Source organism: Spinacia oleracea, chromosome 4 (assembly GCF_020520425.1).
Source record: "Spinacia oleracea cultivar Varoflay chromosome 4, BTI_SOV_V1, whole genome shotgun sequence".
Taxonomy (NCBI): Eukaryota; Viridiplantae; Streptophyta; class Magnoliopsida; order Caryophyllales; family Amaranthaceae; genus Spinacia; species Spinacia oleracea.
Window position 1 is genome coordinate 144,457,275 of NC_079490.1, and position 72,089 is coordinate 144,529,363.

Here is a 72,089-nt window from a genome sequence, read left to right on the forward strand (position 1 = left end):
CATTGGTTCTTCTTCTACAACCACCTCAACCTCCTGCACCCGTCGCGGTGTGTTTCCTGCATTTGCGATTCGATTGGCTTCTTCTATGTGCCGTTGGCTCCTTTCGAGGGGTCGTCTCTCTTCTCCTTCACCAGTGTACTCTCTGTCAGAGTGTAGTTCGGCCATGACACTGTACCTCCCCACAGACGGCGCCAAATGTTTTGGGATCTTTTACGGTGCTGACGTGGCACGTGTTCCTCGGAGGTAACGTATGACCTGGCACGAACTTCTGGCAACCTGCAAAACAAGAATATTCCCGTATGAATATTCCCTCCGATGCTTAAGTAAGTATAAGCTAGAGAGATAAGTAACTTGTAGAGAGAAGGCAGAGCAAAGATAGTTTTAGGTTGGTGGGAATGAATTGATTGCCCCTTTTACCTAGGGATCTGCACTATTTATAGTGCTAGGGTTTCTTGGGAACTGGTCCTGCATGATTGGATGCTATGCAAGATCAGGACACGTGTCCTGCTAAGTTTTGGGGGCTTGGTTTAGACCTGGTGGGCCTCTTAAGCGTTTGGGCCTTTCTTTTTGGGAAATAGCGGAATGGGCTCCTCCTGAGCAAGTGGGCCCCATGACCCACTGATGGGTCTTGGCCCTGCGTGTGCATGCGGGTTTGAGATTTGCCTGCTGATGGGCCTTTGAAGTTAAAGCTTCAAGATGAAGTCGGGCCATACTAGATTACATTTATCTTATGCATGTTTTAAGTTATTTATTGCTTTTAAATATGTCTTAAAATGCATGAGATCAAAAGCTTGATTATGTTGTATGATTAAGGATTTTAGTTCACTTAAAATCTAACCAACATAGTAAGAGCCTTAAGTTCCAAACTTAAAAATTGAGTTAAAAGGTGCCATGCCAAAATATACACTTGCTTGGATATCCTTTACATCAATCTAGTAATAGTTTTCGCTCAGCGAGGTGTTACTTATTGGTCCTAGAGGGGCAAGGTACACAAATAATTGTGAGTACATGTTAGTTTTGGTGAAACTCAACGATATAAGTAAGGAGTCCTTTTATGTCGTGGCAAAATCGATAGGTTTACCTAATAAGTTCTTAGACGTACCTATCAACCAAGAATAGTTTCTAGACTATTAGCAAAAGGCTTTTGCTTACCTAAGATGTTTTAGGATTAAGTCGACAAACTGTGCTTAGTTCTTCAATGATTTTAGGATCTTGGAATCATTTTATTCACACCTGCCGGAACAATAAATTCGAATAAAATGCTAATAACTTGTTGAAATTGCATGATTGCTTTAATTTTCAAGTTATTACTCATGATAAATGTTTAGACTTTGCATGCTTCAATGTATGTTTTAATTATTGTTTATAATTAAATATCTTGCACTGCCGTAAATCCTTTTAGAAAGGTAACAGTAAATTTCTTCGATTGGTAGTGAATCCAAGAACGATTCACGGAAATGAGAGAAAGTGAGCAATTTAAAATGTACGTTTCTTTATAGCGACTTTTATGGTTGTTTTCGAACATCAAAGTCGAATGGCAAACCAATTGGTGCTTGTGAATTCAAAATACACTGTAGTTTTGAGATCATAAAGCATTGAGTTTAATACGCTCAGCTTTACCAATGGTTAACAACCTAATATCTTTGTCCATTTAATTCTCGAATGAGTCTAGTCCCTAGACATTCGAATAGATCGATGCTTAGAGAACTTTAGAAGCTTCTGGTAAGATCATCTAGTTGAAACTTAATATTCAACATAAATGGTAAGAACCTTGTTGGCGTGACATTGGACATGTCTAACAAAGTATAAAAGTCAACACTAAAGAATTCAATTCTTAAGACTATAAGAAAGGGTACAAGAAATAGGAAAACGAGGAACAAATGAAAGGAATTTACGATTCCGTTTCTACCTATAAGTTTGTGTTTAAAGAGAAGTGACCTAGCAATCAAACTTCCTTGGAATCATATACCGCTTGAGGTTCTTACTTCGGTAATAACTCAAACAATGGAAGCTAGGATACACTAATGACCTACAAGTGGGAAATGAAGCATGGAAATGCTACATTAGTTGTAGGGTCATCTAGTTTGTTTTAAGTCCTTTCAAAGGCTGGAACTTAATGGCTATTTTGTTCCATAATCAACATACCTAAATTTCTGTTTTCAAACACAGAAAGACTCACATTCAAGAAAAACAAAAACAATGTTTGTTTGTTTATTTGAAAGAAATGGTCAATTACAGGTTGAGTCAATATGCTTGATTAAAACAAACAACTCTTTAAAGAACTTTACTAGGTTCAAATCAACCCCTTGATTTGAGTTCCACTAATCTTTGGCATTGTTGCTTAGACCATATCAACAAGTTAACATTCAAAAGCTCTATTTTGATGGACTTTTGAAAGTTGATTGATTTCTAGATCATTTTAAGACAACTAGTCTTACTTGTTGAAAGTAACAAAAGATATGAACTATTGTTAGAACGCCTAGACAATAGAGTTCAAAGCTAAAGAAAGATTTTATGACTTTATTATTTCACATGGATTTGAGTGAATATAGATTTATTTACTCAAATGTGATATAAGTTGAATCTGTTTGGCTAGTTCAAAGATTCAGAACTATAAAATCCACTTGGCAAGAAATCATAAAGATCTAAGTTAGATCATGTTGATGATTACTTGAGACCAAATATGATCATCAATGATTGTGTGTTGTAATTTCACAATCTAGGTCCATAAGATATGGCATATCTTAGTTGGAATAATCGAAGTCAATTAGTACTTGATTCGATTAATGATGAATCATAAAGACTTTTCCTATAATTTCTAAAACAAAATGCTCAACTACCACCAAACTAAACCAAATTCGTCAAAGCTATTGAAAAGTAATTTCAGAATAACTTTTCATAAAATATATCTAGAGAGTTGCAAAACTCAGTGGGAGCTTAGTGTTTGTTATTCAACAAACTAAGGCCCAAGTATAGATATATGTTTCATTGTGATTTATTCAAATGAGACACAAGGGTATTGTTTCTACCACGAATTTTTGAGAACATAATGTTTGTTTGCTCGAAATAATGTCCTTTTGGAGATTCGTTTCCAAAATGACAAGTGGGAGAAAATAGACCTCGAAAGTCTTCGAGGCGAACAACAAACATAAACAGACATTCCGGAGGCTTTTCGAAGTGCTTCAGAAAATCCGAACTTATTCTGTAAGGACTTTACAAGTGGCTTTAAAGAATAGACATCTCTTAGAAGACTTTACAAGTGCTTCAAGGAGAACAGAGTATTCAAAGGACTTTCAAGTGGATATTGATATTCTATTGTTTGATGTTCTATACCCAAGTAGGCATAGAATTCAAGTCACTGAAACTATGAGATTCTTCTATTAGATAGTGAAGAAACATAGAGATCAGGTCAATGAAACTATGAGATTCTTCTATTAAATAGTGAAGAAACCTACAACTTGCAGTCAAACTATTATCATATAAATTAATGAGTTTGTGACTTGTAAGAAAGCTATGACGAAATATAGATTCCCTAAAATGGTTAGAGGCCATATATAGACTCAAATGTTTTAGATGGTTAAAGGCCATAAAACATAACCAATGTTTTGATGACAAAATTGAAAATTTGTTGATTTGCAAGAATAGTTTCACACCTATTGGTTGCAAGTTTGTTTTAAGGATAAAAACCATCAAACATGGAATTGTGTTCACACACAAAGCTAGATTAGTTGCTAAAGGTTACAAGAAAATTCATGGCATGGATTGTGTTGAAACCTCATAATCGTAATGCTCAAGTCTATAACTCAAGCAATGATTGCATATTGGTACATATGACAATTGGATGACAGAACGTATTCCTCAATCAAATGTTGGAAGAAAACTATGTACATGGCATGTCATAGGATTTGTGGATCCAAATAAATGCTTGAAAAGGAATGCTAACTTATGAAATCTAAGTACAGATTTAAGCAAGCAATTGGGAATTGGAATTATATTTTAATGAAGCTAATAAGTATTTTAGTTTCATAAAATATACATGATTCTTATAGATATATAAGAAGTTTAGTGGGAGTACTTAAAACTTAATTGGTCCTATGTGTATTACACACATATCTCTCTATTGTGAAATAACATTCAAATGCTAATGACTTAGATTTGAAATTATTCATCAATGATGGACCATGGCGAAACTTAGTACATACTGGGTATTAAGATCTATTTACAAAGATCTTATGATATTGTTTTGGATTAAGTAATGGCATTTACTAAATCAAACACGAAAGTCTCCATTGGAGATATTTGACCCATGTGAATAAATCTAAGTAAAGGATGTTTGAACTATGTATAAGCATTTACTAAGTTAAACATCAAAGAGTCTAAATGAGATTCTTAACCTATATTATATGTCAAAGAATTTAGCTGAATTTAGTATCTACTGAAACTAGATAAGCTAAAGTTACATGAATAGAATTCAATTGGGAATTATTCTGCAAAAGAATTTATCATGTATGATATAATATGAGGATCGCCAAAAACGTATCGTTTGACTTTAGGCATGACGAACATATACCAATCTCTATTGATCTAAGTAAAGATCAACTAGATTGAGATCAAGAAAAACTTATGGTACTTGAAAAGGTACATAGGAATAGTTCTTGATTCAAGGAAATAAAGATATGCTAAATATTGATGCTACACGCATAAACACTGGCAAAGGATCAAGCAAGACCCTTTGGAGTTAACCATTGATAAGGACGAGCTATAGAGCATCGTGTTTTGAAAATGGAAACATGGGTTGGAGACCATGAGTTGTTGCGTGGGAAATTAAAATATTAATTTCTATGTTCTAAGATACAGCTGGAAAGTCTTCCACATGTCTGTGAACTGCTTGGATAAGTAAATCCAAACAAAGCATCACTAGCAACCTAAACAGTTGAAGTAAAAGTACTTATTGCCTAAGAAGCAATAAAATAGAGTTGTTTATATGAGTTCTTCATTGAACTTTGGTGGATCACATGTCTGCTAACTTGATGGCTCTTCATTGCAAAATGCGTAGAACCACTATCGAAGTAAGAAAGACTAGATCACATAATAAACAAACTCAAAAGATCTTATCATCCTATCTCGAATATCATTCGATGAAAAAGATATTAAGATTGGCAAAGCATGATAACTAAACCTATGCAACAAGTGAGAAAGCAACACTCACATTGTAGCACTGGAAATCAAGCATAGCTTTGAATTCCATGAAATGTTTTAAAGATGGGTTCGAGGCCCATGGTTGTAAAACATTGGGGTTGAACATTTATCATATATGAAATGAATTTTCATATTCCATTTAATCTTGGTTTAGTATTAAATGATGAGTCCCTTCAATTTGACGATATATTCAAGATAGACTGTCAGGACCAGTCCTGTGACTAAGAAATGTCTATCAAGTGAACTTGAATGTCAAAGGTTGAAAATGGTCCCTAGTCGGAGTTTTCTATGAAATTGGACGCATAAAAAAAACGTTAGACGACTAGAATGCAAGATAACTAGTAGTTCTGTTTCTTGAACTATGTGGACATGGCAATGTCATAATCATTTGCATAGATACTTACTTTGGGAAGACTAGTATCGGACAAGACCTATGAAACTTTACTGTAAGAGATGAAAATCTGTCATAAGTAAATTTCATTAAAATTATTAGACACTAAATCCTCAATACCTGAGTGATTTGAGATTACTTGTTTGAGAACTGGTTGCTTTGACGTTGACCAACCGTCGCACCGTAAAAGGAGGCTATAAAGGCAACGCTCAGGTAATCACCTATCAAACGAAGTCTAATCTCAAGATCGCAAGATTGGGATTGTCCTCCCATAAATCGGGATGAGATGCTTAAAAGTTGTACAAGGCCACTCGGAGAGCTAGAAACTGTGAAATGCATGGCCGTGCTCGGATGAATCATAGGCTATGATTATCTGTTTATTTGATCAGTTGAACTCTGAAACCGAGAAACACCTCTGGACATAATAAGGATGACAAACTCTTACCTTATGTTCAAGAGCAAGCATCGAGCGACAAAGGAATTAGGAAATGCACGCTTGTCCCTAAGGACAAGTGGGAGACTGAAGGAAATAATGCCCTTGGTCCAAGTATGCATTCAATGTTAAGTCTAATAAATGCGGTTCAGTATTAATTAACAAGTTAATAATTCAGTGAGATCAAGTGAGCTGAATGCCTAGCTAGAGGCCGCTTCAGTTCAAGTGGAATTAATGATATTAATCCACAGCTTACTCTTGACTGAACCCGTAGAGTCACACAAATAGTACGTAAACGGATCAAGTATTTAATGGCATTAAATACTCCATCTATGGATATTCGGAATCGACGGATCTTGGTTTCAGTGGGAGCTGAGATCGTCACAGGCAAGAAATGAATACTCCGGAAACGATGATATTGCCGGAAACGGAAATATGGATCGTATCGGAAATATAAATACTATCCAAGTCGTAGATGTTGCCGGAAACGGAAACATGGTACGTATCGGAAAATATTATCGGAAATGGAAATATTGCCGGAATCGGAAATATTGCCGGAAACGGAAATATTGTCAGAATCGGAAATATTATCGGAATCGGAAAATAGTTCCGGAAACGGAAATATTAAATATTTGTTCGAAACGGAAATTAATTCCGGAATCGGAAATATTAAATATTGTTTGTATCGGAAATGAATTCCGGAATCGAGAATTTAATCGGAAGCGCATCGTACGAATTAGCATCGGACGAGGCATGCCAGACGAAGGCCCAGCACAAAGCCGGGCCATCGCCCAGCAAGCCAAGCGCAACAACCACACGCCAAGCATACGACCAGGCCCAACGCAAAAGCCAGGCCCAGCCGAAGCTTGGGCGCGCGCGCAGGGCTGCGACGAGTGGGCTGGCGTTGTGCGTGGGCCGCAAGGCCTGCGTGCGGTGCTAGCATATTACTCGAAGTGTGTTACTCGAATCCTAAGGCTACCGGGATTCGTCATATGATTAAATCTAATCCTAAAAGATTTAGTTTATTTAATTAGAGTCCTAGTAGGATTATAATTAAATAAATTAGTATCCTAATAGGATTCCAAATCCTTTTCCATAACTCTATAAATAGGTGCCTAGGGTCACATATTTACAACGAGTTTTCAAGTATTCAAAGTGAGTTTTTGAGAGAAAAATTCAGTCACACAATTGCCTAAAAGTGCCGAAAATAATAGTACCTTAAGGGCGATTCTAGTTGGTCAATCTTAAGGCGGATCCGGACGTGCTGTGGACTATCTACGGAGGGACGACACTTGGAGTCCTAAAGACTTGTTCTTGTTCGGTTCGGGCGCAGCTAGGGAAGGCACGCAACAAAGAGTATGCATCTAAACTATGCTAAATGATTATGTGTAAATAATATGTATTCCTGGCTTTATGGTTTTTCCGCATGATTTATGAATTGTCATATGTATCATAACCTAACAGCTGGGACTTAGATGGTCGCCTGGCGGAGACGCCTCGGTCATTGGTTCTTCTTCTACAACCACCTCAACCTCCTGCACCCGTCGCGGTGTGTTTCCTGCATTTGCGATTCGATTGGCTTCTTCTATGTGCCGTTGGCTCCTTTCGAGGGGTCGTCTCTCTTCTCCTTCACCAGTGTACTCTCTGTCAGAGTGTAGTTCGGCCATGACACTGTACCTCCCCACAGACGGCGCCAAATGTTGTGGGATCTTTTACGGTGCTGACGTGGCACGTGTTCCTCGGAGGTATCACGTATGACCTGGCACGAACTTCTGGCAACCTGCAAAACAAGAATATTCCCGTATGAATATTCCCTCCGATGCTTAAGTAAGTATAAGCTAGAGAGATAAGTAACTTGTAGAGAGAAGGCAGAGCAAAGATAGTTTTAGGTTGGTGGGAATGAATTGATTGCCCCTTTTACCTAGGGATCTGCACTATTTATAGTGCTAGGGTTTCTTGGGAACTGGTCCTGCATGATTGGATGCTATGCAAGATCAGGACACGTGTCCTGCTAAGTTTTGGGGGCTTGGTTTAGACCTGGTGGGCCTCTTAAGCGTTTGGGCCTTTCTTTTTGGGAAATAGCGGAATGGGCTCCTCCTGAGCAAGTGGGCCCCATGACCCACTGATGGGTCTTGGCCCTGCGTGTGCATGCGGGTTTGAGATTTGCCTGCTGATGGGCCTTTGGGCCTTCTTTCTGGGCTTTAATGGTTTAGCCAGGTGGCGTTCTTTTAGGCCACATCAAGTAGCCAATAAAATTATTCAAAAAACCCTAAAAATCTAATTCATAAGTAGCAAATCAGGTACCTAGTTAAGTAGCCAATTGTTGTGAATATATTTGCTAAAATCTAATTCATAAGTAGCAAATCAGGTACCTACTTAAGTAGCTAAAGTTTAAATATAAGGAAACTTTTAATGGGTGATTAATAGTTGTGAATATATGTGCATGGTTAAGTAAATAATAATAACACAATTGGTTTAATTTATTTATATGAATGATTGAATATAGACATGGAGGTACTTACAAAGTGCTCAAGAATTTGCTTAAGCACAAGCTGGTGCATCATGACTCTTCTAAATGTTAGCCACTTTGTTTATGACTCTTCTAATAGTAAAAATTGATGCTGTTTGCTTTGGTGTATGCAAGGGGTTTGGACAACTCTCTGATTACTATTGTAGCTGCTGCTTTCTCTACAGGCTGCTGCTATGGCTCCTGTTACTTATGCAGGTTGGTTATATTGCTCTTGCAGTGTGGTTTGCAGGCACCTTTTTCGTGTTTATGGTGTGTAGGCTCGCTCTGTGTGCTTCCTGTTTGCTGTGCTTTTTGCTTTAAGTTTTTGTTGTTGTTTCTTCGTTTGTAGGCTGGTTTGGTTATGGCCGCAGACTCTGTGCAGGCTGGATGCTAATCTGCTGCTTTGTTTTTTGTTTTGTTGAAGGTGCGATTGTTCCGTTAACTGGTGTTTGTTGCTTTTGTGGTTGGATTTTGATTATTATCTACCTTTTGGTAATAAAGTTCGCTATTTTACCAAAAATATAATAGGGATGATGTATACTTTATCTTTAGATGAACTTTGTAAACAAATTTTGTGGCATATTATTTTTAGTGATTAGCTGTAATAAAATAACTTAAAGTTCTGATATTATCTCGCACGCATATCTAATGATTATTTTAACCAATCAAATTCATTAGGTCATTTAATCTCTCACACTTTTCCATTGGGACATTTATTTTTTCTCGTTTTTTCAATGTTAAATTTTGATAAAATTGAAAATATTATAAATATACGTAATTTTCCTTGTTTAAGTTAGGAAAAAATAGAGGAATCTCAATACACATTAATTAGTCGTTAAAACGCATGTAAGATACCAAATGTTAAGAACAAAAAAAAAGACAGGGGGAGTAGTCATCAATGTACTATATTTCAATTTTCCACACAATATATTCAACTTTTCTTAAAATTCGTAATTTGGGACGAAGAGAATATATTTTACAAATCTAACACCTCTTCCAATCTATATTCCTCATTCAACATCAATTCACCATTTGATTTATATATTCATTCAATCTTTGCCGTTCCATCTCCATTTTTAACGCAAATTATTAATTTATTTTTCTAGTGTTCAACTTTGTTTAAATCATACTTTGTATATTTCCACTAAAATCACAAAAAAAAAAACAAAAAATTTAAACTTTAAAAGACAACTAAATAATTGCATGTGATAATTGTAATGGTTCTTTTTTAAAATGCCCTCAATCAATTTTTTTTAAACCTTTTCTTTTTCTATTTTGTTCCTTTCTTTATTTTTGTTAAAATAATAAATTTAGGAAAAGAGATAAGGATAAGCCGGCTAACTTGGAAAATCTAACCCCACCAATATTTTAATGATGGCTAATAATTGGGAAGAAAGATTTTTTTAATGGTGACCGCAACGGCAGTATACTGGGCCCACCCACCTCTCAACTTGCTATCCCCCGTGAGCCCGGTCCCATCCACCGTTTGTTTTGACGGCTAACTAACGGCGACCTAACTAATTACGGAGTACTAGGTAAACATCCATTAATATCAGCTACCCTACTAACCGAGCAACCCCTTTACAACCGTTGATTTATCCGGACTCTGAAATTGACAAATCCAAAGGTATTTAACACCGTTAGATTAAGACTTCATTGTATCTGTCGTATGGTGGCATGTACTATAGTATATTACTAGTTGTAGGAAACGTGAGAATCTCCGTCATTTGTTGAACCGCCTCAAAAGAAAAGGAAAAGTAAGCTGTAGCCGTGAGGGCTAGGTAAAGCCACGTCATAATCCTTACGTGGCAGAATATTATTGGAAAACGGGAGGCGAGTTTCCTTTGATAAAGTCGTCTACTACTTCTTTAAATAGGATCGTTTCTTTTCCTTGTTTTCTCATCCTTTTTTTCTTCAACATTCATCAATCGATTTTCTCAATCTAATCCCAATCTCTGTCAAGGTAAATTCCTATTTTCCCGTTTCTGTCTCCTCTTTTATTATTGATTGTGTACAATCTCTTGTTGGTTGATTAATTAAGGATCAATTTGAGTTGAATTTGCTTACAAATTCACGATCTTGATACCGAATAATTGATTTTATTGGATATCTGCGGATTAATTACCGAATTAGGTTACTCATTTGGTTAATTGAATCCGGTTGAACATGATGCCGTCTATAAAATTGAGTGAATTAGGGTTTAAGGATTCTCGGAATCGATAAAACTGGTCAAATTGAAATTTGTTGATTCGAATTTATGCTTTAAGTTTGCGAATTAAGGGTTCTTTTTGTTTGCGTCGACTTGTTTTCTTAGATCCGACGAAATTTCTTCGAATTAGGATATTAAGATCTGGTTGTTATCAGTTAATAGCTTTGCGATTATTTGTGAGTTAGGGTTGGGTGATTACTGATTCTTAGTTTTTTGGATCATATAGATGCAAATCTTTGTGAAAACCCTCACCGGAAAGACAATCACCCTTGAAGTCGAAAGCTCTGACACCATTGACAATGTCAAGGCTAAGATTCAAGATAAGGAGGGGATCCCCCCAGACCAGCAAAGACTGATCTTCGCCGGGAAACAGCTTGAGGACGGCCGTACCCTAGCTGATTACAACATCCAGAAGGAGTCAACCCTCCACCTTGTGCTCCGTCTTAGGGGAGGAATGCAGATCTTCGTGAAAACCCTCACTGGAAAAACCATCACCCTCGAAGTCGAAAGTTCCGACACCATTGACAACGTCAAGGCTAAAATCCAAGATAAGGAGGGTATTCCCCCAGACCAGCAAAGGCTGATCTTCGCCGGAAAACAGCTCGAGGATGGCCGAACTCTTGCCGATTACAACATCCAGAAGGAGTCAACTCTCCACCTTGTCCTCCGTCTCAGGGGAGGTATGCAGATCTTTGTGAAGACTCTTACGGGAAAGACCATTACCCTGGAGGTTGAAAGCTCCGACACAATTGACAACGTGAAGGCTAAGATCCAAGATAAGGAGGGTATTCCCCCAGACCAGCAGAGGTTGATCTTTGCCGGAAAGCAGCTTGAGGATGGCCGAACCCTCGCTGACTATAACATCCAGAAGGAGTCCACCCTTCACTTGGTCCTTCGTCTGCGTGGTGGTATGCAGATTTTTGTCAAGACCCTCACCGGAAAGACCATCACCTTAGAGGTGGAGAGCTCCGACACTATTGACAATGTCAAGGCAAAAATTCAGGATAAGGAGGGTATTCCCCCAGACCAGCAGAGGTTGATTTTCGCGGGTAAGCAACTTGAGGATGGCCGTACTTTGGCTGACTACAACATCCAGAAGGAGTCTACCCTTCACCTGGTGCTCCGTTTGAGGGGAGGGATGCAGATTTTCGTCAAGACCTTGACGGGAAAGACCATCACGTTGGAGGTTGAGAGCTCAGACACCATCGACAATGTTAAGGCGAAGATTCAAGACAAGGAGGGCATTCCCCCAGACCAGCAGAGGTTGATTTTCGCCGGCAAGCAGCTGGAGGATGGGAGGACTCTTGCGGATTACAATATCCAGAAAGAGTCTACCCTTCACTTGGTTCTTCGTTTGAGGGGAGGAATGCAGATTTTTGTGAAGACCTTGACCGGAAAGACCATCACCCTAGAGGTGGAGAGCTCTGATACGATTGATAATGTTAAGGCTAAGATCCAGGACAAGGAGGGGATCCCCCCAGACCAGCAGAGATTGATCTTTGCTGGGAAGCAACTTGAGGATGGGCGTACCTTGGCTGATTACAACATTCAGAAGGAGTCCACCCTCCACCTTGTCCTCCGTCTCCGTGGTGGTTTCTAAGCTGATGGGTGGTATTTGTCTTTTGAGGGATTTATGTCTTTGTGGTCTCTCTTATCAACTGTGAATCTAGTAGTTCTTGAACAATTTCTTTTAGTTGGTATCCATTATCGGGTTCTGTTTAGTGATATTGAACTTCAATAGTTCTGTGAATAAGATGTCCCGTTTGTGACTTCTTTGCTGTTCTGATGGTAATTACTTTGTTGTTCTTTATTATTTTTATGGTAATGTTCTACCTTCCGCAAAACATGCTTAAAACTGGTGCTATACTATAGTTTGCATTATGCTCATTGTTGCTGTTAGTGAAGCCTTCTCTTATTTGAAAAGATAATCAAGACTTGGAAGAGTGTGGTTTCAGGGGTGATGCTTTAGTGTGCACGTGTGAGAGGGGATCCGATGTTTGTGCTTTTGAAGCAAGCACCATTCGAAATCTCTTGGGCTTTTTTTTGAGCATGTCGTGACACTAGGCAGTTAACTTTCACAAGCGAGTGTTGTATCTCTGTGAGGCTACTAACATGATTAAGATATTGAGGCATAGGTATATGAAAGTTGTGTCGTTACTTCTATTAACCTGAGAATGATGGTATAAAGTGTTTTGAGCTTATTTCATGAGAAGAGTATAATTCTTAGTATTTGAAATTTAGAATTCGAACTTAGATGAGTTTGTTAGGTATCACCCAAGTTGATGATCTATATTTTATCGATGTTAAAGCAGTTTTGGATTTTGAATTGCTGCTTCCTTTGCATCTGTCTGGTGAGATTTTACTGTAATTCAATTCTTAAAGTGAAAGTGTGTGGGTTCCCCATCCTGCTGTAAACTATAAGAAGTACACTATTGAAGGATGGAAGTTGAGAAATTCTAGTTAAGGGTTTAGCCGTCTCCTAGATGTTTTGAGATAGTTGCAGTTTCAGAAATGGGAAAGGGATGTGGTCAACTCTTGTGTCCCGTCACTCGTGATGTTTTCATGCTGTTATCATTTTCCGTGGTTCAGAGAGTTAGACGTAATATTGTTTTTGGGTAAAGGATTGGATGAAGAAAGGACAGTATTTGTGGTTTCTCTGTGATTGTGAGTATAATGTCTCTGTTATCCTCCAGAATTCTGTGCAGGTTATGTTTCTGTCTTTGATTACGTGCTTCTTTGTAGATTAAAATTTTTCTAGTATAATATTTTTTTATCTTGTTAATAACTTGCAGTAATCCTGGTCAGTGTTTGTTGGTGTGGTTTGGTTTTCTTGCATGATGTTTGAACTTTGTGAATTAAGTGCTGTGAAACAAGTTTGTGGACCGTTAACCTGTGTTGCATTTTCTGCCGTCTTGTGTGACTGTGTCTTCCAAGGTTGTGAATCTGTGATTTATATTTTTTTTAGCTTGCTGTAGGCAATCATTTGAAAATTGGCAGCATACTGTGTGGCATTGGCTTTGTAATTTCTTTTTACTTGTGCGTGTTTGGTATTTGTGAGCTTTGTCTCTTGTCTTGGATGGATTAAAAATATGCTGTTGTTTATTTGTTCTTTCTTATTCTCATGGTTTTCATCTGAAGTTGGAACATAATTTGGCATTTAAGGGTTGCTGGAAATTAATGTTTATTAATATTGGTGCTCTCTGAAGTGATTTTTTTTGTCTTACGATATTACTGAAAACTATAGATGGATTGTTGGATGTATGAGTAGTTCAGTACTGGTAGTTCTTTCGTTTCGTATGTGTAATTTTAATGGACCATTGGATGTATGAGGCTGGGTTCCTTGATCATGAACTGAAAACTAATTTCTGTCAATTTTTTTTGAGAGTCCAGGGGGATTTTGGTTTTTAATATTCTGTAGAAACGCTTAGATGGTATGACAAAACAATTTCGTTGTTTTGGCATCTTAAGTCGAACTGATATGTTTTAGAGGCTTATTGTTCTTTGCTGCTCAATGTGATATGTGGGTTCACTGTAGTCCTTCCCTCTTTGGTATCCTTCAAACGCTTTGGAATTGTAATGTACAAGTAAGTTGAAGATACCACTTTGATGAATCATCTGTGGCAATGTAGACAGGAGTGATTTTATTGTCGGACCTGAAGTCCTGAATATTTAGAAGATGGAAATCTTTGTGATGCTCCCATTCAAGCTTTGAAGATTAGGTGTGCTCTGCTATTTGAATTATAGATCATTTGAAATTGAGGTTGATTTGAACTTTGATAGTTAAGGTGATGTTATGTATGTCATGTTGTTCTTGGTCGATGATATAGAGAATTGAGAAGGTTTTTGATATTTCCTGATAATTTGTTTTTGAATTGGCGATTATGATTTCTGAGATCTCTGTTAGAATGGTTAGTCTGATATAATTAGTAGTAGGCGATCTGCAGAAAGTTTCTTCTTTGGCTGTTCATTTTGTCCCTTTATTATCAGATTAGCATTTCATGGATGTCCCATTTCACCGTAATTTGCTCCTAGTTACTGAACTTCTCCAGGTCCTGTTGATTAAGCTTTTAGGTTTGGTTTCTTGAAAAGCTGCAAATCAGTTGTAATGGTGGTTTTGTTCTGTGAGCGATATGCACTTTGGGATAGTCAATGCCACACTGGCATTGGTTTTTTTTGCTGATTTGGAGAGCGTATGCATTTTTGGGGTGAAGAGGAAGCTGTAATATTCATTTTTTTGCTGATTATATGGTTTTATGTAGACTTTAGAATTTCAACCCTATGTATAAAGGAACTTATTCTCCGATTGTTATTTGCCTTCTAAATAATCAATTAGATAGATCATTATTTCTCTTGAATGAATATTATCTGTTTGACCGATCACTTTCTGGTTTAGGGATGTACTAAATACCAGGAATATGAGATTTCTTGACCCATCCTGTCGATCATTTCTTGGTGTTATGAAAGCAATTAATTTGACATGTTATGGCCAGAAAGAGATTTATTTTTACATGCTGTTGGTATTTCCTGGGGTTCAGTGGATTTGATGAAGAAGTTCAGTATTTATGGTTTTTCTTCGTGTGATAAAAGGGTGTGGGTGTACTGTTTTACCTCCCCTCTTTTTTTTACTTCTTCGGGCATCTATTTTTCTCTTCTTTGATTTCTACTCTATTTATGTTTATTGCTCTATGGTTGTCTAAGTGTTCACAGCCGCTTGTCAGTATGTATCGGTGCGGGTGAATGGGTGATATGCTGATATTTTGGTGACTCTTTTCTTAGCGGATTCATCATCCTGCATACTTGTATTTTGGCTTGTCAGCAATTTCAGTATGATGTCTCTTCGTACTGGCTTACTCTGTTCTATGTAGTCCAATATTTATTACAGCGGTTTACAATGAAGGTATGCAGAGGTAGGACAAGTTATCTTAGTTTAGATGAACAACACAAGAGGGGGGGTGAATTAGTGTTTGTAGATGTTGGATCTACTTTTTCGCGGAATTAAAAACATTAAGAGATTGCAAGAGAGATTTTAGCGTGGAAACCTCTCTAAGGGTAGAGAGAGGAAAAACCACGGCCCCGTATGGACTTAAACCTTTTACTAATTAGGAAAATCACAGTTCCCTAAACTCAACTTCCTTAGGAACAGTCCCTCAACCGTTCCTTCTCAATGATCTCTCTAGAGATCTTCTCTCTCAACTCTTCAGCTTGACTCTAAGCTGATTCTCTCAATTACAAGGTTCACTCAAACCCCTTCCCAACTTTCAAGTATAAAAGATAGAATAACAAATAGAATCTGGAATTCTGCTGGAGCAGGAACTGACGGTATTGACGTGGGTTATAATGTAGATTTAACTTAAGCACGTAACACTACTAAGTCAGACAATTTTCTTAGACTTATGAATGCAGTATATATAGTGATGCATGTTATCTATTAACCCTAGAAGATATATTTTATATTTATCTTTTATTTATGAATCCTAGACCTAATAGAACTCTATCATGATAGACTTTTATCCTAAGACTCTAACAAACATATGATCGAATAATAACTCTTTATGCAGTAGATATATTAATGAAAACTCTATCTAAACGACACCCCTTTCCTATCATGACTCTTAAATAAGATAAACATTATTTAACCATTAACTAATGCAATCCTAATTACTATCAAACACATAATCCTAACTATACTAAAACTCCTTAGTACATGACTTAGTATTATTGTGTTTAGACTTCTATTAGGACACAAACTCTAAGGTAACGTGATCTAAATACTATACTCATGCAATCCTATATACTACGTGCAGATTAGGACCAGTACCCTCGTCATTGACACTGTTCCACGTACGTTGTTCCACCAGCTCCGAACTTTCAGTTTCTAAAACAAATCTATTAAGCACACTAATGCTACTAGATTTTCTTCTCTTCTCTTTCTCTGTAATTGTACTCTTAGTTCTCCTCGAGTCCAAGTTCCTCTTCTCTTGGATTCTCTAACTCTTGAATCCTCGTCCTTCCTGTAAGTCTTTGGGTCTTCTTTAAAGTCTTACCTACACACATCATTTATCATTTATTTGCATGCATAATAAACCACGTTAGATATTGAGTCAAGTATGATAAATATGCATAAATCATATATTATAATATTTGCTTAACTAAAATACACATAGGATAATATGGAATATAATATACTAGTGGATAAATACTATTCCTATCCTAATATGAACTTAATATTTACGGCAAGTATTATGTGACTCAAACACCTAAAATACATTGAATCTAGACAGTCCTATATTATGCATAATACTAATTATAAAAGCTTAAACTCTAAACATTTAATCTTTCCTAACATGCTTATGCAAACTAAAACTCTTAGACTCCTACATCGTCTACAATGCACCATAATATATGATAAATGAGACCAGCTATGATATGCATTCCTAGAAGACTCCTAATGCATATATAACTATATGAAGAGTCCTAATCACACACAACTATATGTATTTATGATAGGATATTATAAGAGACCTAAACTAATGCAAAGTCCTAAGTCTAATAAACAACTTATCCCAATATGGACTCTTAATTACACATGCATATAACGAACATATTAGGATGCAAATATGAAAGAACTATATGCACTCCTAAACTCTATTGATGCACCCATGCGTATCTCGCACAGGTGACTGGGAACAGGAACAGTCAGACAACTAGGAACTCTGTTAACTGTTTCTGATCTCTTTCTTGTTGTTTCTGCTGGACCATATAAAGTATCATTTCGTTCCTCCTTTGTCACTTTACTTACCACATGAAGTTTACCAATGTAAATGCTAATTTACATATAAACAACATGTATAACGTAGCCATCTCCGCTCTCGTCAACAATAGCTTATCATTGCTCATGTCCCTTGTCTCTTGGTTTAATCATAGCTTGTTCTTCCTATGCACATCTTAGCACACATGTTAATTAGATAATCATCATTTGTTTATAATCATCAAAACCTCACTACTCAACAAGTTAGTTTGGCAATGTGACAATTATTGTGCAATCTCGTGTATTCTCATTAATTTCCTATATATATAGTACATCATAATTACCTAAAACCTCTTAGGATATATATTTTGATATAACATAAATAGGGTAATACAATATTCACATAACATATATATATATATATATATCTTAACATTCCCTTTAAGGTGGAGCATGGAGATCTCGAGTGTCTATCTTGTTAAAAAGAAACTCAAATTGCACATTTTTCAACGCTTTTGTATTATATTTGCTAAATGTACCTTCATCGACATGTACGAAGGATAAATAATCCCTCTTTAATCGCATCACGAATAAAGTGACAATTTGCCTCAATGTGTTTCGTCCTCTCATGATACACCAAATTATGTGCAATATCTATTACACAACATACTCATACCTTGCTTGTGCTCTACACCAAAATCACATAGTAGTTGCTTCAACCACTTCAGCTCACATGTTAATGCTGTCATTGACGCAGTCGGAATTACCAAAGAAAAGCAAGCGCTAATCTTTAGAACGAACAAACAGATTTACGAGCGATAAATCTGTAAAAGCTCCGGAATCCACCAGAAAAGAGATACTCTCAAAATTTTATTATCAAAAGAATAGTTGTCTTCTATTGACGAAAATAAAGTGTTGAAATAGTTAACACAAAACCCTAATACGAAACGGAATTAAAAACAAAAGTCAAAAATAATTAAACTGCAGTTTTCGAGTCCTAAACGAACTTGTGGGCCCGTTTCCTTTCCAAAAACATATTCTATTATGCAATCGGACACCGGTGGATGGTGTAGTTTCACTCTCAAAAGGGCGAATAAGGGGCCGTTAACGTGAGGCTCGACTAGTAGAAATCATTTCAGCAATTTTTGGCAATTTGCTTCTTTGCCGAATCGTGCAGCCATCCTTCCTACGTCAGTCATCTAACGGTATTCTGCTTCTGCAGAGGAATGAAAACAATATGTTGTTTCTTGGTCTTCCACAAAACAGGAGAAAAGTCAAGCAACACGACCCAACCGGCCAGCGAACGACGAGTTAACGGACAACTTGCCCATCAACCTTCTAACTGCAACACACTGTCAGAACGAAGAAGTATTCCTTGTACCGGACACTTTTTCAAGTATCTCACAACTCGCAAAGCTGTTTCCCAATGTTCCTCTTTCGGGTTCTGCATAAATTGTGACAGGATATGTATGGTGTATGCCAAATCTAGTCTCGTCACGGATAAGTAGATCAGACGACCAATCAAACGTCGATACTTTTGTCCGTCTGCCAACTCCTTTCCTTCTGCCAAGGCCAGTTTATAATTTTGCTCCATTCGAAAATCGGTAGGCTTTGCACCTTACAATCCAGTTTCTAAAATAATATCCAGTGTATATTTTATCTGACGGACATAAAATCCATGACCACTACGAGCCACCTCAATCCCTAGAAAATATTTCAGAGCACCCAGATCCTTCATTTTAAAGCATTCACTCAAGTATGCCTTAAAGCTCTCAAGTGCAAATTTATTATTTCCTGCGGTAATCATATCATCCACATAAATAAGCACACTAATCTGCAACTTGCCTTTAGAAAGAGTAAATAGAGAATAATCCGACAACGACTGTTGAAATCCATAGTGCGTCAGTGCCGTTGATAACTTCTGAAAACAACACCGAGGAGCTTGTTTCAACCCATACAACGATTTTCTCATTCTGCATACTTTGTCGGAGTTATGTTTCTGAAATCTGGGAGGAATTTTCATATAGATCTCTTTCTTCAATTCCCCGTGCAAGAAAGCATTGTGTACATCTATCTGATACACCTCCCAATGTTTAACCGCTGCGACTGCTAAGAAAGTCCAAACTGTCGCCATTTTCGTAACTGGTGTGAATGTCTCATTATAATCGAATCCTTCCTCCAAATGATTCCCTAGACAGGAAAATTGTGCCTTTAATATCAAAAAATTACCATCTTAATCATGCTTCTCAGTGTACACCCATTTACTTCCAAGTGCTTTCTTTCCTTCCGGTAAGGTTTCCAAGGTCCACATACCCTGTTCCTCTAGCACCTCAATTTCTGCAGCCATTGCTTTGCGCCAACCCTCATGCTGCATTGCCTGTTTAAATGTCTTAGGTGCTTTCTCCTCTTGTAATGATGTAATAAAATTTATGTGTTTTGACGAAAAAACGCTCATAGTTAACAAAATATTGAAGGAAATAATGCCCTTGGTTCAAGTATGCATTCTATGTTAAGTCTAATAAATGCGGTTCAGTATTAATTAACAAGTTAATAATTCAGTGAGATCAAGTGAGCTGAATGCCTAGCTAGAGGCCGCTTCAGTTCAAGTGGAATTAATGATATTAATCCACAGCTTACTCTTGACTGAACCCGTAGGGTCACACAAATAGTACGTAAACGGATCAAGTATTTAATGGCATTAAATACTCCATCTATGAATATTCGGAATCGACGGATCTTGGTTTCAGTGGGAGCTGAGATCGTCACAGGCAAGAAATGAATACTCCGGAAACGGAAATATGGATCGTATCGGAAATATAAATATTATCCAAGTCGTAGATGTTGCTGGAAACGGAAACATGGTACGTATCGGAAAATATTATCGGAAATGGAAATATTGCCAGAATCGGAAATATTGCCGGAAACGGAAATATTGTCAGAATCGGAAATATTATCGGAATCGGAAAATAATTCCGGAAACGGAAATATTAAATATTTGTTCGAAACGGAAATTAATTCCGGAATCGGAAATGTTAAATATTGTTCGTATAGGAAATGAATTCCGGAATCGGAAATTTAATCGGAAGCGTATCGTACGAATGAGCATCGGACGAGGCCTGCCGGACGAGGGCCCAGCACGAAGCCAGGCCATCGCCCAGCAAGCCAAGCGCGCCAACACGAACAGCCAAGGCCACGCCAGGCCCAGCGCAAGGCCAGGCCCAGCAGGCCGTGGCAAACGCGCACAGCGCGCGCAGCGCGCGCAGGTGCTTGCGTGGGCTTGTAGCTCGCGTAGGCCTCGCTGCGTGGGCTGCTGCCCGCACGCACGCGCATGGGCGGCCCATCGTGGCTGCCGTGTGTGTGTGCGTAAGTGTTTGTGTTCATGCACGATTCCTAAAACGTGCAGAGTTCGGTTAATGATTAAATTCCTAATTCTATTTGATAAATTAATTAATTAGAGTTCTTGTAGGATTCTAAGTTTAATTAATTCGTATCCTAATAGGATTCCAATTCTCTTTCCATACCCCCATAAATATGTGGCCTGGGTTCACAATTTATAACGAGTTTTAAAAGTATTCAAAGTGAGTTTTTGAGAGAAAAATTCAGTCACACATCTTGCTCAAAAGTGCCGAAAATTCTAGTACCTTAAGGGCGATTCTAGTTGGTCAATCTTAAGGCGGATCCGGACGTGCTGTGGACTATCTACGGAGGGACGACACTTGGAGTCCTAAAGACTTGTTCTTGTTCGGTTCGGGCGCAGCTAGGGAGGGCACGCAACAAAGAGTATGCATCTAAATTATGCTATATGATTATGTGTAAATAATATGTATTCCTGGGTTAATGGTTGTTTCCGCATGATTTATGTAATATCATATGTATCATAACCTAACAGTGGTATCACGATCCCCTTATTATTTTCATAATGTAAATTGCATGAACATGGTTAAATATTACAAATTTGCAAGAATTAAAAGGGGTGATTAATTTTCGTAATTGTTAATTAATTGCAAATTGCGTTTATTTAATTATACGTACGCAGTTTTTCGGCAGTTTCTTCGTTACTCATCCAAATCGAGTGATTTTTGTGTCAATTCCGCATGTAAAAGGCATTCTAAAATTTTGACAAAAACAGTATTTTTCTGCCGAACCCAGAATTCTCAAATTCGAAGCCTAACTATGACTTTTCGAAGGTTTTAGTTTTTCGAATGCAAAATTTCGTAAATTTAAGATTTAAATTAAATATTTGCGATTCTTGTTGATAAATCTTGAATTTTTGATTGACCTACTGTATATGTTTAACAAGTTTGAATGCCTAGCCTTGTTAATTATGCAATCTAATTTGTAATTATGATTAATTTGTTGAAAATTAGAATAATTTAGAATTAATTTGATTTTCATAATTAATTATAATTTAATTAGAAACCTATGACTAAAAACCACCATAAAAATTGTAAATTTATGATAAATTTTAAATTTTTATGACCTAGACTTGAATCCATAACAAACGGAAATCAATTGAATAATAAATTTTCGATTTTTCGCCCTAAAATTATGAAATTAATATTATTTATTAATTTGTCATTAATTTTAAATATAAATTTTAAATTTTTATGCGATTCGTTCATATAACTTGCACGCACAAATCAATGGACGCTTCGTGTTACCCTTAAGGGGTGTTGTATAACGCGGGCATGCGACGACGAGCAAGGGAGCTCGTCGCCCGTGCGGCACGAATGCAATGAGCAAGGGCGTGGTGCACGAGCACAAGGCAGCAGCCCTGCCTTGTGTCGTGGGCCACGAGCTATGAACAAATAGGCATGGGCGAAAGGCAAGCCAAGGCAGTCGCGTGTGGGCAGCAAGCGAGCTACGCCACAACGCGCACTGCCTCGCGCAAGAGCGCGCAGCCTCGCGCGCGCAGCGAGCGCAAGCTCGCGTGCCACGAGCGCTGCGCCCAGCGTTGCTCGCGCGCACAGCGAGCGATGTCGCGCGCCCAGCGAGCGATGTCGCGCGCACAGCGAGCGATGGCTCGCACGCACAACGAGCGATGGCTCGCGCGCACAGCGAGCAATGGCTCGCGCGCACAGCAAGCTATGGAGCGCGCACAGCGAGCGCTGGCGAGCGCGCACTGCGAGCGATGGCTCGCGTGCGACGAGCGCTGGCGCGTGCGCAGCGAGCACCACAGCGTGCGATGGCTTGCGATGGGAGATGCAGCAGCTATGCGACGAGCGCATGGGCTGCGCGCACATGGCCAGCAATGGCTGTGTGCGTGCGGCCCATGGGCGTGCAATGCGTAGGGTGTTTGCGTTACGATTAGATCGTTTTGAATGTTTAATTTGAAATTTTCAGTTCACGTAATTTTAATTAATTTTAAATTTAATAATTTAAATTATTTTCTTGGATTTTAATTTTGAATATTGTAATTATAATAAATGTTATTTATTCTAATTATTTTACTAAAATTAAAATCATGAATTAATTTAAATAACGACTGAAATTAAATTAAACTTTTTGGATTCAATTATAAATTTATATGAGCTTTAAATTTTAATTAAATTTGTATGTCTCCGGTTAGACTAGAAATACATTTTTATGTTTAAAATTAGTAAAGGATATGAATTTATTGGTTTAAGTGGGAGCGCTTTTTAGTCATAAACTCTTGATTAGGTCTACAAATCCTTAAGGTTAAAACAACTTGATTAGAATTAATAAGGACTGAATAATTGGTAGATTATTGGTGCCCTTGATTAATTGCTGCAAATGTTTACGTGATGCATAATGTGTTTTACTAACCAGCTATGTGGGCCATTCATGATAATGAATGGGTGAATGGTATATATTGTATATGTACTGTTTTGCAGGTTATGAAGTGACTAGTATGGCCCAAATAGGATAGAAAATATGGTCTGCGTACCATTAATTTGAATGTAATTGGTCTAAAGTACCAAAGTTATTTTTCAATTCAAATATGGTCTGCGAACCATCAAATAGTTGTAATTAGTTATAACTTATCCTATTTGAAGAAAATGGTGCCTCCCACGGAGATTTTCAAGACGGACTTTGAAGTCAAAGCTTCAAGATGAAGTCGGGCCATACTAGATCACATTAATCTTATGCATGTTTTAAGTTATTTATTGCTTTTAAATATGTCTTAAAATGCATGAGATCAAAAGCTTGATTATGTTGCATGATTAAGGATTTTAGTTCACTTAAAATCTAACCAACATAGTAAGAGCCTTAAGTTCCAAACTTAAAAATTGAGTTAAAAGGTGCCATGCCAAAATATACACTTGCTTGGATATCCTTTACATCAATCTAGTAATAGTTTTCGCTCAGCGAGGTGTTACTTATTGGTCCTAAAGGGGCAAGGTACACAAACAATTGTGAGTACATGTTAGTTTTGGTGAAACTCAACGATATAAGTAAGGAGTCCTTTTATGTCGTGGAAAAATCGATAGGTTTACCTAATAAGTTCTTAGACGTACCTATCAACCAAGAATAGTTTCTAGACTATTAGCAAAAGGCTTTTGCTTACCTAAGATGTTCTAGGATTAAGTCGACAAACTGTGCTTAGTTCTTCAATGATTTTAGGATCTTGGAATCATTTTATTCACACCTGCCGGAACACATAACTTGAATAAAATGCTTAATAAACATTGAATTATGCATGTATGCTAGAATTTAAGTTTATTAAGAGAAACTGTGAATGGTTATTTATTTGTTTATTCTTTTCAATTGTAGTTTTTAATATGGCAAACAACAATTCATTCAACATTCGATCAATTCTCGAAAAGGAGAAGTTGAACGGGAAAAACTTCCTTGACTGGCAAAGGAACTTGCAAATAGTTCTTATGCAGGAAGAAAAGGAGTATGTCCTAGATGAGGCGATGCCCGAAGCTGCAGGCGACGGGGTCACTCAGGCAGCCCTCAATCGTTGGATTGATGCCAACAAGGATGTGAAATGTCTAATGCTCGCCACCATGAGTGCGGATCTGCAGAAAACGTTCATCAACTCAGATGCTTTCACAATCATCAGTGAGTTGAAGAACATGTTCCAAGATCTGGCTCGAGTCGAAAGATTCGAGACTCATAGGCAAATTCTTGAGACCAAGCTTAAGAAAGGCGAGCCCGTAAGTCCACATGTTCTCAAAATGATTGGACTCATTGAGAATATGAGTCGGCTGGATCAGCAGTTTTCTCAGGAAATGGCTATAGACACCATCCTCCATTCTCTTCATAGCGGGTATGATCAGTTCAAACTGAACTACAGTATGAATAGTCTGGACAAAACGCTCACTAAGCTTCACGGTATGCTGAAGACCGCTGAAAAGACGCTCAAAAGTGATAAGCAGGATGTGCTTATGGTGCGTGGGGGCAAGTTCAAGAAATCTGGAAAGAAGAGGAATGCTAAGAAAGGTGGCAACAAGGCCAGCCCAACTAAGCAAACTGGCGCCAAATCTGTAAAGAGGAAGGTCAGTCAACCCACTTCTGAATCCGAATGCTTCTACTGCAAGAAGAAGGGGCATTGGAAGAGAGATTGCTTGAAGCTAAAGGAAGATCAGAAGAACGGAACAGTCGTTCCATCTTCAGGTATTTTCGTTATAGACTGTATACTTGCTAATTCAACTTCTTGGGTATTAGATACAGGTTGTGGCTCACACTTATGTTCCAATCCACAGGGACTAAGAAGAAGTAGAAAGTTAAGCAAGGGTGAAGTCGACCTACGAGTAGGAAATGGAGCACGGATTGCTGCATTAGCTGTAGGAACTTACTATTTGTCGTTGCCCTCCGGGCTAGTTTTGGAACTGGAAGAATGTTTCCATGTTCCAAGTCTTACTAAAAACATCATTTCAGTTTCTTGCTTAGATGCTAAGGGATTTTCCTTTTTAATAAAAGACAATAGTTGTTCGTTTTATTTTAAAGAGATGTTTTATGGATCTGCTAGATTAGTCAATGGACTTTATTTATTAGATCACGACAAACAAGTATATAACATAAATACCAAAAAGGCCAAAAAGGATGATTCAGATCTCACCTATCTGTGGCATTGTCGATTAGGCCATATAAACTTGAAACGCTTAGAAAGACTTCAAAAGGAAGGAATTCTAGAACCATTTGACTTAGAGGATTATGGTAAATGCGAATCATGTTTACTTGGCAAAATGACAAAGCAACCTTTCTCTAAAGTTGGAGAAAGAGCAAATGAACTATTGGGTTTAATCCATACAGATGTATGTGGACCAATGAGTACAAATGCTAGAGGTGGTTTCAGCTACTTTATCACTTTCACTGATGACTTCAGTAGGTATGGTTATGTCTACCTAATGAAGCATAAGTCTGAATCCTTTGACAAATTCAAGGAATTTCAGAGTGAAGTAGAGAATCAATTAGGCAAGAAGATTAAGGCACTGCGGTCTGATAGAGGCGGTGAATATCTGAGCTATGAATTTGATGACCATCTGAAAGAATGTGGAATTCTATCAGAATTGACTCCTCCTGGAACACCACAATGGAATGGTGTGTCGGAACGGAGGAACAGAACCTTGCTAGACATGGTCAGGTCAATGATGGGTCAGGCCGAACTTCCATTAGAATTTTGGGGACATGCACTAAATACAGCTGCACTCACTATAAATAGAGCTCCGTCTAAAGCTGTCGAAAAGACTCCATACGAATTATGGTTTGGAAAGCCTCCAAATGTGTCTTTTCTTAAGATTTGGGGATGTGAAGTATACGTCAAACGATTAATTTCAGACAAACTTCATCCAAAATCTGACAAATGTATCCTTGTGGGCTATCCAAAGGAAACAAAGGGGTATTACTTCTACAATACATCTGAGAACAAGGTGTTTGTTGCTCGAGATGGTGTCTTTTTGGAGAAAGATCACATCTCCAAAATGACAAGTGGGAGAAAAGTAGACCTCGAAGAAATTCGAGTCGAACAACAAACTCTAGAGAATGCTCAAGATGACATTCAGGATGAAACTCAGAGATCTTTAGAAGAATCTGGTGAGAATCATGGTCAATCTAGAAATGTTACCCCGCGTAGATCGCAAAGATATAGATCTCAACCGGAAAGGTACTTAGGTATTTTGACGAACGAGAGCTATGACGTTCTATTACTTGAAAGTGATGAACCTGCGACTTACAAACAAGCTATGACGAGCCCTAGCTCCAAGCAATGGCAAGAAGCCATGCAATCTGAATTAGACTCCATGTCTGAAAACCAAGTATGGGATTTGGTCGATTTGCCAGATGGCTATCAAGCCATTGGAAGCAAATGGGTTTTCAAACTGAAAAAGGACAAGGATGGGAAACTTGAAGTTTTCAAAGCTAGATTGGTTGCAAAAGGTTACAGGCAAGTCCACGGTGTGGATTACGATGAAACTTTTTCACCAGTTGCAATGCTAAAGTCTATTCGGATAATGTTAGCAATCGCTGCATATTACGATTACGAAATATGGCAGATGGATGTCAAAACTGCTTTCTTAAACGGCGTTTTAACAGAAACTGTGTTTATGACACAGCCTGAAGGTTTTGAGGATCCAAAGAATGCTAAAAAGGTATGCAAGCTAAAGAAGTCAATCTACGGATTGAAGCAGGCATCCAGGAGCTGGAATATACGTTTTGATGAAGCAGTCAGTGACTTTGGTTTCATCAAGAACGCAGACGAATCTTGTGTATACAAGAAGGTCAGTGGGAGCAAAATTGCTTTCCTAGTATTATATGTCGACGACATATTACTTATCGGAAATGACATTCCTATGTTGAACTCTGTCAAGATTTGGCTTGGGAAATGTTTTTCGATGAAGGATCTAGGAGAAGCACAGTACATATTGGGCATCAAGATTTACAGAGATAGATCTAAAAGGATGATTGGACTTAGTCAAAGCACTTAAGGTGCTTGATAGGTTCAAGATGGCGGACTCCAAGCGAGGCTACCTACCCATGTCTCATGGAATGACTCTAAGCAAGACTCAGTGCCCAAAAACACTTGATGAGCGTAGACGAATGAATGGGATTCCATATGCATCATTGATTGGTTCAATAATGTATTCTATGATATGTAAACGCCCGGATGTTGCGTACGCACTCAGTGCTACGAGCAGATACCAGTCAGACCCAGGAGAGGCGCATTGGACTGCTGCCAAGAACATTCTGAAGTACCTGAAAAGGCACAAAGATGACTTCCTGGTCTATGGTGGAGATGATGAATTAATTGTTAAAGGCTATACGGACGCAAGTTTCCAAACCGACAAAGATGATTTCAGATCACAGTCTGGGTTTGTCTTCTGCCTCAACGGAGGAGCAGTAAGCTGGAAAAGTGCTAAGCAAAGCACCATTGCGGATTCTACAACTGAAGCGGAGTACATTGCTGCACATGAAGCAGCAAAGGAAGCTATATGGCTAAGGAAGTTCATAGGTGAACTTGGTGTAGTCCCCTCCATTAAAGGACCAATAGCCCTGTATTGTGACAATAACGGAGCTATTGCACAGGCAAAAGAGCCTAGACACCACCAGAGAGTCAAGCATGTACTTCGTAGATTTCACCTTCTACGAGAGTTCATTGAAAGAAAAGAAGTCGAGATAAGCAAGATTGGAACTGATGACAACATATCAGATCCATTAACTAAACCTCTGCCGCAAGCGAAGCACAACTCGCACACTGCAGCTATGGGAATCAAGCATATTGGAGAATGGCTTTGATGTCTCTGTTTAATGTTTTAAAGTTTTAGAGTTTAAATCTTTGTAAAACATTATTGGTTAATCATTCACAATAAATGAAAAGAATTCATTTTTCCATTTAATTTGTGGTTTATTAAATGATGAGTCCCTTCAATTTGACGATATATTCAAGATAGACTGTCAGGACCAGTCCTGTGACTAAGAAATGTCTATCAAGTGAACTTGAATGTCAAAGGTTGAAAATGGTCCCTAATCGAAGTTTTCTATAAAATTGGACGCATAGAAAACGTTAGACGATTAGAATGCAAGATGACTAGTAGTTCTGTTTCTTGAACTATGTGGACATGGCAATGTCATAATCATTTGCATAGATACTTACTTTGGGAAGATTAGTATCGGACAAGACCTATGAAACTTTACTGTAAGAGATGAAAATCTGTCATAAGTAAATTTCATTAAATTATTAGACACTAGATCCTCAATACCTGAGTGATTTGAGATTACTTGTTTGAGAACTGGTTGCTTTGACGTTGACCAACCGTCGCACCGTAAAAGGAGGCTATAAAGGCAACGCTCAGGTAATCACCTATCAAACGAAGTCTAATCTCAAGATCGCAAGATTGGGATTGTCCTCCCATAAATCGGGATGAGATGCTTAAAAGTTGTACAAGGCCACTCGGAGAGCTAGAAACTGTGAAATGCATGGCCGTGCTCGGATGAATCATAGGTTATGATTATCTGTTTATTTGATCAGTTGAACTCTGAAACCGAGGAACACCTCTGGACATAATAAGGATGACAACTCTTACCTTATGTTCAAGAACAAGCATCGAGCGACAAAGGAATTAGGAAATGCACACTTGTCCCTAAGGACAAGTGGGAGACTGAAGGAAATAATGCCCTTGGTCCAAGTATGCATTCTATGTTAAGTCTAATAAATGCGGTTCAGTATTAATTAACAAGTTAATAATTCAGTGAGATCAAGTGAGCTGAATGCCTAGCTAGAGGCCGCTTCAGTTCAAATGGAATTAATGATATTAATCCACAGCTTACTCTTGACTGAACCCGTAGGGTCACACAAATAGTACGTAAACGGATCAAGTATTTAATGGCATTAAATACTCCATCTATGAATATTCGGAATCGACGGATCTTGGTTTCAGTGGGAGCTGAGATCGTCACAGGCAAGAAATGAATACTCCGGAAACGGAAATATGGATCGTATCGGAAATATAAATATTATCCAAGTCGTAGATGTTGCCGGAAACGGAAACATGGTACGTATCGGAAAATATTATCGGAAATGGAAATATTGCCAGAATCGGAAATATTGCCGGAAACGGAAATATTGTCAGAATCGGAAATATTATCGGAATCGGAAAATAATTCCGGAAACGGAAATATTAAATATTTGTTCGAAACGGAAATTAATTCCGGAATCGAAAATGTTAAATATTGTTCGTATCGGAAATGAATTCCGGAATCGGAAATTTAATCGGAAGCGTATCGTACGAATGAGCATCGGACGAGGCCTGCCGGACGAGGGCCCAGCACGAAGCCAGGCCATCGCCCAGCAAGCCAAGCGCGCCAACACGAACAGCCAAGGCCACGCCAGGCCCAGCGCAAGGCCAGGCCCAGCAGGCCGTGGCAAGCGCGCACAGCGCGCGCAGCGCGCGCAGGTGCTTGCGTGGGCTTGTAGCTCGCGTAGGCCTCGCTGCGTGGGCTGCTGCCCGCACGCACGCGCATGGGCGGCCCATCGTGGCTGCCGTGTGTGTGTGCGTAAGTGTTTGTGTTCATGCACGATTCCTAAAACGTGCAGAGTTCGGTTAATGATTAAATTCCTAATTCTATTTGATAAATTAATTAATTAGAGTTCTTGTAGGATTCTAAGTTTAATTAATTCGTATCCTAATAGGATTCCAATTCTCTTTCCATACCCCTATAAATATGTGGCCTGGGTTCACAATTTATAACGAGTTTTAAAAGTATTCAAAGTGAGTTTTTGAGAGAAAAATTCAGTCACACATCTTGCTCAAAAGTGCCGAAAATTCTAGTACCTTAAGGGCGATTCTAGTTGGTCAATCTTAAGGCGGATCCGGACGTGCTGTGGACTATCTACGGAGGGACGACACTTGGAGTCCTAAAGACTTGTTCTTGTTCGGTTCGGGCGCAGCTAGGGAGGGCACGCAACAAAGAGTATGCATCTAAATTATGCTATATGATTATGTGTAAATAATATGTATTCCTGGGTTAATGGTTGTTTCTGCATGATTTATGTAATATCATATGTATCATAACCTAACAAATATGTGATAGGATAAGGAGTACCCGAGGACGGTGTTGTCGTAGGTGTTGTTTCAGAAGTACTATATTTTTTCTGTATCGTATGGATTACACAATCTTTAAATTTTGTCGACGGAAACTTCTCACGCCTCCCCCTTACTAACTCCGTATCTACTGTAAATTGCATCGTCTCACGCTGCCCTCAATGTTACTTATTGAATTGCTCACTACACTCTTCACCTCACTACTTGTCGCTTGTGGGGCGGCGTCCGTGCCCGCATTGCTGCGCTCAGTATGCTGTGTAGCTACGCACTGCTGCTCGCCACTCCCCTATTCGATAGCACCAGTAGCGCACTACTGCTCCTCCAACACACACTCACTACTCGCACTCACTCCCTCACTGCTGCTCCCTTCACGCTGCACATACTCATTGTCTATAGCACGCTGCCCAACAGCATGTGGTACCCCACGACCCTCAACATCATTCGCAGGCAACGATACTCCCTCACCACATCCAGTCTCACTCTCATCCAAACTCCAACTCTCAATTTCCCCCTTTCCATCATTCACGTCAAGCAACCCATTCGATGTGTCCGCAAACGGAAAATGGCTATTCATGAAACTTGACGTCCCGAGAAACAAAAATTCATGTGTTTCTAAGTCGTATAATTGTCATCCCTTCCTACCAAACGGATAACCTAGGAACACACATTTGCGACTGCGAGACTCAAACTTATTCCCTTTACTCCGTAGATTATATGCATAACACAGACACCCAAAAGCACGGATAGGCACATACGATGGGGATTTGCCAAATAACATCTCATATGGTGCTTTATTATCAAGAATCAGTGTAGGAGTACGATTAATCAAATAGCAATCAACAAGAACACATTCCCCCTAAAATTTCTTAGGCAAATTCCCTTGAAATCGCAATGCTCTCCCTACATTCAGAATATGTTGATGTTTTCTCTCTACTCTCCCATTTTATTGAGGTGTCCCAACACACGACGACTCAAACATAATCCCATTTTTTTTTAAAATAGCCTTGCAAGCAGTTGAACTCAGTACCATTGTCACTTCTAACCACTTTAAGAGATTGATTAAATTGGCATTTAAACATAGCAACAAAATTAAGAAACGACGATTCAACTTCCATTTTATTGCTCAATAAATAAATCCACACACCTCTAGAATAATCATCCACAATGGTAAAACAATTCGCCCCACAAGACGATGGTGTCTTGTAAGGACCCCATAAATCAAACTGAACAAGTTAAAATATTCTACTAGCATGACTATCACTAACTGGAAAAATCTCCCTACATTGTTTTGCATGCGGACATACATCACAAATAGTTTTATTCTTCCTAACAGTATGACTCACAGAAGGAAGTAACTGCAATATTCTTTCCGATGGATGCCCCATATGTTGATGCCATAAGTCTACAACACAATCCAATGCCATCAGACAAACGCTCAGAACCCCACGGAAAAAATATAGTCCTTCTTATCGATCACCCACGCCAATCACCATCTTCGTCGAACGGTCCTGAGTAACACACATTTTGTTAGTAAATTGAGCAGAGCAATTTAATTCGTCACTTAATTGAGTTACATAAATAAATTGCAGTTTATTTTAGGCACAAATAAAACGTTATCAAACACAAAACCACCCTCCAACATCACAGAACCATATTGATTTGAATATGCCGGTTGAACATCTGGTAACACAACCTGGCAGTTTCCGGATGTTTTTATATTTTTCAAAACCGTAATATCACTCGTCACATGATTTGAAGCTCCAGTATCTACAATCCATCGTGAATCAATATTACCTTGCAACTTATTTTTCGATTTTGACAAAATGTCAACAATTTGTTGGACTTGATCATTTGTAACCCCAACGACCCTATGATTGGTCGTTGTTACTGCTCCCTGCGTTCCTCCTCCACTCGCCACATTAGGCATTGTCCCTACGTTGCTATTTCTCACAGTATTGGCACGAGCAACCCCAACAGTCGAAGGTGTTGCTACTCGAGGACCTCTGCCTCCTCTACTCGACAATCTTCCGCCACGCCCAGGCCCTCTTCCACCTCGTTTCTTCTCATCCCACCATTCGGGAAAGCCTATCAACTGATAGCAAGTCTCCTCCTCATGACCCTCACGATTACAATGATTACATAATTTATCACTCGCATCTCAGTACTTCGATCGACGCTTAGTCTCAACTTTGAAAGCCATGACACTCTCTTTCCCTCTAGTAGCCTTGGCGCGCATATTCTCGGTATTCATAACCGTCTGATGTGCTTCATCGAGGCTTGGTAGCGGCAACCGTGCTAACAACTGAGCACAAATAGCTTCATAATGATCGTCTAGGACAATTAAGAAATAGTGCAGACGGTCTTCATCACGAATATCTCCTACCTGCTTTGCAATGTCACACATACACCCCGCACATATACACCTAGGAACTCGTGCATACTGTACATACTCCTTCCACACCTTCGATAGACGTCCTTAGTACTCCGTAACGCCTTCAGACACGCCCTACTTGTATCCACTCAACGCCATCTTAATATGGCAGACCCTAGCTCCAGATACAACACAATAACGTGTCCGCAAATGACTCCACAACTCATGAGCAATATCAAAATCCTCATTCGAACGCAATCCCTCGTCTATGGTGTTTGTGATCCAAGACACTACCATTGAATTAACCGCAATCCAATGTTTCATCTTCGTCGCGTCCGTATTCCTTCACAGACCATCAAGAAAACCGAACTTAAATTTCGAAATCATCGAGCGACGGACAGCCTTTGCCCACTCATCGTAGTTCGACGCTCCTCTCAGCTTGACGGGAGTGATGACAATGCCGGGACCATCGCCTGACCCAAGGTAGTAGTCAAGGTCGACGGCGGCGGCGGTGACCTTCGGTGGTTCATCCCCATAAGTACTCATTGAAATAGAAACGCCTAACCACAATTATGAAGAAACGAAAATAATTTGCTCCTCTCAACTCACGACAAGAATCGAATTTTTTTTGTCCCTCAAATTTGTGCGGAAAAAAAATTTATATGGTTTATAACCTAGGCTCATGATACCATGACAAATATTGTGCAGTTTCGTGTATTCTCACTAATCTCCAACATATATATAGTACATCATAATTACCTAAACCTCCTAGGATACATATTTAGGTAACATAACATAATTAGGATACTACAATATTCACATAACTTATATATCGTAACACAATGGAAAATGGTTTAAATCGATCCAGACCAAACTTTTTACAAGGATAATAAGGGGAAGTTTGGTTGCAAGTAGATAGAGGGGGTAAGTGTGAGTTCCTAGGAAAGTAGGAAGTGTATACAAAGTATGTTGTTTCTTGTTTGGTTGGCATGAAATGGGAGTAACGAGGGAATTAAACCATCCTTAGGGGGCAAGACACCCACAAGACTGCTTCGAGGGTCTTCTATAGGCTAGAAGACTTCAGTTTTGTCCACGTTGAGATGTAACCCGAACAAGTTTCATTATCATGTGGTGCGGACGTTGAGAAACTTTCTCCCCAAGAATTCTCTCGGCGCATGTTAGCATAACGTGCACCGACGCCATGGCAAGGAAAACTGGGGCAAAATCTCAAGCAAACAAGCATGGAAATGGAACTGGCAAACCTCGTGGTCCTTCTTCTGATTCACAAGCGCTCAAAACACGCTCGTTGGATGAAGTTTTGGGGGTAGAGGCGTTGGATTTTGGATTGGAAAACGAGGTTTTCACTCCAAAATCTTCATTGAAGCAGCTTCAAGTTCGATCGGAAGTTCGAAATTCTTTCAATGAATTCATGGAGGTCATCCATGGAACGCAGAGTCGAGCTCGATCGTCAAGTTCTCGTCCAAATATGGATGTAGGTATGATCTCTGTTCCCATATTGCAACAATTTGAGGATGAAATAGTTGTTGATAATAATGTGAATGAATCTGCTGGGTTAGCTGATGATAATATCATGCCAGTTCAGATTGAATTGGATGATATTCAGAGTGAAATAGATTTTTGGAATTCTGCAGTTGTGTGCTATGTTGTAGGAGCTAATCCCCCAATTAATGTGATGGAGGGTTATGTTAGGAGGATTTGGGGGGGATTGAAGGTGGATAAGGTGGTACTAGTGGAGAAGGGTGTATATCTGGTGCTTTGTCTATGGAATCAAGGGATAAAGTGTTGCAGGGGCATTATTTCTTTGATAGCAAACCCTTGATTGTGAAACCTTGGGATCAGGATCTGGATATGGATAAAGAGGAGGTGCAAGTTGTTCCCATTTGGATTCAGTTGAAGCTGAATTTCAAATACTGGAGTGAAAAGGCATTATTCAAAATTGTGAGTCAGGTTGGAAAGCCAATCAAAAGAGACTATGCTACCACATGTAGAGATAAAATTCAGTTTGCTAGAGTCATGGTGGAAGTTCCCATGGAGAAAATCTTACCTGATCACTTATTCTTCCTGGATGAACATGGTGAAAAGGTTAAGGTGGACTTGAGATATGAATGGAAGCCTACTCTATGTAATAAATGCAAGATGGTGGGGCATGCTGAAACAGAATGCAGGCAAGGTAAGAGTAGGAAGGTGTGGGTGCAGAAACAGACAGAAGTGGTTGCTCAACCACAGAAAGAGACTATAGCCATTGAGGTGGATCAGGAAGGCTTTCAAAGGGCGTTGAGACCAATTAGGGTCAGAGCTGATTCAGTGGAACCAACCCAAACTGCTAACCCTTTTGATATACTGCAGAATGAAGAGATGGTGGAAACTAGTGGTACTGTGACAGGTGGGGGAAGGAACTTGAGTAGACAGGAGGGTGGACAAAGTGGAAGGGAGGACCCTTCACCACCTCATGGATAGAGTTCTTAGCTGGAATGTAAGGGGCATCAACTCATTGAAGAAACAGGATGAAGTGAGAAGGTTCATCCAGAAATTTGATGTAGGGTTGGTTGGTCTCCTTGAGCATAAGGTGAAGGGTGCTAATCTTGGCAAGCTTTACCAAAGAGTTTTTACAGGCTGGTGTTTTACAGGAAATGTTAGTTTTCACAAGGGAGGGAGAATAGTGGTAGGTTGGAAACCTGGAATCTTTACAGTGAGTGTTGTAGCTGTTACAGCTCAGTTGATTCATTGTCATGTTACCCCCATGAGTGGCAAAAATAGCTTCTATTGCACTTTTGTCTATGCATTCAATGAATGCAAGCAGAGAATTGAGCTATGGAGAGACTTGAAGATTTTAAGCACACAGGATTCTTGGATTATGTGTGGAGACTTTAATTGTGTCATGGCTAGTAATGAGAGAATAGGTGCACCTGTCAGACAAGCAGAAATCAATGATATTACTAGTTGTATGCATGTTTGTAGTATGGAAGATGTGAAGAGTGTTGGGAACATGTTCACTTGGAATAATAAACAGCAGGGTTCTGCTAGAGTGTTTTCTAAGTTGGATAGGGTGTTAGCTAATCCAGCATGGCATAGTGAGTATGTGGATGCAGAGGTATGTTTTATGAATGAGGGTGATTTTGATCATTCCCCTGGCTTGCTTACAGTTTATCCAAGATCTGCAGGAGGGAAGAAGCCATTTAGATATTTTACAATGTGGAAGTCAGCTCCTACTTTTGATACCATCATTAAGGATGTATGGAGGGAACATGTATCTGGAAGTAAGATGTATGTTTTAGTAACTAAATTGAAGAAGGTGAAAGTTGGTCTGAAAGAGCTCAATAAGAAGGGTTTTACTGACATTCAGGCTGCTGAAATTAAAGCTCATCAGGCAATGTTAGATGCTCAGCAAGCCATGCATTCTAATCATGCAAATCAGCAACTAGCTGATCTGGAGTTAGATGCCATCAAGGAATATAAATTACATCATCAAGTGTATATGGACTATTTGAAACAAAAAGCCAAGCTAGATTGGATCAAATCTGGTGATGAGAACACTTCTGTTTTTCATCAGAGTATCAAGGCCAGAAATGTTCAAAATCATGTTTACAGCATATATGATATGCATGGAAAATGGCAAGATACTCCAGAAGCAGTTTCTGATGCTTTTCTTGATTATTATAAGCAGCTGCTGGGTACAACTCAAGCTGGAAGGAGATCTGTAATCAAAGAAGTGGTGTTGGCTGGCCCAGTGCTTACTGATCATCACAGAGCTATTCTCAATGCACATTACACTAGAGAGGAAGTGAAGAATGCTCTATTCTCCATTCCTGGAACTAAAGCTCCTGGACCAGATGGTTTTGGTTCTTTCTTTTATAAGGATTCTTGGCATATAGTGGGAGATGAGGTAATTGATGCAGTTCTTGATGTGCTGAATAATGGTAAACTTTTAAAGGAGATTAATCATACAGTCATCACTTTAATTCCTAAAACAAAATGCCCCAAAAATGTTAGTGAGTTTAGACCTATCTCATGCTGTAATACACTTTATAAATGTGTTACTAAGGTGATGTGTGGCAGGTTGAGACAGGTATTTCCAGACTTGATTCTTGAGAATCAAGGGGGGTTTGTGCATGGAAGATATATTGCTCATAACATCATGGTAGTGCAGGATTTAGTAAGGCATTATGGAAGGAAATCTGTTCAGCCTAGTTGCCTTTTAAAAGTTGATTTGCAAAAGGCTTATGATACAGTAGATTGGTCTTTCTTGAAGGAAATGTTGGAGAGTTTGGGGTTCCCTATTGCTTTTAGGGAGTGAGTGATGACCTGTGTTACAACCCCTATGTTCTCTCTTATGATTAATGGTTCTATGCATGGATTTTTCAAGTCTAAAAGGGGTTTGAGACAGGGGGATCCTATGTCACCTTTGCTGTTTGTTATATGCATGGAGTATTTGTCCAGAATATTGCATAAGTTGATTGATTTGCCTCAATTTCAGTTTCATCCAAGGTGTAAAGATGTGAAGCTCACCCATCTTTGCTTTGCTGATGATGTTATCTTGTGTTGTAAAGGGGAATATCCCTCCATATATTCCTTGCTCCAAGCTTATGCTTTATTTTCCAAGTCTACTGGTTTGATGGCTAACAAGAATAAGTCTGCTATTTATTGCCATGGCATGTCTGAGAGTGATGTGAAAAGAGTGGTGGATGCATCTGGTTTTACTAGGAGTACTTTGCCATTCAAGTACCTAGGAGTGCCAATCTGTTCTAAAAGGATTTCAGCAAGTCAGTGTGATGTTTTGGTGGACAAAATGACAACAAGGATTAAAATATGGAGCACTAGGAATTTTTCCTACACTGCTAGAATGCAACTGGTAAATTCAGTTCTTTTAAGCCTGCATATGTACTGGGCTCAGATTTTCATCCTTCCTAAGGGTGTTCTGCATGATATTGCTAAGATTTGTAGAGCTTTCTTATGGAGTGGGCAGGCATATAGTACTAAACCAAGCTCTGTTGCCTGGGATAGAGTTTGTTCACCTAAACAGGTTGGTGGTTTGGGGTTTAGGGATGTGGTCACTTGGAATATTTCTAGTTTGGGAAAATATGTGTGGGCTATCACCACTAAGCAGGATAACATCTGGATTAAGTGGATTCACTCAGTTTACATCAAAGATGGGGACTGGTGGGAGTACCAACCAAATGCCTCTGCAAGTTGGTACTGGAAAAGGATATGTGAAACAAGAGATCATCTGAAGCAAGTTTTCTCCTATACTGAATTTAGGAATATGGCTAATTATTCTGTCAAGCAGGTTTATAACAAGTTGGTTGGAGATAAACCTCATGTTCAATGGGATAAAGTGGTTTGGAACAGACTGAATGTGCCTAAGCATAGGTTTATATGCTGGCTTGCAATGCAGAATAGGTTACAGACTACAGCCAAGTTAGCAAAAATAGGGGTGAGCACCTCTGCTGATTGTTTAATTTGTAAGCAAGCTGCTGAAGTTCATGAGCACCTGTTTTTCAGTTGTCAGTACAGCAAATTGTGTTTTCAAGACCTGGCAGCATGGCTTAACATTAGAAATGTTAAACTGGTCTATACAATGTCATCAACACCATCAAGAGAGGGAAGCATTCCAAGTTCAGAAACCAAGTATGCTATGCAGGGGTGACAGCTTTGGTTTATTTGATTTGGAAAAGTAGAAATCAGAGTTTTTGGGAAGGGTCAGTTCCAACAGTTGATTCTGTTATGAGTAATCTGAAACGAATTGTAAAAGATAGAATTAAATCTGTCATGTGTAAGAGAGTAAGTAGAAGAGATACTACTTGGTTTCAGAGTCTGTAAGTAGGTTTTGGTTTCTATAGCCTGCTGGCTGTTAGGTGTTGGTTCCTTTCTGCTGATGGCAGTTAGTTGTAGTGTGTGTTCACCTCTGTGGGAGGTGTTTAAGCTGTACTGATTTTGGTTGGTAATAATTATAATAGCTTGCTTACCAAAAAAAAAAAAGAGATGTAACCCGAACTGAAACCCTTCCTCCAAAATCAATTGCAGAACCTTCCCCACCACCAAGGTGTCATCAATAATAGTACCGTCATCCAAATACCACGCCTGATGACATACATCAAAAGAATCTCTAATTTTTTACACCAGGGGTTATTATGATTATTATTATTATTATTATTATTGTTATTACTATCATTATTATTATTATTATTATTATTATTGTTATTCTTATTGTTATTGTTATTATTATTATTATTATTATTATTGCTCCTTCGTTCTTGTTTATTAGTCCACTTTCCGTATTGAGATTTTTTTTTATTAGTCTCTTTTAGAACATTTCCTTATTTGTTCAACAATTATTCTCATTTTATCCTTATATTACAATTGTAGTTCTCTTTTCATCCCAATTAAATATGCAAGTGGTCCATTTATTTTCTAATTTAACAACACTAAAACTCTATCTACCTATATTTTCTTAATTTTTTCTCTCTTCTACCCACATGGGTGAGATTTTTTAGAGATTCACATATAAGGTGTCCTTTTAGTGGATTGTTCAATATTACATAAGAGATTAATGAACAAGAACGGAGGGGGTATTATTACTATTACTGTTACTAATACTACTTTTTTTTTTATTATTATTATTATTATTATTATTATTATTATTATTATTATTTATTATTATTATTATTATTATTATTTATTTATTAGTATTATTTATTATTTATTTATTATTTATTTATTAGTATTATTTATTATTTTATTACTCTCTCCGTTCTTGATTATTAGTCCTGTTTGTAATCATGTCACTATTTACAATTGAAGAGAATCTTCTAATTTCTTTTCAATATGTATTTCAAAATTTATTCATGTGAGATCTTGTTTCGTTCGTTTCAATCTGTAGTTTGCTAATATCAAATTTTTATATTTTTTAAACGTACGTATTTGAAGATATTAACGTTTAAATATTGAGTTGAAACGAATGAAAAAGTAAAAAATGACTAATATTTAAGAACGGAGGGAGTATTTTATTATTTATTATTTATTATTTATTATTTATTATTTATTATTTATTATTTATTATTTATTATTTATTATTTATTATTCATTCAGTTCCATTCAGTTCAGGTCAGTTCAGTTCAGTTCAATTCAGTTCAATTCCGTCAGTTCAGTTCAATTCAATTCAGCCAAACAAAGTTTAAAAGAACAGGGCCTACCTTCTTCTTCGTAAGTCATACTTCTCGTATAAATGTCCATCTATTACAAATTACCAAGTTTGACCAAACATCATCATCCCATTTCCCTTGAAGGTAGCAAAGGAATTACCTTTCTTTGAAATAAAACTTTCCATGGGAAGTTACTACCCAAGTGAATCAAACAAGCATTTAGTTTCTTTACATTAAAAAACGATCACTAGTTTATTTTTTTGAAGTAATGAATCTTGAAGAAAATACTGATTGCAAAGCGAAATGCGAAGAATTGAATTTATAACATATCATGCATAGAAAGTGTTTTGGACAAATTCTATTTAGAGTCAAACTTGTCTTATAGAGGTGCTAACCGTCGTTTGTGCTAGATAATTATGAGATGATGAGAGCAATACGTTTAAGCATAAAAGAGTATATTACTAGGAAGCAATGTTCTGTTTTACAAATGATCATTCGAGACCTTATATGGGCTTACACGAGGATGTAACGTAAAAAGGGCGGCTTAATTAAGCCATTAATACTCCCTCCCTTAACTCAAGCCCCTATTTAATCATTGCCGTAACCACTGAAGTTTACATAACCGTTGTAGGGGAGTTGATCAGTTCGCCATTCATGCCTTGCTGGCCACCATGTATGCCTCATGGAGTCATAGTGGCACATTTAAGCCACGTCACCAAGAGGATATTTTCCGCCCTAATAAAAAGCAAGTTAATAATCATACAAATTTCAATAGCCACCATATAACTTTTGTCCCCTATTTGTTGATATGGTCCACACACTAGAGGAAGTAAGGAACCGCGTTACATGCCAAGTCTTCTTCCTTGTTGACTCGTTGTAAGTTGTAACTTACTTGAACTTACATCCATTTGAGACTTAAGGAGTTTTTTTTTTATCCTTTTATTGCCAACTTTGTTTCCCACCTTCTACTATTCAAATTTACACTTCTCTCTCTAAACTAGAAGAATTAAAATCCAACTGAAGGCGATGAATTAGGCGTCTACACCTCGTAAAAACTAAAAACCCGGTTCGACAAGTGATAATCACCTGTAATAATGGGGGCCGAGGAAGGCGGCTGCTGCAGGTGCTGCTTCAGTTTCATATTCACCTCAGGCTTAACTGCACTTTTCCTGTGGCTAAATCTCAAGACCACAAACCCAACTTGCTCCATTGAAAACTTTGACGTTTTTACCCTCAACAAAACAGCTAATACTACCTTCAGGAACAACCACACTATTCGCTATGATCTGAAGCTAAACAACAAGGAGAATAAAGATAAGGGTATTTACTATGATACCCTTAATCTTACTTTTTATTACAAGCCTAACCTTAGCTTTGTAACACTTGGAAATGCCACTTTTAACCCTTTTTATCAGGGGCATGGGAAGAACACTCACCGTATTAGTGTCATTGATGCTAGAGGGGTAAAATGGGAAAATGCTACCGCGACAATGGCCGAGTTTAGGGTGGAGATGAACACGTCGGTTCGGTTTAAGATCATATTTTGGAAGACTAAACGGCATCGTTTGGATTTGCACGCTGACTTGCTAGTCAATGAACAAGGGATTTTGGTTAAGAAGAAGAAGAAGAAAGGGATTAAGTTCAAATCGGGGGTTTGGAATAGTAAGGTGTGCAACTTTTATTTGTTGGGCATTTTGGGTATTTTCACTTATATTCTTTTGTGGTAGGTTTATTACTTTATTTGTTAAGAATTTATTGTTTCGTAGATTGGATTCATCTATTTTTGTTCTGTTGTCCCTAGCTCCATTGTTTAGTAGCATATTATTTGTCGTAATTTCAATAATTGGACACTGTAATTTTGCCACTTTATTTGTTCTATTAATTTACCTATATGTAATGTATTTTGTACTTTATAAGTTGAGAAATGTGTAGATGCCTAATTTAGTTTATCATATTGAATTTAGTTTAATTCTTTAACATTTGTGATTTCTACACAAAAAATATATTCTCAAATCATCACGGGAGTTCATATACTCCCTCCGTATTTATTTAAGTGATACACTTGATCGGACACGGGTATTAAAAAAAAGAATTAAATGAAATAAAGAAATATAACAAGTGGAGTTAGGTAGATATTTTAATAAATAAAACAAGTGGGGACCATGTCATTTAAGGGGGGGGTTTGGGGTTGGGGTGTAGATAGATTATTTAATTAAATGGTTGGGTTGATAAGTTACTAAAAATAGCAAGTGTATCTCTTAAATAAATACGGCCGGAAAATACAAGTGTATCCCTTAAATAAATACAGAGGGAGTACATCGGAAATAAATGTGTCTACGTAGGAAGTGAAGATATTCAAATAGAGACAAAACTATCAGTACATTAATGAGTAAATAGGTTTGAAGGTCCCTAAACTTTGCCAAATGAGTAGTTTAGTCCCTCAAGTTTCAAAAGGAGCATTTAGGTCCCTCAAAATGGATGGAAAACGCTGCTTTTTGTTTTCCGTCACTAACGACCGTTAAAATGCATTTAAATTAAAAGGAAACTAAATAAAAGCCACCAAACGACAAAAAAAACAGTTATATTTACCATTTACCAATAATTAAATAAAGGGAAACCCATTTAAGTTAGTTTTTTACAAAAATATAGCCGTTGGAGCTCTAAAAAAAAAAGAATATTTAACATTCCTTGCACACAACAACAACAAAACACTTCAAAAAAAAAAAATCTTTCTTCTCCATTTTCTGCTCTGTGTTTTTTCTCTGTTGCTCCACCATAGCTGACTCTTCTCAACAAAAAGGTATTTTTCTGCCATTTTTTTTATAAATTTTTAGTTAGCTTATTTTAACAATAATTAAACATATTTAGGAATATATTATTAAAAAGTAATTTATTTGCAGAATGATGAACAGGGCTATCTCTTTGTTCACCATGGTGTTAATTCACACCCTAAGAGGTGCTACTGTGGATTCACAGTATCCATTCAAAGGGTATGGACAAATAAAAATCCTGGAAGGAGGTTCATTTAATGGGTTGTGACGGGTTCGAGTTGAATATAATCAGATCGGATTTTGGATTGTAGTTTGCTTGTTTTATACGTTCGAATTGTAAAAGGCCGGACAAATCCATCGGGGTCACTAGATCGGACTGAAAATTGACACCCCTAGTGGCATCCGTTACAACTGATTCGAGCGAGTCGAGTCGAAATCGAAGACATTAGGAAGAATATAATGGCAGCTGCGAAAATCAAAACTTTACCCATTGAAGATACTTAAATGTAGAATAAACCCGATTGTAGAAGTCATTACAACAAAATGAATCCTCAAATTAATTTGCTAGAAAATTATAGAAAGAAGATATCGTCGTGGTGGTGGAAAGGGGTTAGGGGTGGGGATAGTGGTTTGATTAGGGAGTTAATTAGGGGCATGTGGTAAATTTTTGAAAACCTCAAAGGTATAGGGTGAATTATTGAAAACACAAGGATATATAATGAATTAGTTAAGATTCGGGGTCATTTGGTGAAAAAGCTGTTAATAATATTAGGAGAAAAATAAGATGTTTATGTGGGTGATGCTTTCTAGATCAACAGGAAGTAACTGTTATAGATAGTAATTGTAAATAAATTGACTTTCAAGTCGGACCAACATTTTTTTTTTTTTTGGTGTTAACACCTATTCACCCTTAGGGCTAATTCGGATTCGAGGCAAATTCTGAGTGGATAGGTTCCAGTCCTCTCCCAATTGTTGTTGCGGGGGATTGAACACGGGTTCTCCCTACTAAGTTCAGCCCCAGTCACCACTGAACCAACAGGCAATTGGTACCAACAATTTTATTTAAACTAAACTTTTATTCATGTAAGCTCAACTTTTCTTCATATAAACATGAATTTTATTTTTTTATTCTCAAATTTTATCCATACAATTCATTTTTTTTATTCCCACCTTTTTTTTTCTTGCCGATTTAATTACGAAACTGACATGTGATTTGCACTATTAACAAATCACAATTATTGATTTTCAATTATCCGAGAAATATATACATATTATATATATATATATATATATATATATATATATATATATATATAACGATATCGTGATGTGTCATATATATATCTCCAAGGCAATTCATGACATCCTTCCATGTGTCATAATAATTTGGCAAGTGATATGATATCGTTGCGCCATATCATATGCACATATGATTGTGTATTGTGTCATCACAAAAAAAAATGTTGTTACCATCATCGAAGCCATGACCTCTTTTATGTTAATGCTAAGTTTTATCCATTACTCCAACGTAACTTGTAACTCTAAAACAATTAAAAAAGAGAAAAATTGTTCTTCTGAATGTATAACGTTTTAATGCCCAAACTTATGTATTTGAGTAATAATTTATGATAACAATTTTTTTTCTTTTGCTAATCAAATCATATATCTTTTCTAGAAATTTATTTAGATCAAACAATAAACCATGAAATTAACAGAGAAAATAATAGGAAAAAAAAATGATGTGCTTTCTTTAGCTAATCAAATGTGTTTTTTTCCTGTAAAATGTATTCCAATTTTGTAATTCAATATACAAGGGTAACTTAAAAAGTTTCTTGTAAGTTATAATTAAAGTAGTACACAAATAAAGTTTTACACAAATAAAGAAAATTCCTCAAAAATTTATATGACATGGCGCGACGATGTCATGTCATTTGCCAAACCATCGTGACACATGGAGGGATGTCATAGATTGCCTTGGAGATTTAATAATATATATAGATTGTTGGTTTACCAAACTTATTTTAAACTGCATATATAATGAAATTCATATTATTCTCAAATTGCATATATAAAGAAACTTATAAGTAAAGTTGAAATACTCCGGGGTATCGCCCGGGCCACTAACTTATTTAGGTTTAAAAGTCCTATTCTTTTGTTTCTAAATAGTTGACGTTTTATCATTTGCATCATAATTTGTGGGAAAACCCTAGATGTTTCATTTGTCTTACCACAATTTATTTAGGATATCAATTCGAATACATCGTAATTGTTGAAATTCTCTTTGAAGTAGTATTAGTCTCTAATTTATATTGGAGATATTCTTTTTTTTTGGCATATGCTTAAAGAAGGTTACAAACAATTAGAAAAACTTAAAAGGGTAGCAGCTACTTTGGTTGCTAGCAGATGTGCCTATTGGATTCCCTGTCTGTCCACTTTGTGAATTGTGCACCATCTGAACACCCTTCCAATCCTCTAAATTTCCTTGACAATCCAGCTAATCTGAATATCCACCTGTAAATTGTCCTGTAACATAGCCACCAAATTGTGAGAATCAGTAAAAACAGCTACGGAGTCAATACCAGAGTGAACAGCCCATCTCAGGCCAAAAAGACAAGCCAAAGCTTCTGCGTGCAAAGCTGAGCTAGCCACCCCAAAGGTTGCACCCCCTATTGTTTCCAGATCGTTATCAGTTTCAAGGTACCACCCCATTTCTGCTTTCATCGTGTTTTTGTTCCATCCACCATCGGTTAAGAGAACCCTCTGATCCCCCCCTTGCCCCTCCTTTGCCAGAGTTGCTTGAAAGAACCCAGGGGGGTACACAAGATCTCCTTTTGGAGGGTGTAGCTGACGCATGTTGGCAGAAACACTACCTTGAAACAAACCTTGTTGACTAAGACCTTCCGAAATGACCGCATTCACCGTTGCCCTGTTCCACACACTTCCTCTGAAAACATGGTTATTCCTGGATAACCATAAACCCCATAACGTCCCTATGAAGTACGTACACCTTTCACTTTCCTTACCATCCTGGCTGATAAACAGCCGGATATAATAGAGGAGCCAATCCAAAAATGGAAGTTCCCCATTGATTTCTTAATGGATACCTAAGTTTCCACCCCTCCAAGTTTCCTTTGCTATCTCACAAAACCGAAAAATGTGCTGGATATCTTCATCCCTGTTATTGCAAAAGTCGCACAGCAGAGAAACATGTATGCCTCTCCTATTAAGACCTACCTTTGTAGCCAAACCCCCTCTGAAAATCTTCTACATGAAGAGATTCCATTTAGGAAGAATCTTAAGGGACCACAAAAGTTTGAACACATCTGGCATCCGAGTTATCTGGTGTGAGGGAACCAGGTTGGAAAAAAGCATAGCATATGCCGTCTTGACTGTTAGCTTACCTGACTTGTGATGCCGCCAATAAAGATAATCCTGGCTTTCCTCCTCCGGTAGTTCCAAAGAGACAATACTTTGAGCATCATAGAATTTGAAGCAGGAATTTATCCCGTGATGGTTCCAAGTTGCTCCAAAAGGCAATATAAAATCATTTACCTTCCACTCTTCAGCCTGCTGTGGAGTAATGTGTGACTTGAATTCTGGAATCCTGCCGTTTACCCATCTGGCTTTGCCTGCGAAGACTTTGTCACCATTGCCAATATTCCAATCACACCCATCTAGAATAGGTTACTGGCTCTGCCCAGGCCTCTCATCCCCCATGATATTGGAGTAGGATTTCCACTGGACAGAGCAAAGGGTAATTTTACTAAAAGTGAATAAAAGAAAGGGACATTGTAAGCATAAAAAAGTAAGAAGATCAAGCAAAGAGTAAAATCTTTAGGACTATAAGAAAACGTGCTAGAAAGGATAGGAAAGAGGAACAAAAGAAATGAATTCAAGATTCAATTTCTACCTAAAAGTTTGTGTTAAAGAGAAACGACTTAGCAAATAAACTCCTATGGTATTAGATTACTGCTTGAGGTTCTAACTCTTGTTAAGAACTCGAATTCCGGGAGCTAAGTCTGGTTATTGACCTACAAGTGGGAAGTGAAGCAAAGTTGTGCTACATTAATTGTAGGGTCATCATGTTTGTTTTAAAGTCCTTCTAAAGGCTGGAACTTAATGGTATTATGTTCCATTAATCATCATAATCAATTTCTGTTTGGACAACGGAAAGACTAACATTCAAAGTAAACAAAAACATTCGTTGAGTGTTTATTTGAATGAAATGGTCATTTAAGGGTTGAATCAATCATCATTTAAGGGTTGGATCATATGATTGATTAATAAACAAACGAATCTCTTCACACTCAAACTTCAGAAGGTTCAAATCAAACATTTTGATTTGTGTTCCACATATCTTTGGCAATGTCATACGACCATATCAACAAGACAACATTCTAAGATTCCATGGCATGGATTTCTGAAAGTTAGTTAATTTAAGACATGTGGGTCTTGCTTGTTGAACATGACACAGAAATGGACTAGTGTTAGAAGTTTCTAGACAATAAAGTTCATGGGCCAAAGATGGATTTTATGACTTACCTATTTCACAAGAATTTGAGAAAATATGGCTATATTTACTCAACGTGAAATATGTGAAATGCTTCAATGCAATTCACAAAAGGGTATAAAATCAACTTGGCAAGAATTTTGGAACATCTAGGTTATGTCAAGGTGTTGTTTGCATGAGCCAAGAAAGATTATCTAGATTGTTTATATGGAAATATGACAATCAAAGCTCCATAAGAATATGGTATGTCCCAAAGGAGAAATCGGAATTTATTCGATTAACGATAATCACGACTATTTTCCTATGTAGTTTCTAGATGATACTCTCAAGTGACTATCACACTAAACAAAGTTGTCAAAGCTAAGGATAAGATGTCATAAGGATTGAACTTCGTTTTTGTACATCTTTTCAGTACATATATATCTAGGGTTGTCAAACCAAGTTGGAGTTAGTGTTTACATCAAACAAACTCAAGGATAGATATATGTTTCTTTCTGAGCGACTCATAGAAACAAAAGGTATTAATTCTACCACAAATCTGAGAACATATGGTTGTTGCTTAAGATAATGTCTTTTAGGAAACCATCATATTTCCAAAAAGGCAAGTGGGAGAAAAATGACCTCGAATGAACTTCGAGTCAAGCAAAAAACAAATGTAGGATACTTAGGGGTCTTTGGAAAAGCTTCGCACTTAGAAGCCTTTGGAAGAGCTTCAGGAAGACTTTAGAAGTGCTTCAAGAGAATCCTAATACTCAAAGGACTTGAGTAATGTCTTTATAGACACTAACGTTTGATGTTCAATACCTAGGTAAATCGTATAAGGAATAGAATTCAACCAAGATAAATACATAGATATCTTGAGGAATGAAAACTATGAAGACTTTGGAAAGTGCTTCAAGAACATACGACTTACAGGTTAGCTACGACGAATTAAAAATTCCCAAGTATGGTTTGAGGCCATCAAAAACATAAGTATGGTTCGAGGCCATACAAAATGGTTTGAGGCCATTTCATCTAAAGTACCTTCATCTTAAAGAATCAAATCTATGATTTGATTGATTTTCATAAAGGGTTCACTCCCATTAGTTGCAAACATGTTTTCTAAACATAGAACGTTGATTTGCACAAAGGGTTTACTCCCATTAGTTGTAAACATGTTTTCTAAACATATAACGTTGATTTGCATAAGGGGTTCACTCCCATTGGTTGCAAACATGTTTTCAAAACATACAAAGATGATATTGTATACACATACAAAAGAGAAGCTAGATTGGTGGTTAAAGATTGTAAACAACTTCACGGCGTTGATAATGTTGAAATCTTTTTCACCAAGTCGGAATGCTTGAACTATTTTGGATAAATCTAGCAATCATTGCATAAGGCAATATGGAAATTGGAAAACGAAACACCTTCCTCAATTGGACTTGTATAAAGGAATTGTGTATATCACACAATGTAAAAGTTTTGGATTCTAGATAAAAGAGCAAGCTTAAGAAATCTATTCGTAGATTAAAGCATGCAAGTGGGAATTGGAACATATTTTTCAAAAGGGCTATTGAGCAATCATGACTTTATGAAAATATGGATCATCTTATAGATGAGGAGTTTAGTGGGAGCTAAGTCAAGTTTATTGGTTCTATATATATGAGATACATATCTCTCTATTGAAAATGACATTCAAATTCTAAATGGTTAGATTTGAAAGTATTTGTCAATATTAGAACCATGGCGAAACTTAGAACATATTGGGTTAAAGATCTATTGGATAGGATCTGAAGCGTTGTTTGGATTCTGTAAAAGTAATTACTGAATCAAACACAATAGAGAGACTCATAAGAGACTCTCAACCCATATGAGTAAGTCTAAGTAATGAATGCTTTAACTAAAGTATAAAGCTAGGCTGTTATCACTAAAGTTAAAACATGAAGGACCTTGAAGTGGTTCCTTCACCTTATATCACATGGCACTGCCAAGATTTCAGCAAGCTAGATTCAGTATCTCTTGAAACAGAATAAAGCTAAAAGTTACATGGATAGATTTTAAAATGCGAATGGTTTTTGCATTACAATCAATCATGTATGATATGATATATAGATCGCCAAGATAACTTATGAACATTAGATCGTGACGAGTTTATACCAATCTCTATTGATCTAGATCAAAGATCATTAGAACAATATCAAGAACATCCAACACATTTGGATATGTAGGATCAGCACTTGATAAGAGGAAGTGAAGATGAACAAAAGTTTTGATGCTACATGCATTTGCCTAAGCAAAAGTTGAATCTTGTTGTTAGGCAAACCACAAACATACACGGGCAATTAGGCGTTGTGATTAAAAGGTGGTAACATAGGTTCTAAACCATATGTGATGCATGGGAAACTGAATTAATGTTTAGTTTTCAAAGTTCTCAGTTGAAAGATGTATCTCCCACATCTCAGTGAACTGGTTGGAGTATTCCAAAAGGATGGCATCATTTGCAATTCTACATAATTGAAATGAATTCATTATTGCCTAAGAAGCAATGAAAGGGAATTGTTTATAGTGGGAGTTCTTCAATGAACTCAGGATGATCACAAGTCTGCTATCTGGATAATGTTCTATTTTGAATATGAGAATCATTCTAACAACAATGAAAGACTAGATCATTCTATAAACATATTCAAAGATCTTTTCATCTTACATCGAAAGGCTTTCGATATAAAGGATGCTAAGAATAGCAAAGTATGATAAACTAAACCTCTGCATTGAATGAGACACAACATTCGTATGCAGAAATGGAATCAAATTTGAGTTCCATGAATGTTTTAAGTATGGTGTGAAAGGCCTATATATGTAAAACATTAAATGCTTGATTTTGGGTTAGAGGCCCACAAATTGGTAAGCATTTGGTTTAAACATTTATCATTTATGAAATTACATTTCATAGATCATTTAATCTTGGTTTAGTATTAAATTATGAAGTCCAAGTGATTCAAACCATTCAAATAGGATGTCAAGATGGATTCTTTGACAAAGAAACACCCATAAGTGAACTTGAATATTGAAATCACAAAAGGATCCCTAATCCAGGTCATTGGAAGGTGGACGACCAATGACTAATGAAGATTGGATTGCAAGTACATTTTTGGTTCTGTTTCTTGAACTAGTTTGACTGGATGTCAGAATCTTTTGCATAAATACTTATTGGATCTTGTATCAGATTGACCATGAGAACACTTTAAGATATTAAAGTCATGTCATAAGTAGTTCTCATTAATGGTGATTAGAACCATTCCTCAGAACATGAGCGATTATGTCTGCTCGTTTGAGAATTAGTTCGCTTTGATACTTGCTAAACATCGCACCGTAAAAGGAGGCTATAAAAGCAGTTATTGGGCGTTCTATGAATCAAAGTGAGTGTTCATAGATTGAAAAAATGGATTGTCCTCCTATCTTTGATAGGATATGGTGTTGTTGTGTAACAAGGCCTCTCGGAGAGTTAGATATTATAAAATGCATGGCCGTGCTCAGAATGGTTAAGGCTTAACCTTCTATAAAAGTTGAACAGTTGAGCTCTGTAATCTGAGAAACAGTTCTGGACCTAATAAGGATGGCTTGGATCTTACCTTATGTTCAGTAAGTAACACTAAGCGACAAAGGAATGTGAATGCACACTTATCTGAATGACAAGTGGGAGACTAAAGGAAATATGTCCTTCACCCAAGGTGCATTAAGTCTAATACCAAGGTTCAGATTAATTGCGAACAATTAATTCAGTGAGATCAAGTGATCGGCACAGCTAGCTAGAGCAATGCTTCCGATCAGTGAGTTCTAATCTATATTAAGCTCACAACTTACTCTTGACTGAACCTACAAGGTCACACCAATGGCATGTAACAGATCACCGGATTAAATTAATTGGAAATTCACTTAATAGATTTTCGGGAATTAGTTTTGGAAAATATATTATACGATACGACCTTGCGTCGGAATCGTATATCGTATCTCGAATATTCGTAAGCTGGGCGAAACGAATAATCGTATCGTACGACGGTGATTCGTCGTATACGATACGATAAATAATAGCCGTAAGGCATTAGTCGCGAATACGAGCCGCAACGGAATTGCCGGCCCGTCGAGCCAAGCACGCAAGCGCGCAAGGCTCAACGAGCCAGCAAAGTTGCGCATAGCAACAAGCCAGCTCGCGGCATGAGTGTGCGCGCAGTTGCGCAGCAGTGCTGCAAGCGAACATCAAGGCCCGCGGCCCACTGCTGTGTTGCTTGGCTGCCGCGTATGGGCTTGCGTGAGTGTGGGCATGTGTGTGGCCAGTTAGGGACTTGTGCCTTGTCCGATTACACACAATATAACCTTAGGGTTATATTCCACACTCAACAGTAGTTTTCTAGTATCCAAAAAAAACCTAATTCTAATATTACGTTCTTAAGTTTTCTCTCTTTGAAAACTATTCATCCCAAAAAGCAAAAACCTTGTACGTTGTCTAAGCTACAATAATCAAGGCGGATCTGAACCTGTTGGTGAACCAAGTAGAAGAACGACAAGTGGAGTTCTCTGCTCGTGTTCGTTGATACATTACTCGAGAAATACACTTCGAATGTAAGTTTGCTTAATCTGTGCTTTATACATGTTTCCTGGCTTTGGGGATTGTTCCGTACATGTTATGTATGTTTAACTTTATTCCCCTACATGCAGGACGTCGGGTATCTTTGTGGGATATTTCATGGACAGCTTGTCTCGGAACCTTCCTTCTTGGAGCGCATGTTTCAGCGCGAAGATCGCCACGTCGGGCTGTAAGTTAGGAATGTTGGATGAGTTCTTACCCTTCATGGATCTCTTTCTTACCTTGACGTTAGATGAGTTCCTGTCAGGAGTGGGAGTGTTTTGTCAGATATGGCAATTTCTCCGCTAGGTGTTGGCTCCAGATTTATCCGTCGCCTGGTCCTCCTGTGTTCGCGGCGGTCGTTTGCCAAACCTTGTTCCTTTTCGTTGAAAAGAAAGTTCTGCATTATGGTTATGCCGCGGTGAGCTCTTCCCGCGTGGGAACTGGAGGTCAAGAGGTTACCGCAGTGTTAACCCCGCTCACCTGTGGTCGTGCCCCTGACCATGGGTGTGCCTCTGGTTGAGGACGCACCTCTGCTTCGGACTCTTAGTCCGTATGAACGCTAACATTGTCCATTTTTGTAGCAAAAATGGCTGATTTCTCAAGGCTTTGAAATATCTTCCCCACAGACGGCGCCAAATTGATCCGGTGTTGAAACAACGGGCTTTAGATGAAGACCCTATTCGTTGATGTGGAAGATCTTGTTTGTTGATTGAGTTCTGTCCGAATATACATGCACAGGGAGTAACGTCACTGGCCTCGGGGGTGTTCTGAGGAAAGCCCCTCCGATGCCTAAGTAAGCACAATGCTCGGATCCTAGAGAGAATTCTCTAGAGAGTAGTGTTAAGGCAATAAATTGGACGTACCTTGAGTTGTGAGCCTTGGCGGCTTATTTATAGTGTTTGTGTAGTAAATGCTCCCATAAGTCATTTATTACTTGATGGGCCTTGGGCCTTGTGTTTGGCTGATTGGCCTTTGATGGGTAAATGGCTTATATGTTGTTGTTGTAGCCTTTTGGGCTTTTGGGGTCAATTGGGCACCCAAACGGAAAGTAAATTAAAACTATTAGAAGAATCAATAAACATATTACTACTAATAAGGTGTTCGACCTTCGTAATTCAATCTGCTGTTCTATTTGCTTCCTTGTAAATATGCTTGATATCCCGATATATAGTCGAAACATCTGGTAAGGCCTTTCATATTCTTGATAATATTGTGAAGTTTTCAGGGGATATCCAAAATTCTTTGACCTAGTTGACGATGAGAACATTGCCATCTTCTATGAGAACTTATTTTTGATGTTAAACTGAATAGCTTTTTCAAGACCTTCATAAAGAACACAGTGTTCTTAAAAGAACACAAGTTGTGCCGTACTAGCTACTACTTGCAAGTAAGTTTTTTTTTCGGTTAGAAAAGTTAGTTATCTTTACACTTATATACTCCCTCCGTCTCTTTTTGTTTTTTACGTTTGGTATTTTGCACGTGTTTTAACGACTAATTAATGTGCATTGGTATTTTTCTAAGTTTTTCATGTAAGCGAGAAAAATTACGTTTATTTATAATGTTTCACTCTTATCAAAATTCTGATATTGCGAAAATGAGAAAAAGTTAATGTACCTATGAAAAAGTGTGAGAGATTGAATGACCCAATTAATTTAATTGGTTAATATAATAATTGGACAAAATTTTTAATAGAATATTAAATAATTTATGTGATAATATAAAAGAAAATGTAAAGAACATTTTGAGACACAAAAAAGAAAAACGTTAAAAACAAAAAGAAACGGGAGTATTATTTATCGGCTAATTATAGTATTTCAAGTTGCTTTAATCCTGCCAGCCTGGAATTAGATAATATCATTACAGATAATCTTGTTTTATTGGAACTCCAAGTTTGGATTAGCTCGTTGACTTTCTGTAACTTCACAATTCATACTTCGTATATAGTTGTTGATATTACATGATTGCCTACTACCTTCTCGTCATACAAACAATCCTTAAAAATCAATGATAAAGCCTGCAAACGGTTGTTGTGGTGGCGGCATGGCCGTCTCACTACCTTTAGTCGCCGCCATCTTACTCCGCCTCCTCCATGGCCTGCAGCCATCAGCCGCTCTCCCCTACATAACAATTGAAGAATTTACCGTTTCTGTCCTCAAAGAAACTACAAATTCTTCCAATATTATCCACTTCGATTTAAAGATTAGAAATTTGGACACCGAGCCAAGTTACTATGATGCCCTCAACCTTACTTTTTATTACAAGTCTAACTTAAGTAGCTTTCCTATTGGAAACGCCACTTTTAGCCCCTTCTACCAACGTGAGTTTGGTCGTGCCCACCGCGTTGGGAATATCGAGGTTAGAGGGGTAAATTGGGAAAATGCTACTATACCAATGACATTCAGGGTGGTGTTGGCGACGGCGGTGAGGTCGGAGGTCAAAATTTATTGGAAGTCTAGACGATACTACTATTTGGTAGGAGCTGACTTAAAAGTCAACGATCAAGGTACTTTGATAAATAAGAGTGTTGAGCTTACTTCTAGAGCTGGAAGGAATATTCTGGGTCGTTTTGAATTGGTTGTCATATTGTTTGGTATCTTGTTTTTCCTTCTTTATTCGTAAAGCTATGATTGCAATACAAATTACAAATAGGGTAAATTTAAATTTATAACCAGCCTATTTTATACGTATGACTCTCAACTTTATGTTTTTAATCACTAGTCCAAGATAATCGATAGTGTTTCTACTTTTTTGTTATTAGAGTTATTTCCTGTTATAGATATTACATGGTCGAGTAAGAAAACCTTTTCTCCAATCGATATTCACTTCAAGGTCTTACAATATAATCGCTATTTAAGCAAGTACGTACGGGATATCAAATTAAAGATTTAAGAATTGCACGACTAAACTAATCTAGGCTAGTCGATCACGATAAGGAGTTGAACCCGTAGGTTTGATTTCCCACTAGGTGCACTTTGTGGGAAAGCGGCTTAATAACTAATGACAAAGGCTTCTCCTCAAGTCCACGGCCATAAGTCCACGGCTATACAGGGCCGGCTAAAGGGAGGTCCAGGGTGGACCTCCAACATCGGGCCATAAAATTTTGGGGCCCCAAAAAGAAATTATGTTGGTTAAACCCCCAAGAATAAATATTATATATTTAAGAGTTGTTTTATTATGCATTAAGTAATCTTTGTCCCAGTTGGTAAGGATTTATAAGTGTGGTAGCTAAGACTAGGGTTCGATTCTTCTCATGCCCCTTTTTTTTTATTTGTCTTTTTCATGTCCATCAAACCTTTACATCAATTTTCTCAAACCATCACACATAAAACGTTAAACCATATTATTAATTTGACTTTATATTTTGTATAAATAAAACAATATTAATATAATAATTATGTGTTTTACATTAATTTTTTTAGGGGCCTCATATGAGCTTCATTGATAAGCTTAGCACCGGGCCACCAAATTGTCGGAGCCGGCCTTGCGACTATAGGTAATTACACTAAAAAAAAAATCTCGTATAGCGATGGATTTATATCCATTTCTAATTTAGAGAATGAATATTCATAATCCGTCTCTAGATTTATTTAAAGACGAAAAATGTAAATCCGTCTCTAATTTATCGATGGATTTATAAATTCGTCTCCAATTAATCCGTCCATAAAGTATAGCAATTTCTCCTAAACTCTTCGTAGAAAGTTAGATCTAAATTAGAGACGGAATTTTAAATCCTTCAACCCCCTAACTTAGAGACGGATTTTCTAGATCCATTTCTAATATTTCTTTTAATTATTATCAATTTCACATAGAAGTATACAAGTTGTAGTTGGTTGGAGTTTTGACATCATGCTCTTGAAATGGCGACATACCTAATTAATATTCTTCCTCAGGTTATTGCCATTTCAAGAGCATAAGGCGCCATTTCAAAAGTAAATGAATTCATAAGGCGCTTACATAAATATTTTGTTGATATGCTTCATAATTTTGAGTCTTTATAATCCTCTAAACTTATTATATCTAAAAGTTATATTTTTTTACCAAAGCATCTTATACTACATATTTTTTTATTCCATATTACGGGAATGGTTTACCCTCTAAATTTAATTGTCAAATTTTAAAACTCAATCTATATTATGTTACAATAATTATGTGGTTTTGATGGACATTGTCATTTGTTGGAAATTGAACCGAAGATTTTGGAAGACAACTTTACTGTGTATTTTTAATATTCTAACTAAACCAATTTTCTAATTTAAAATCTCTATTTATTAGGATTTTAGTATGTATAATGGAGGTTGAAATTATATTATTTCTTCCGTACTCTGTATAATGTGTATCATTTCCTACGTACTTGTTCTTTTTACTTTTTATAGCGTGCTACATACGCATTACTTATTTTAGGTCTATTTCGGAAATTATATTATTTCTTCCTATTGATGCTTATTTCGGAAACTTTGATTTTTTTTATTAAGTTATATTATAATTATTTGAGATATGTAAATTTGATTAATTGAGTAATTAGTTTTGTATTTAAATTTCCTTTATTAATTTGTTTTTTTTTTCTTGCTTCATTGATGTGTGATTGAAGATGTGAATTAATTAATTGCCTTTTGAGTATGTATGATGTGGCATAGCTAAGAGGGGAGTATTGTGGGTTTTCTAACCTCTCATTACACAGCACTCCGCTTTAATAATATAGTTGAGATAAGAAAAATAAATTTATTATTACGATAGGTCATCTGCAAATTAAAATTAACCACATAATCATTTTCGAAGTTTTTTATTTGGCAAAGGCCATCATGATTTTCTAGAACTGTTCTTTATTGCTCATAATTAGTTTCTTAATTTAGTTTATATGTTTATCCAAACATTAAACGGAGTATTCATATCCATTGTGATATTTATTTTCTACAAACATTGTTAGTTACTATACAAAGTATTGATTTAGCAAGATTATAAATTTAGTTATCCTGTGCATTAGCACGGGCATATACTAGTTAGGTGTGAAAGTTTGGTACAAAAAAAACGAAAACGAAACAGAACCAAACCGAATAAGCAATTCGATTCGGTTTATTTTTTAAAATGGTTCGGTTTGGACCGGGTATTTTTTAAAAAATGGTTTTACGGTTTGGATTGGGCTAGAAATTTTAAAACCGAAAAACCGATTTAAACCGAAATTTTTTTTTTTTTTAATTTTTTTTTTTGCTAGGCAAGCAAGATCGAATAATATTAAGTTCAAAACAGATTTACAACCTAAACTAACTCAAGGATGAAACAAACCAACTAGGTTGGACCATTCCATCAAAGAGCTAGAAACAGAAAGCTATCTTACAGAGTAGCAAACCACAAGCTATCTCTCCTAGATACATGTTTAGGTAAAACAACCAAAATTCGATCTCTAACATTTTGCTTAACTCTAGCTACCATATTCTGAACAGTTGGAAAGGAAGCATTCCAAAAACAACCATTCCTACTTGACCAAACAGCATACACTGCAGCAGCTAGCATTGCAAAGCTAACCTGCCTTCTAAACTTTGACATTCTGCCATGAGCAATACACCTCATGAGCTGCTTCAGATTACCAGTGGAATAAGTAATCCCTAACCAAGCTTTGAGAGCACTAATGCATCTGCTGCTATAGGGACAAGCAAAGAATAGATGCTTATGATCTTCATCAGCTTGTCCACAAATCAGGCAACTTGCAGTATTACTAACACCAAATCTTGCCAATTTTGCAGTGGTTTGAAGCCTGTCCTGCACTGCCAACCAACATATGAATCTATGCTTAGGGATATTCAGCCTATTCCACACCATATTATCCCACTGAATCACAGGTTTTGGACCAATGATTTTCTCATAAACTGTTTTCACAGAATAATGAGGCATAGCAGCTAACTCAGTTTGAGTATAGACTAGTTTCAACCTCTCTTTTATGGCACAAATCTTCTTCCAATACCAGCTAGCAGAAGCTACAGGTTTATACTCCCACCAATCCCCATCCTTAATGTACACAACATGAACCCATTTGATCCAAACATTATCCTGCTTGGAAGCAATGGCCCAAACATATTTTCCAATGCTTGCAATATTTCATCTGATAACATCTCTAAATCCAAGTCCACCTTGCTTCTTATCACAACATGAACTTTCCCAAGAAATGTTACTGTTTTTCTGACTATAAGCTTGCCCACTCCAGAGAAATGCTCTACAAACTTTAGTAACTTCCTGCAGTACTTTCTTGGGTAAAATAAATACCTGAGCCCAGTACATATGAATACTCATCAACACAGAATTAATGAGCTGCATTCTTGTTGTGTAGGAAAGATTCCTTGAACTCCAGACTTTAATCCTAGCAACCATCTTATCCACTAAGACATCACATTGAGCAGCAGAAATTAAACCGAATTTCATAGTTTAACCTAGCCCCAAAAATTAAGCCCAATCCCAAATATTCAGAAAAAGTCCCGTGAAAGTAAAACAAATAAACCGCCTCCTTCTTCTTCTTTATTAACCCACACAAAAGTCAAAAACCCTAACCCTCAACCTGCAAAATCGATTTTTGGTTGCCACTCCTCTCAGATCTCGCTTCTCTTTGAGAGTCTAAGTTTCTCATCCTCTGATCTTCTCACACAGTTACATCAAAATTTGCTGGCCTGCACCTTCGATCGGCTTCACTAGTGCTCGTCTAGTCGTCTGCAGCTTCAAGCTTTACTGCTCGTCGGCGTCGGCGTCGTCGCAGCTTCAAGCTTCACTGCTGAGTGCTGACTGCTCCTCCTCCGTTTTTTTTTCGGCGGTCGCAGCTTCAAGATTCATAGGTTAATAGCTTCAAGATTCATAGGCCCATAAAGAATTTTGGTTTAACGGTTTGGTTTGGATTGGATTGAGAATTAAAATTCGGTTTGGTTTGGTTTGGATTGAAAGCTTATTTGGTTGGGTTTTGGTTTCAAAAATTGAAAACCGAATTAATTCGGTTTGGTTTCGGTTTGGGCCTTAATCCAAACCGTAAACCGAACTTTCACCCCTAATACTTGTTGTCCATTATTATCATGGGTCCCAATAGTTTTTTTATGGAATATATTCCTATGAACAATCCGGCCACATGTGACTGTGTGAATAGAGGTTTTGTTCCGATTAGTGAATCTATATTATTAAAGTGGAGTGGTAGAAAATGTGAGGGTTCCAAAACCTCAATCCTTATCTATCACACACCGTTATTTAAGGAAATGTAATAAATATTTTGGAAAAAAAATCAACTTAAATGTCTTCAAATTTTTAAATTGGAAACTTGTATAACAAAAAGATATGGATTGAACATTTTAAAACATATTTTCAAAGTTTCTAAATTTCAATCAATCTAATAAATATAGAAAACAATACCTTTATTTATATAGTTAACTTACTTCTACTCTAATCATTTTAATAAAAATAGAAAACTTTAGTTAAATGATGGTAAACCATACACTTTATAACTTATATGGAGTATTTTTTTTAAAACAACTAGAATAAAAATAACATTCAAACTCCTTCTCCCCTGTTTAAAAATACATAATTATTGTTGTATTGCCAATATTACTGGGCACTTGGTCAATGTTTGATTCATGCCATTTGTAGAATATTTTTTTTAAAAGTATTGTAGAATTTGCTATGATAAACATGTAAGAAAGTAGATAATTAATATATATTTTTTATAACTATTAGTTTTCTAATTTGAATCTTATTTCGGTCAAATTTAAACTCTACAATTAATCTTTTAATTAGAGCTTTCATGGTCGAATTTGACTATCTAAAGCCAACATTCATGATTCTTAGTGGGCTTTAGAGGGGGTGGTGGGTGGGTAAAGGGTTAAGGGTGGTTTTCATGGGTTTATAATTCCCAGAGCATATATTACGTTATTTGTGTTGTGAATGGGGTGAGACGATTTTCATCGATGGGGGAGGTTTTGATGACAGTTGAGTTGGTTATGGGTTGGTTAATTGGGAGATTTTTATTGGTGGTGAGAAGAATGTTGTAGTAGTTGGGTAGGGTTTGTTAGTGGATTGGTCGAGCAATAGTTTTTCATAAGTAAGATAGGAGTTCAATCCAAACCCGTTTGTTGTTTTTTTAAGGGAGAAAATCAATCTAGTAAGATCAAGTTAAAAGCTTATCATCATTGTCGAGACTCAACGGGGGTCTAAAAAATTAAAATTACTCTGTCTCATTGGTGAGACCATTACAACTTACATTATAAAAAAATAGAACGAAATAACATTCAAAACATTCTCCCCTTTGTAAAAGATAGTGTTATTGTATTACCAATGTTACTACACATTTCACCAGTATTGATTGTTTGTCATTTGAAGAAGATATATTCTTCTGAGAAACATGTAAGTAAGTAGATAATATAACATACATATAGTCCTGGAAAAAAAAAGCACGAAATTCGGAGGAGGAAAAAAAATGAGATAATTAAAATATGTAGAAAATGACTACACAAAAAAGTACTAAATACTGTTGTTTAGACATTTAATCAACAATATGGAAGCTTGGTATATAGATCATATAAACAAAGAAAATATGAAACTGGTGTCAAAAAAATATGGAAACTCATTCAATGTAGACTAAATTATTTATACTCAACTCAGTATAAGTAATAAAGTCTCAATACAATTATAAAAAATTCACATATTTTTTTCTTTGGTGCAAATGAGCCACAATGGCGGGGATGAGATAAAAAAATTCACATATTAAACAAACAAATAACACATAAATATAAATGACCAATCAGTATAAAAAAAAAATTATTTCTTTTATAAAAATTAGATGTAATACCCCGAATTTTTAAAACTCGGTTAATTAGGTTTAATTATTTTTATTTAGCCTAAAATCGTTTTAAATCCTAATTTCGAACTTTATTTTTAATTACGAAGTTTTATTTCTCTTGAAATTCTAAGATTTGTTACACGATTTACTTTTCAGATTTTATAATTTAATTTTTATATTTACGAGCTTAACGACCTTTTTAAATCTTAATTATTTCGGATTTTTAATAATTTCGAAACGTTTTTATTTTATTCGAAAACTAAATTTTATTTTTCGTAACAAAAGATTATTTGGAAACTTGATTTTAATTAAACATTATTATTCTAATTAATTTCCTAAAATAGCATCAAATTTTCAGAAAATCTTGCCTAACTAAGTGAAATGACCAAAATGCCCCTAAGGAACAAATTGGCATCTTTCCTTCTCTTTCCTTGCTATTCACGTTCAAACAACAACATACAAACAAGAACAAGAATGAAGGAATTCCTTCATTCCTCTCCACCCACAATTCAGTCCAAATGCATGCCTTGCTTCCCAAGAATTTCAGCTTATTGATCACTCAACTTCACACTATAAACAAGCCACAATTGTCACCATTTTTCCAACAAAATCAGTTAACCAAAAACTGAAAATCATTCTCTCTTGCTCCCTCTGATTCGAGCCACCACAACAAACACCATCAACAACCGCAACTGCCACCACCTCAACCACCAACTACCACCACTATCACCTTCGCCCCACACCACTCAACCACCTCTGTCCCCGCCCAGAACTCATCGGAAACCACCCCTCAAACCTCCCCTGCCCCTCGTCTCTTTCTCCCCTGCCGCACCACCGTACCGCAGCCACCACCACTCCCAGCCACCGTCCCCCATCACCACCCTGCACCCTGATCTCCGTCGCCCAAAAACCCCCGGTGCCCCGCCCTTACCGCCGCCCAGAACAGCCCGGAAAATACCCCCCTTCCCCTGTTTTTCCCCTGCTTCGCGCGACCACCCTTTCCCCCTTCCCTGTTGTTCCACCGCCGTGAGTCAACAACCACCATCACCGGCGCACCTTCGCGCCGCCGTGCCGCCCAGGATTCAGCCACCGCCGTCCCTTCTTCCTCCTTCCCCTCTCCTCTCTCCTTCCTTTGCGTTGCTTTCCCTGTTCCTTCGAGCCTCAGTTTCGAAAAGAAACGAGTTCCAGTGATTGGAACTTTGTTTCTTTTATTCCTCAAATTGAGCCCAACCCTTTGTTTTGGCCCAATATCCCAAAGTAAGCTCTATTCTTTTATTTAAACACCCATGTTAATATTTCATGAAAATCAATTATTATTTATTTTAATTGTATAAATTTTAAATGATAGTATCGATTTTATTTAAATAATATTTTTCGTTAATTTATGAAATTAAATAATATTTATGTAAATCGATTTATGAAATTTTGATTGAAATCTTGTTGAATAATATTTTCAATAATTTATAAAAATATATTTTTATGAAATTCATTACTTCAAAATTCACTATCTATGAATTCATTATTTATAAAATATTGGTTTTAAAGTGTTTATCGTTTTAATAACTAATTCAATAATTGGATACTTTGAAAGAAATCGAACTCGGAGCTCAGGAAGAACGAACCAACGAAAAGGCTTAGCAAATCGTGGAATTGAGGTAACGGTTATTGCTAGTACCCGCATTCCCTTCGAAATGTATTTATGAATGATGTTATGAATGATTGATGTTTTATAATGATGTTTTATGAATTGCGGGATTACAAGTATGATTTGATTGAATTGTTTTACGATAATGCAGCTTTATGCAAAGTATTTATTTAATGAATTATTATTCCTGAAAGAAATGATTTTATGAAATAACGAGATTTAATGGTTTATTGAACCACCCTGAATGATTGAGATTTTTCTGATTAATGTTCGATTAAAAGAAATGTAAACATGATAAATAAAAGTGTAAGAACTGGTCAAGTTCCCCTGATATGGAGCCCAGGCTCTCCCTGATAAGAAGCACTGGCTTCCCCTGATATAGAACCAAGGTTCCCTCTGATAAGAAGCACTGACTTCCCCTGATATGGAACCAAGGTTCCCCCTGATAAGAAGCACTGGCTTCCCCTGATATGGAACCAAGGTTCCCCCTGAAATGAAGCACTGGCTTCCCCTGTTATGGAGCATTGACTCCCCCTGTTATGAAGCACTGGCTTCCCCTGTTCGTAGGAGACGTCCTACCATGTTTTCCTGTAAAGTCATGACGACCAGAATAAATATTGTTAAAAGGAAAAAGATTAATGAAATGACGTTCCTGAAATTAATGTTCCTGAAATGATGTTTTTGAAATGATGCTTCTGAAATATTGATTTATTAAATGTTTTACTATATTCTATTCTCCCTGTTTATTAAATAAAATGAATTGAAATGATGTTACGATGCTAGGGTAACTTGTTACTGAGTCTTCGGCTCACCGTTTTGTTTTCCGTTTTAGGTACTGCTGGGGACCACGGAAATGAGTAGTGGCGAGGATTTCACTATTACCAAGTTCACCTAAGTTAATGTTAAGTTGTAACAAGTTTAAGTAAAGATTCTTGATTAAGTTTCGTACTTTTATTAAGGAATTGAGAAGGATGATTATGTGAATTTTGGAGTTTAATAGCTTATGATTGATAGTTGCCTTGTAATTCCCAAGAGGGAGTTACGGCGGGTAATGTCCCGACCGAATTAGGTTAATTCCGCTGCTAATTATGATTAAATAATTGAATTAGAGGTCGGGGTGTTACAGTTTGGTATCAGAGCCAAGGTTCTGGACCATAAGTGCTAAACCTTACGGGTTTTGCGCATAGTAGAATTCAATAGGCTTTAAGCAAAGAATTTTTAAGAATAAAAGAATATGTTAAAATCATGTTAAGTTAAAATGAAATGAGTGTGAGTGTAGGAACGGGCTGAAAAGGGATTATTTTCCTATTTATGTATGTTTTCCTGATTGAGCACGTTATGCAGAATGTCGACTATCAAGGTGACTAACGATATTAACGATGGAGCTCAGAACAATCACAACGTCCATGTCAGCGATGACACTATCTACGAGGATGTTGCCCATGATGATCCCTATGACGATCAACCTATCGAAGATCACAAAGAAAGGATGGAACGATTAGAAACCGTTAGCACGATGTTAGCTGAATTAATCAAAGATTCTCAGAAAAAGAAATCGACGAATGCGAACGAAAATGTATCAATGTTCAAGAAGTTTTCATCCCTAAACCCACCATCTTATGATGGAAAGCCCGACCCTGCAGAATTCGAGGATTGGATTAATCGCATAGATCAGTTGTTTGAAACCTTGCAATGTCCTAAGGAATGGAGAGTCGATTTCGCCGTGTTTTACTTAACAGGTCAAGCAAGTTTATGGTGGAAAGTTAATAAGGAAAGGAAGAATGAGCCTAGATTTGGTTGGACCGAACTGCAAAAGTTATTAAGAGATAAGTTTTATCCACCATCCCTGAGGAAACAAAAGGAAGACGAGTTTTTGCACTTGCAACAAGGAACAATGAGTGTTATGGAATATGCAAACAAGTTCATGGAATTGTCAAGATTTGCACCGGAGCTGGTATCGACAGAACAATCTAGGATGAACCGTTTTGAGCGAGGTCTTCATTTGAAATACCAAGATAGGTTGGCAACTCAAAGGTTTACTTCCTATCAAGATATGGTTGATATTGCAGTTAATGTTGAACGAGTTGTATTACTACGAGAAGCACAAAATGTTGGTGATAAAAGAAAGAATGATAATCAAAACCATGGAGGAGCTAAAAGGCCAAACCAAGGGAACCATAATTATAGAAGAGACCAAGGTCATAATGATAGAGCAGCTCGTAGTGTATGGTGTGCTAAGTGTGGAAAGAGAAACCATACTGAGAGTGAATGCCGTGCAGGAACAAAGACGTGTTATCGATGTGGAGGAAAAGATCATTTTGTCAGGGACTGCCCTAAACCACCTCCCACAGATACTGGAAGAGCAACCTCGACCAATCATGAACGAAACAACAACAATGCTAGGGTTAATCATGATCCACCACGACGACCAATATCTGGAAAGGCTTACATGATGAGAGCTGACAAGGAAGAAGAAGATGAAGCCAACGCTGATACTATTTCAATTTAGTTCTTATGTACGTTTGAACCTAAGTTTCCTGTTTTAGATTTGAATCATGTCATAGATATTTTGTCAAGGACATGTTATGAAATGTTTAAGGATCATTAATGTCCTCAAGGAAGTTTATGAAAGAATTAATAAAAGCATGATTTTGTGGATATGAATTGTTCTAAGGAACTTTTATGTTTATGAATTATTTAAGGTTGATTGTTAGAGTACCGAAAGAGCATGAGTTTGTATTTAAGGTTGAATGATAGAGTAAACAGGAGTATGAGTTTATATTTCATAAATGGAAAATCATCACTTAACTCAAGGTTATTAAAGGTTTAAAGCGTTTAAGCTATGATTTATGGGTTATTATTCCGCACCCTTCATAATGATTGTTTATGGTTGTAAGTACCTAAGTGTATTTTCATATATGTTAAGGAAGCTGAGCTAGAATCTTAAAAAAAAAGTTATGCAAAAATATTATGTGATCGAGACCAAACATGATGGAAATATGAAATTGAGGCTACACATGGAGTTCTGAGGATTATACCAAAGGAAGTTATCAGGAATTAGTCTGTCAATAAGATTGATGGTGTTTTTAGTATACCTTTCCGCATCATTTATAGGGATTGTTTTTGAAAGAATGCTTGATAATCTCCATAAAGAAAGCTAAGCGAGGAAATGTAAGGTTTGCGAAAATGTTATGTGGAAAAATATGATTTATGGTGAAAGCATGAGATTGAGTTTTGCATATAAGTTTCAAGGATCTTACCAAAATAAGTTATCGAGAATTAGTCTGTCTATGAGGTTGATAATATCAATGAATGTTATGAAGTTCGAAAAGAATTATGAATGACTGAGGAATGCAATGGAGTTAAGAAAAGAAATCGACGAAAGGACATGTGTGTAAAACCAGGTAGTATGAACTAAGTTTCTGGAATCTAGATTTTTTCTGATAAAGGCACGTGTGATTGTTTAGAATTATCCGCCAAAGCCCAAGTGTTTGTCGACTTAAAATACTAAGGATATAGCGAAATCGTATATTTACGATGTATTTCCCGTCACGTGAATGGACTCGAATCCCTGCAACGAACGTAGTCAACAAAGTTGTGTGACGTAGAAGAAAAGATCGGAAATCGAAATCGAAACGAATCGAATAACGAAAGTCAACGATAAGTTTCCTGCAACAAAGAAGCCCAATGGAAAATGAAAGCGAAATATCTCTAATTATTCGCCCACGAACGATATGATGTATGAATTACTATGTTTTCTATGAATGATTATGTTATGGTCAACCATGCTCGTGTGTTAGATGTTATGCTTATGTTGAATTTGAAATGTTCACATGAATTATGTCTCTATGATATGGATTATGTTTATGCTGACATGACATGATTGTACTGGTAGTCTAATTGTTATTCATGGAAGCCGCCTCCGATGAAAGTTCTCCTGAGCTCAGAGTACGAGATTGATATAATAAATGACTTTTACAAATTATTCGAGTATTGAAATTGGTTGATAAATATTTATTTTCACTACATATACGTATATTTTCAGAGTTATAATTTAATTCTCATTAAAAGTTACTATTTTCGGTAGAAAATACTTTCAAACAAGATATCACAAAGTAAAATGGGAGCCTAGTCTAAGCTAACAATTTGCCCCTTTTATGTTCTTTGCTCCTCGATCCTATTTTATGGAGTAAAGTGGAGATACGAAAGACGATGGCGGAATGTAATTGATCTTAATGACGATTAAGGATCAATATAATTTTGCCCCTTTTGTATTCTTTACTCTTCGATTCTAGGTCCTCGGGTTGAAGCGGAGTCCTAAAAGATGATGGCGGAATAAAAGCTAGACATTGTCAGAATTGAAATTGTGAGATCTTGGTTTTAAAATAAAACATCATACTTTAATTCAAGCGTTTTCAATTTTCAACAAACATTTTATAAATCTAATTTTCAAGTTTCGAGGACGAAACTTTTTCTAAGGGGGTAAGAATGTAATACCCCGAATTTTTAAAACTTGGTTAATTAGGCTTAATTATTTTTATTTAGCCTAAAATCGTTTTAAATCCTAATTTCGAACTTTATTTTTAATTACGAAGTTTTATTTCTCTTGAAATTCTAAGATTTGTTACACGGTTTACTTTTCGGATTTTATAATTTAATTTTTATATTTACGAGCTTAACGACCTTTTTAAATCTTAATTATTTCGGATTTTTAATAATTTCGAAACGTTTTTATTTTATTCGAAAACTAAATTTTATTTTTCGTAACAAAAGATTATTTGGAAACTTGATTTTAATTAAACATTATTATTCTAATTAATTTCCTAAAATAGCATCAAATATTCAGAAAATCTTGCCTAACTAAGTGAAATGACCAAAATGCCCCTAAGGAACAAATTGGCATCTTTCCTTCTCTTTCCTTGCTATTCACGTTCAAACAACAACATACAAACAAGAACAAGAATGAAGGAATTCCTTCATTCCTCTCCACCCACAATTCAGTCCAAATGCATGCCTTGCTTCCCAAGAATTTCAGCTTATTGATCACTCAACTTCACACTATAAACAAGCCACAATTGTCACCATTTTTCCAACAAAATCAGTTAACCAAAAACTGAAAATCATTCTCTCTTGCTCCCTCTGATTCGAGCCACCACAACAAACACCATCAACAACCGCAACTGCCACCACCTCAACCACCAACTACCACCACTATCACCTTCGCCCCACACCACTCAACCACCTCTGTCCCCGCCCAGAACTCATCGGAAACCACCCCTCAAACCTCCCCTGCCCCTCGTCTCTTTCTCCCCTGCCGCACCACCGTACCGCAGCCACCACCACTCCCAGCCACCGTCCCCCATCACCACCCTGCACCCTGATCTCCGTCGCCCAAAAACCCCCGGTGCCCCGCCCTTACCGCCGCCCAGAACAGCCCGGAAAATACCCCCCCTTCCCCTGTTTTTCCCCTGCTTCGCGCGACCACCCTTCCCCCCTTCCCTGTTGTTCCGCCGCCGTGAGCCAACAACCACCAACACCGGCGCACCTTCGCGCCGCCGTGCCGCCCAGGATTCAGCCATCGTCGTCCCTTCTTCCTACTTCCCCTCTCCTCTCTCCTTCCTTTGCGTTGCTTCCCCTGTTCCTTCGAGCCTCAGTTTCGAAAAGAAACGAGTTCGAGTGATTGGAACTTTGTTTCTTTTATTCCTCAAATTGAGCCCAACCCTTTGTTTTGGCCCAATATCCCAAAGTAAGCTCTATTCTTTTATTTAAACACCCATGTTAATATTTCATGAAAATCAATTATTATTTATTTTAATTGTATAAATTTTAAATGATAGTATCGATTTTATTTAAATAATATTTTTCGTTAATTTATGAAATTAAATAATATTTATGTAAATCGATTTATGAAATTTTGATTGAAATCTTGATTGAAATCTTGTTGAATAATATTTTCAATAATTTATAAAAATATATTTTTATGAAATTCATTACTTCAAAATTCACTATCTATGAATTCATTATTTATAAAATATTGGTTTTAAAGTGTTTATCGTTTTAATAACTAATTCAATAATTGGATACTTTGAAAGAAATCGAACTCGGAGCTCAGGAAGAACGAACCAACGAAAAGGCTTAGCAAATCGTGGAATTGAGGTAACGGTTATTGCTAGTACCCGCATTCCCTTCGAAATGTATTTATGAATGATGTTATGAATGATTGATGTTTTATAATGATGTTTTATGAATTGCGGGATTACAAGTATGATTTGATTGAATTGTTTTACGATAATGCAGCTTTATGCAAAGTATTGATTTAATGAATTATTATTCCTGAAAGAAATGATTTTATGAAATAACGAGATTTAATGGTTTATTGAACCACCCTGAATGATTGAGATTTTCCTGATTAATGTTCGATTAAAAGAAATGTAAACATGATAAATAAAAGTGTAAGAACTGGTCAAGTTCCCCTGATATGGAGCCCAGGCTCCCCCTGATAAGAAGCACTGGCTTCCCCTGATATGGAACCAAGGTTCCCCCTGATAAGAAGCACTGGCTTCCCCTGATATGGAACCAAGGTTCCCCCTGATAAGAAGCACTGGCTTCCCCTGATATGGAACCAAGGTTCCCCCTGAAATGAAGCACTGGCTTCCCCTGTTATGGAGCATTGACTCCCCCTGTTATGAAGCACTGGCTTCCCCTGTTCGTAGGAGACGTCCTACCATGTTTTCCTGTAAAGTCATGACGACCAGAATAAATACTGTTAAAAGGAAAAAGATTAATGAAATGACGTTCCTGAAATTAATGTTCCTGAAATGATGTTTTTGAAATGATGCTTCTGAAATATTGATTTATTAAATGTTTTACTATATTCTATTCTCCCTGTTTATTAAATAAAATGAATTGAAATGATGTTACGATGCTAGGGTAACTTGTTACTGAGTCTTCGGCTCACCGTTTTGTTTTCCGTTTTAGGTACTGCTGGGGACCACGGAAACGAGTAGTGGCGAGGATTTCACTATTACCAAGTTCACCTAAGTTAATGTTAAGTTGTAAGAAGTTTAAGTAAAGATTCTTGATTAAGTTTCGTACTTTTATTAAGGAATTGAGAAGGATGATTATGTGAATTTTGGAGTTTAATAGCTTATGATTGATAGTTGCCTTGTAATTCCCAAGAGGGAGTTACGGCGGGTAATGTCCCGACCGAATTAGGTTAATTCCGCTGCTAATTATGATTAAATAATTGAATTAGAGGTCGGGGTGTTACAGTTTGGTATCAGAGCCAAGGTTCTGGACCATAAGTGCTAAACCTTACGGGTTTTGCGCATAGTAGAATTCAATAGGCTTTAAGCTAGCAAAGAATTTTTAAGAATAAAAGAATATGTTAAAATCATGTTAAGTTAAAATGAAATGAGTGTGAGTGTAGGAACGGGCTGAAAAGGGATTATTTTCCTATTTATGTATGTTTTCCTGATTGAGCACGTTATGCAGAATGTCGACTATCAAGGTGACTAACGATATTAACCAATTTACTTCCTCTGTCTCTTTTTGTTATTTACGTTTGGTATTTTTCACGCGTTTTAACGATTAATTAATTTGAATCGAGATTCCTCAATTTTTTTTATTTAAACAAGATAAAGTACGTTTATTTATAATGTTTTCACTTTTATCAAAATTTTGATATTAGAAAATGAGAAAATTTTAATGTCCCGATGGAAAAGTGTGAGATATTATATGACCCAATGAATTTAATTGGTTAAAATAATAATTGGACACAAATTTTGATAGAATACTAAGTCATTTATGTGATAATATAAAAGGAAATGTAAATAACATTTTGAAATACCCAAAAAGAAAAAACGTAAAGAACAAAAAGAGACGGAGGGAGTAATAATCTAACATCGTTGAGAAAACATTATTTATCATATAAATGTGTACATCCTTGATTAACTTCATAATACAATACTTCATTTTTTATTGTCATTCTAATTATACATAGCACTTCGTAATTGTTTTATCGGATTTTTCATAAAATGCCCCCCCAAAGGTTTAACTTAATTCACCAAATACCATCGTATTTTCAATAATTCACCATATACTCCTGAGATTTGGAAATTTTTCATGACATGACCTTGCCGTTATCTTTCCGTTACAAGCTACATATACATCTTGATTCTCTACTCCAACGTTCTATACTCCTAATTAATTGTACAATTTTTTTATAAAAAAATTATATTTTTTTCTTTTAGTCTTTTCTCTTTCCCTCCTCTTTTATGTTCAAACGAGATTCATATGGAAGCCATTGATGGAGCTCCCGCCGCCCTCAATTCCACTCTCGCTGTTATTGTCAATCCACATGTCTCCTCTCGATATTATTTCTCAGCCCCTCGATCTCTCTTTTCTCTTATCTATTTTGTTCACTACAAAAAAAAACCTCGTATGGCGACGGATATATACCCATTTCTAACTTAGAGACGAAATATTCATCATCCGTCTCTAAAAATTATAAATTCGTCGCTACTTTTAGCGACGAATTTATAAATCCGTCTCTAACTAGGGGGCGGATTTTTAAATCCGTCTCTAAATTAGGGACGGATTTTTAAATCCGTTCCTAATGTGTTTTAGCAATTTTGCAATTTAGAAACCTATAATCTAGGAGCAATTTCTCCTAAACTCTTCTTAGAAAGTTAGATCTAAATTATAGACGAAATTTAAAATTCGTCCCTATGTGTTTTAGCAATTTCTCCAACTTAGAAACCTAAAGTACGGGAGCAATTTCTCCTAAACTTTTCGTAGAATGTTAGATCTAAATTAGAGACGTAATTTTAAATTCGTCCCTAATTTAGAGACGGAATTTTAAATCCTTCCCCAGTTTAAAGACCGATTTTCTAGATCCGTTTCTAATATTTCTTTTAATTATTATCAATTTCACACATAAAAGTATACAAGTTGTACATAGAGTAGTTGATTGGAGTTTCTCCTTATGACTTTGAGGTCACAAGCTCGATTCCCCTTATCTTTTCCCCTGCAAAGCTGGACCAGGTTGACCAATTTTCGTGTTGGGCCGACCAGACACAGTGTCATCTTTAGAATGAGGATGGCGCACCATCTAACGGTCGATAAATTGTGCTAAAATATCGCTCCTCCCTGAACTCTTTGTACAAAAGTTCCTTCTCTTACCAACCTGTAGGCACGTAAATTTTGTAATGTGACACGTCAGATATTGTTCGAGTCAAAAGTTAAAATATTTACTCAGTAATTATTTGACAGCCGATTAGAAGTATTAATTTGGGTGAAATAAATTTATTAAGCCCATTTTAGTAAATCTAATAAAACTCATTGTAAATGGTTAAAAACCAACAAAATGGGTCAAGAATCTCATGACTACCAAGTCCAAACAAAAAGGCCCAGTGTGCATCAAAAACCCTAAAATCTTCCCTCACCCTATAAATAGAGTACCTTAACTCATTCTTTGAGGAGGAGAAAAACAGACGGCAAAACCTAAATCTCTCACATATTCTCCTGCCAATCAAGTCAAATCACGACTCTCTCCCTAGAAGAAGAACATCAAGCATTCAAATCGACGTGCCGTTCCATTCTAGAAGATCAACCTTGGACGAGATCAAGCCCGGAGGCCCTTATTCAAGAAGATCAAACCATTTCGTGAGCAACACCAAATCAACATCAAATCATCCCGGTGGAAAAAGAACAACAAGCATACAAATAT

General features: G+C 37.1%; 4 protein-coding genes across 4 annotated transcripts; 3 read left to right on the plus strand and 1 right to left on the minus strand.

Moving 5' to 3' along the window:
- Window positions 1–10,336: 10,336 nt before the first annotated feature.
- LOC110795716 (polyubiquitin) lies at window positions 10,337–12,510 on the plus strand. Its single transcript, XM_022000731.2, has 2 exons — window positions 10,337–10,495; window positions 10,968–12,510. Exon 2 carries the CDS (start codon window positions 10,968–10,970, stop codon window positions 12,339–12,341), a length of 1,374 nt encoding a protein of 457 aa, XP_021856423.1. The 5' UTR covers window positions 10,337–10,495; the 3' UTR covers window positions 12,342–12,510.
- A 28,611-nt stretch (window positions 12,511–41,121) lies between these two features.
- Window positions 41,122–41,754, plus strand: LOC110795745 (protein NDR1-like). The gene has a single exon (XM_022000765.2). The coding sequence runs from the start codon at window positions 41,122–41,124 to the stop codon at window positions 41,752–41,754; it is 633 nt and encodes a 210-aa protein (XP_021856457.2).
- A 12,164-nt stretch (window positions 41,755–53,918) lies between these two features.
- Window positions 53,919–54,533, plus strand: LOC110795744 (protein NDR1-like). Its single transcript, XM_022000764.2, has one exon. The coding sequence runs from the start codon at window positions 53,919–53,921 to the stop codon at window positions 54,531–54,533; it is 615 nt and encodes a 204-aa protein (XP_021856456.2).
- Window positions 54,534–57,242: 2,709 nt separating this feature from the next.
- Window positions 57,243–58,325, minus strand: LOC130471983 (uncharacterized). The gene is made up of 2 exons (XM_056842374.1): window positions 58,017–58,325; window positions 57,243–57,914 (listed from the first exon to the last, which is right to left on the minus strand). The coding sequence occupies exons 1-2, from the start codon at window positions 58,323–58,325 to the stop codon at window positions 57,243–57,245; spliced, it is 981 nt and encodes a 326-aa protein (XP_056698352.1).
- Window positions 58,326–72,089: the final 13,764 nt, after the last annotated feature.

What these genes read in the sequence shown, in the direction of transcription:
- LOC110795716 (XM_022000731.2), top strand. Translation starts at nt 10,968, where the DNA reads ATGCAAATCTTTGTGAAAACCCTCACCGGAAAGACAATCACCCTTGAA.
- LOC110795745 (XM_022000765.2), top strand. Translation starts at nt 41,122, where the DNA reads ATGGGGGCCGAGGAAGGCGGCTGCTGCAGGTGCTGCTTCAGTTTCATA.
- LOC110795744 (XM_022000764.2), top strand. Translation starts at nt 53,919, where the DNA reads ATGATAAAGCCTGCAAACGGTTGTTGTGGTGGCGGCATGGCCGTCTCA.
- LOC130471983 (XM_056842374.1), bottom strand. Translation starts at nt 58,325, where the DNA reads ATGAAATTCGGTTTAATTTCTGCTGCTCAATGTGATGTCTTAGTGGAT. An exon ending in GTGGACTTGGATTTAGAGAT is followed by an intron (nt 57,915 to 58,016) that starts GTTATCAGATGA and finishes GTGTACATTAAG; the next exon opens with GATGGGGATTGGTGGGAGTA.